Below are 72,089 nucleotides of genomic sequence, written 5' to 3' on the forward strand. Positions count from 1 at the left end.
CTGCCTCGCACCGCAGAGGTTAGGCCGTGTGAATAGCCCTCCGATGATTTCTTGAGGGCCACCGAGATTTATGAGGATTTTTATGAATTGGCTAAGAATGCAGGCCTCACTGACTTCCTCCACGACCAACGCGAACAGTATCTCTTACTCACCAATACTTTTGTGCAAAACTTCTACTATTATCCTAGGGAATCACCTCCTTCAGTAGAGTTTCATTTATATGATGTGGTTAAGAAGATGTCACTTTATGATTTTTGTCAGGTTTGTTTGATCCCTTTCGAGGGCAAAATAGAGGAACCACATCGTGATGATGTGGATGGGTTTATTGATACCATCACCGTAGGGGAAACGAGAAAGGTTTCCGATGCATGAATCACTAGCATACATTTTCCCGTTTTACGCTACTTTGCAATATTTTCTAGTCATTGCTTAATTGGTCGCGAAAACTGTGGAAACCTTAGTGTTCCTGATATTATTATTTTGTTCCATGGTTTATTCTGTGATAACTCTGTGAGTATGGGCGGTATTATTGCTAAAAGGTTGAGTCTGAACCGTACAAAGGGCCCAATCTTTGGTGGTATCTATGCTTCACGCCTAGCTGCACATTTTAACATACCTATTAGGCATTATGAGAAGGAAGAAAAATTGTTGCCTTGTGTTTATTTAGATTATAAGAGTATGGTAGCACATGATTTCATTATAAAGAATAGGGAAGGGGATCTTAAATACAAATTGTTCTTTGATAAACATCATCCGGAGACTATTACCTTGCCTGCTCCTTCCTTGTTTGATTTATCTACAGGCCAATACCTCGTCTTGCCGGAGGACATTCACGCCTACCGGAACCCTGCACCAGCCATAGAGCCAGAGTCGGAACCACAAGTTGATCCTCCACGACAGTCTAATTACCAGTGGGATCCGGAGATGATTGCCAACCAGTGGCAATCAGAGTCTTGTTCATCGCAGTACAACCCCAACTATTATTATGGATATCCGCCAGGCCAGCCGTGGCCATAGACCAACTTAGGCCAAAAGCCTATGCTGGGGGGGGGGGGTACGTATTTCCCACCGACATTAAATTTATGTTCACACACTCATTGCTAGATGTCGGTGCTCATACTTTTTCATTGTATCATCCATGCTAGTTTATTTTCCTTTTTATGCTTTCTTCTTGTGTGTTTGATAAACCTTAAGAAAAAACAAAAGAAAATTAGTTCTAGCTTTTAATTAGTTTACTTTCCATGCTTGTAGTAGTAATTAAAAAGAAAACCCAAAAGATTTCATGTTCTTCTTTTGCTTGTTGGGAGCTTTCCCGTGTAAATAGTTTTATTTCTTTTCTTTTCTTTGGGGGTCGATAGGAGAAGACCATAATTAAATTGTTGAAGCGGCTCTTATATGCATTATTGTTGATCTGACAAAAGAGCCCATATTGCCTTGTCTTCTCCTGCTTATTGAATGCTTGCAGATTCCAGCTTAGTCCAATGCACACGCACTATTATTATTATCCACATCATTCGGTCGTGCAAGTGAAAGGCAATTATGACGATATATGATGGACTGACTGAGATGAGAAAAGCTGGTATGAACTCGACCTCTTTTGTTTTTGTAAATATGATTAGTTCATCATTCCTGATTCAGCCTATTATGAATAAACATGTTTGCAATGACACTAGAGATCATAGTTTCTTGTGCCATGCTTGATTAGCTAGGAGCTTATAATGGTTTACCTTGCGTGCCAACATGCTATTAAAATGGTTATGATGTGGTATGATAGGGTGGTATCCTCCTCTGAATGATTTAAGTGACTTGACATGGCGCATGTTCACGCATGTAGTTGAAACAAAATCAACATAGCCTTCACGATATTTATGTTCATGGTGGATTATATCCTACTCATGCTTGCATTCGGTGTTGATTAATTTTAATGCACGTTCATGACTGTTGTCGCTCTCTAGCTGGTCGCTTCCCAGTCTTTTGCTAGCCTTCACCTGTACTAAGTGGGAATACTGCTTATGCATCCAACTCCATAAACCCCAAAGTTATTCCATATGAGTCCACCATACCTACCTATTTACGGTATCTACCTGCCGTTCCAAGTAAATTTGTATGTGCCAAACTCTAAACCTTCAAATAAATATCCTGTTTTGTATGCTCGAATAGCTCATGTATCAACTAGGGTTGTCCGTATCTTCCATGTTAGGCGGGTTATTCTCAAGAGGAGTGGACTCCGCTCCTCACTCACGAGAAAAATGGCTGGTCACCGAGATGCCCAGTCCCATGCTTTATGCAAACCAAATCAAAATAATTGCAAACAAAACTCCCCCTGGGACTCTTGTTAGTTGGAGGCACTCGTTGTTTCGAGCAAGCCATGGATTGATGCTTGTTGGTGGAGGGGGAGTATAAACTTTACCATTCTGTTTGGGAACCGCCTATAATGTGTGTAGCATGGAAGATATCGCTATCTCTTGGTTGTTATGTTGACAATGAAAGTATACTGCTCGAAATATTATTCATCTCTATTTCAAAACCGAGCTCTGGCACCTCTACAAATCCCTGCTTCCCTCTATGAAGGGCCCATCTATTTACTTTTATGCTGAGTCATCATCCTCTAATTAAAAAGCACCAGTTGGAGAGCACCACTATCATTTGCATTCATTATTGTTAGTTTACATTGAGTATGACTTGACTGGATCTCTTTTACCATGAATTACAATGTCTAGTCAGTCCTTGATCTTTAAAGGTGCTCTGCATTTACGTTTTGTGGTCACAGAAAGGGCTAGCGAGATACCATCTTGTTATATCATATTATGATTGTTTTGAGAAAGTGTTGTCATCCGAGATTTATTATTATTGCTCGCTAGTTGATTATGCCATTGATATGAGTAAACTTGAGACCTAAGTGTTATTGTGAATGTGGTTAGTCATAATGTTTGCTGAAAACTTGAATGTTGGCTTTACATATTTACAACAACAAGAGCAAACAGAGTTTGTAAAAGTTTTTCTTTATCACTTTCAGTTTATCAACTGAATTGCTTGAGGACAAGCAAAGGTTTAAGCTTGGGGGAGTTGATACATCTCCGTCGTTTCTACTTTTCCAAACACTTTTGCCCTTGTTTTGGACTCTAACTTGCATGATTTGAATGGAACTAACCCGGACTGACGCTGTTTTTAGAAGAATTGCCATGGTGTTATTTATGTGCAAAAACAAAAGTTCTCGGAATGACCTGAAACTTCACGGAACATCTATTCGGAAATAATAAAAAATCCTTGCAAAAGATGAAGGCCAGGGCCCCACCACTTATCCACGAGGGTGGGGGGCGCGCCTGTCCCCCTAGGGCCCGCCCCCCTACCTCGTGAGGCCCCTGGAGCTCCTCCGACCTCAACTCCAACTCTATATATTTGGTTTCGGGGAGAAAAAAATCAAGGAGAAGAAATCATCATGTTTTACTATACGGAGCTGCCGCCAAGCCCTAAAACCTCTCGGGAGGGCTGATCTGGAGTCCGTTCGGGGCTCCGAAGAGGGGAATCCGTCGCCATCGTCATCATCAACCATCCTCCATCACCAATTTCATGATGCTCACCGCCGTGCGTGAGTAATTCCATCGTAGGCTTGCTGGACGGTGATGGGTTGGATGGGATCTATCATGTAATCGAGTTAGTTTTGTTACGGTTTGATCCCTAGTATCCACTATGTTCTGAGATTGATGTTGCTATGACTTTGCTATGCTTAATGCTTGTCACTAGGGCCCGAGTGCCATGATTTCAGATCTGAACCTATTACGTTTTCATCAATATATGAGAGTCCTTGATCCTATCTTGCAAGTCTATAGTCACCTATTATGTGTTATGATCCGTTAACCCCGAAGTGACAATAATCGGGATACCTACCCGTGATGACCGTAGTTTGAGGAGTTCATGTATTCACTATGTGTTAATGCTTTGGTCCGGTACTCTATTAAAAGGAGGCCTTAATATTCCTTAGTTTCCGCTAGGACCCCGCTGCCACGGGAGGGTAGGACAAAAGATGTCATGCAAGTTCTTTTCCATAAGCACGTATGACTATATTCGGAATACATGCCTACATTACATTGATGAATTGGAGCTAGTTCTGTGTCACCCTAGGTTATGACTGTTACATGATGAACCGCATCCGGCATAATTCTCCATCACCGATCCATTGCCTACGAGCTTTCCATATATTGTTCTCCACTTATTTACTTTTCCGTTGCTATTGCTATCATCATTACAAAATGCCAAAAGCATTATTTTTGCTATCATTACCTTTTGCTACCGTTACCACTACTATCATATTACTTTGCTACTAAATACTTTGCTGCAGATATTAAGTTTCCAGGTGTGGTTGAATTGACAACTCAGCTGCTAATACATGAGAATATTCTTTGGCTCCCCTTGTGTTGAATCAATAAATTTGGGTTGAATACTCTACCCTCGAAAACTGTTGTGATCTCCTATACTTGTGGGTTATCAATATGATGTCTAAACTACGCAATGCAAGACACCATATGCATGATATGAGCAGTAGAACCGTGCCAAGTTAGAGCATACACATCGGTGGGTGAATAGGACTGGTCATGTGTCTTTGAATCCATCTTTGAGGAGCTATCGGGACCCAGCAAGAGATCTGCTTTGACAAGTAGCACTGTATGCTCTGAAGGCCTTATTTTCACTCTAGATTTTTCCATCACCCACTCAAATGGCTGATTCATAGGTAGAGTAGTTTAATGTACAAACATTGTCGACAAATGGAAATGTAATGAAGAAAAGGATGTGCTAGATATCATTCAAATATATGATGCCTGGTTAATAGGATGGCATTGCACATTTCACATATATTATGGCTGGCTAAAAGACATGAGACTGCATAATTCCCATATATGATATAGAAACTAAACATGTGGCATTACAGAACATATCTAAACTAAGAAGATGACATATATGACGTCGAAAGTAGGCACTGCAAGGCAACATATGCATGATATGACTACCATCATCATGCCAAGTTAGAGCAAAACCTTAGGGTAAATAGGAGTGGTCAGCTACGTCTGAATCCGCCTCAGAACAGATATCTTCCTCTGGATTACAATCTAAAGAGGGGGGAGGGTTTGCCAATGAACCCACCATGGAGCGATGTCTGCATGACATTGTATTGCCGCGCAAAACTCTTCTCTTTTTCTCTACATGTTCAGCATGACTGTGTACAATATCTGACATGCATACAAAAAATATAGAGAGAGATTATGTAAGGAGAACATGAAGAAATCTAGAGTAATGGTAACAACCAGTGGATGGATCCAAAAATAATGATAGCAGGCTGATGATTGCTTTAATTTAATAAAAAATAGATGATGATTGCTTTATTATTTGTTTCCCACCCAAGATGAACAACATAGGCAAACCCTAGGTGAACCAGATATTAGACAGAGATATTATTCATTGCTGCCTTGATATGTGCCCCACAACTAATTTAGAACTCAAGTTTGAACATCAATTTGGACCTGACATGGAGTCTAAGAGTTGAACATGACAATAAAGTAGCAGGTAATATTAAGCAATGCATAACATAAGCAAAAACAAAAGAGTGCGACCTCTCTTGTGGACCCGTGTACTCCTCAGGTTCATCTGTTGAGTCGATGATGGTGATGTCGTTGCGGTGGGTGCCGGTGACAGGGAAGGAGATCTGAGGCGGCGAAAGACGGTCAGGAGTCGTGATGTGTAGTTTGGTGGATGCTTCTGTCGATGGAGCAGCTCAGGTGAGGTGCACGACGTTGCGGCAGGAGTAGGACAAACCACACAAAGTTTTCTTCGATACCTACCTGTAACTGAAGTAATTCTGTAAGTGCTCATTTGGCTTGCATGATTCTAAAAACGCATGGACAGGAGGAAAACCACCGGAATAGGATAGGAATGCACATGGGAAACAGAGAATTTGTGAACACATGATTTCTGTCAACTTGGGTGTTTGGTTCATAGGAATTGGAGGAGCAGAGGAATGCAAAGAAACATGGCCAAAATAAAGTGAAACCATATGAAAGCGTGTATAGTTAGAATGTTATTCTGCCAGTAATGCACTTGGTCTTGTTTTCATGCATAGGATTGGTCGCTGAAGAAGTTGAGGCAGAGGTGGCTCTAAACTTGACATGAATGTAGAGTAATAAGTGATGCGACAAGTGTACTACCTCTTTGCCATAGCCGTGTTGACCTCAGCATCATTGGGTTGGTCGCTGAAGAAGTTGAGGCAGAGGTGGCTTTGAACTTGACATGAATGTAGAGTAATAAGTGATGCAACAAGTGTACAACCTCTTTGTCGTAGCCGTGTTGACCTCAACATCATTGGGTTGGTCGCTGAAGAAGTTGAGGCAGAGGTGGCTGTCGGAGGTGTGGAGGAAGATCTGAGGAATTTGTAGACGGTGTCCAGGGCACTGCTCTGTTGTGATGGATCGTTCCGCCACTTGAGCAACTCCGGTGAGTCGTAAGACGTCAAGGCTGAAGTAGCACAAGACAGACATCGTTAATCTCAAGTGGGATTCTAATAGCATCTCCAATAGATGATGTAAAATGCATTATCAACAAGTGATAGATGTAAAATTTACATCACCAAAAACCACCCGACTACAACAAATGAGGTAAAAACTGTTGACTCTAAATTGAACTTTCGAAAATGAAATTTACTGTGGAATCTGAATGTTACTGTCAAAACTGAACGCAATGGTAGTAGAGAGGCACTTCACATGGGATAGTTTAGGGAGGTCCTGCAGTTCATCTTCAACCTGCACCCCTGAGCCGCCAGCCACCACCGGCCGAACCCCTCACTGCCCGAAACAACCCCCCACCGTCGGTCCACCGCCGCCCCGAAACAACTCCCCACCGTCGGTCCGCCGCCTCGGCCAGCCCTCTAGCCCCCGCCCACCCGCGCCAAGCTTTTTCTCCGGCGATCCCCACGCCACCGCCCCACCACCGCGCCCCCACCGCCGGCGAGCAGCACCCCACCCAGAACCCTAAGATAGATAGTGGGGTACCTCTCCGGCGAGCTCCCCTCCCCGCTGCGGGTGGTTCTTCCTTATCTCCGTCGAGACCCCCCACCCCCTGAAAATCGACTGACCCAAAAGTCAATTCAGTCGACTGAAGTTCAGCTGAATCAGAGCAAAGCAGCAGCACGAGCGAGGGGGAGAGCAGAAGCAGCACGAGCGAGCGGGAGCTAGAGCAGCAGCAGCGCGAGCGAGCGAGAGCCGGAGCAACAGCAGCTGGGCGAGCGAGCAAGCGAGATTCGGAGTAGCAGCAGCAGCAGGGCAAGCGAGCGAGCGAGATCCAGAGCAGCAGTAGCTGGGCGAGCGAGCAAGCGAGAGCGAGAGCAGCAGCAGCAGCAGTGCGAGCGACCAAGTGGCAGTCGGAGCAGCAGTAGCAGATCCGGCTGGTATGGCTGCCGCCGCTGAAGGGGCCTCACACTCGAGAGAGCCGCCATGGAGATGTCGCCTGTGGCGCCGGCTTCGAGGTAGCCGCTCCATGGGGGTAAGGGATGGAGCACTGTCGGCGCCGGGAGGTCGAGTTAAGGAGAAGGTGTGATGCGATGAGTGTACAACCTCTTTGGTGGCGCCGAGTAGGCCTTGGCTTCGTCCGAGGAGTCGGTGAGGATGTTGTGGTTCCGGTGGAGCAGGTTAAAGCGACGCTGTTGGAATGGATCAGCCGCGATAGATGAGGCGATCGTCAGAGCACTCCTTGGAGGTGGAGGATGGGGCGACCGAACCAGCGGGACAACGGGATGGACGACGGATCCTCATTCGGGGAGGTGGATGAGGGCCATCGACCTGTTGCGGTGGATGACGTCGTCGGGGAAGAGGCTCCGGCTGGGCAGCGGTGAGGTGGCGGATGGAGGAGGGTGGTGTTTCGTGGCTAGAGCGAAGAGCTTATGGCGGCCTGGGATTTCGAATGGCGAAAAGGAGGCGACGGGAGGGGAACCATGACTTAGGGACGAGCTTGTCCAAAATGTAGGGTGTGTTACAAAAGTACCCCCACCGATTTAAACTAGCGACCCTTTCGGCTCAGTGTTAGAAGGGGGATTTCGCGTGTCGGGATTTGGCAGCTGGAGGGAGTTTTTGCACGCGTTGTAATTTCGGGATAGCAAGGCGTGGGTTGTGAAGGCGCTAGTTTTGGGAGCACGATATCTGAGTTTTCGGGATATAACAAGGCGCAGGTTGAATTTTAGGGACAAGCCTAACGTGTAATATTGTACTTGTAGTACGTACCAAATCAATTCGCACTTCCCTCAATGAAAAAAACGAAAAAATAAAACTATTCACACCACACAAAGAGAGTCTTGTCCCGTTTTACTATACAAATGCTATTCAAAGCTACTCCCTCCTTCCATCTATATAGGGCCTAATGCGTTTTTCGAGGCTAAATTTGACCAACCAAATATTAGAGGAATAATATATGACATGCAACTTACACAAAGCACACCGTTAAATTCGTGTGTGAAAGGAGCTTTCAATGATATAATTTTCACATTGTGCATGTCATGTACTATTAATCTTGTCAATAGTCAAAGGCGGTCTTAAAAACGCATTAGGCCCTATATAGATGGAAGGAGGGAGTATGGATCCATGTTATGTCCAATTAAATTTTTTCACTAGCTGTATAATGCATGTAACCTACTCATGCCAACATTTTAGTGCATTCCAAATGTCTATACTACCGCTGCAATTCAAGCTAAATTTGAATTCGTTTCTCTATTTCAATAAGAATCTCCAATCATGATTGTTGCCAACTTCAACCATCATTCATGTATTACCTTAACAACACACCACATGATTACTATAGAGATAGATATGAAATGTGTACTATATGAGCTCGAATTCAATTTTTTGAATACACTTGATGTTGATTCCAAATAACAGTACATTTGATGTACTAACTAGATATTCATAATCTAAACCATGTTCCATACGTACACCGTGTTTATCACACAAAGTATAGTGCCCCACCCCCTACATTATGACAAGTATTTAGCCCTGAGCTACAAAAGCCACACATTAGCCCAAATTATAATCAATGTTCTACATTATGATATCTTCTTCAAGTATACGTATCCACTTTTTTTATAATGAATTATGATCTATGTTCGTCTTTAACACCTTCACGATCCTCTTCCCTTTGTAGCTAGCTAGCGCTAATTTTCTATCGTGCATGCACACGCCCGCCCCCCTCTCACCCTCCCTCGGCGTCCCCTCCATCGCGCACGTTCGTTATTTCTCTTTAGGCCATTCACCCACGGTGTGTGTAGGCCCCCCAACTCCTTTCCGGCACACACCGGTCGATATACCTCTCTAGCCAAGTGTGCCTACCACAAACACATATTTCCCCTCTTCTCTTCTCACCGTCCATGCACCCTATGTCCAATATGGTTCCACACAGGTGCACACTCCCGCCCCTCTTTTCATCGATCTCATACTCGCACACTCCTCCCCCCTCGACATAGTAGGCCTCTCGCACCACCTCCTAGCCGCACCCCTCTCCCCCTATCTGTCTCTCCGGACCTTATTTGCTTCTAACACATGCATGCATTTATACGTATTGATCTCCCTACATATAGCTAGGTCGACTATAATTCTTTTTCCCACGCACCGATAGATTTACCTCACTAGTTATGTCTCTCCCTATGTAGCTATGTATGCTTACCACAACCATATCGTCTCCCCTCATGATCCTTGCATACCTCCTGACCCATCTCTCACGCGCACGTGCATAGACAGACAGACATCCCCGCCCTCTATTATTGATATTGCACTCTTACCCTCCGTTTGTCTAGCGGGCCTCTCCCACCATTTGTGATACGCCACTCCACCACCAACCTTCCGACACTCTTCCTTTCTCTTTCGCCTAACCTTATTCCTATGCTACACATATCCATGGATGTCGATCGATCTCCCTCTATACATAGCTAGGTCTCTCTCCTTCTCCACACATATACTAGTCGATCTACCTCTCTATAGTTACGTCTCTGCCCCCCCCCCCCCATGATAGTCGAACGTTGTAGGTAGGTCTCCATGCCACAGAGAAAAACTGTACCTCTACCCTCTCAAGTTCTAGTAGGCCAGCCGCCCTGTATCTTTGACGTGGGCAAACACAAATTTGATGGCACTCTTTATCGATCGCGCAGCCACACACTTCATCCCTGTTTTCGATTCTATCAATATCTCACGCCGATGATCCCTCCACTCTCTTCTCGTGGATCGCTCCCTCTATTTATGATATATCCATGACTCTGTTTCACACACATTGCATATGTTACATTTTTTGTTTGATCAATTATATATTTTTCTTTATTTGTACACCTTCTCACAACTTTGTCTTTAGTTGTGATGTGAATATTGGCGCTGATCTACGAACCATTGAGATGCATTAGTAGAGATGGTAGTTTCATTTGTATTTGATGGAATGTTGTAACGAGATAATCTTGAGGCAAGAGGACACATGAATCCTAAGTTGAAACCTTTTTTTCCTGCGGGAACGAAAGTTGAAACCTTCATATCATCACAGTACAATTTCATTAAAATTATGTGTACATATAAACAAATCCTGAAGGATTGATAGCAATGCCAGAAACAATTCAACTTTGTTTCACCGACATGTGGGACATCCTTCATCCAGCTCCACATGTCGTACAACAATATTGAGTGCACAACTACAGGGAAAGATTCACCCTGGTCGTTGCGCCGCATTAGTAATGACTAGTGAGCAGTCAAATCACAGAGCCCCACCTTCGCCACAGTAAGTTGCTCAGACGAAGCAACCATCATTTCTCCGTTCCTTGAATCCGCTAGTACTCCCATATTCCCAGAGTAATAAGTTGCTCGGGCGAAGCAACCATCACTTCACCTTTCCCATAGTAAGTACCTCCTTGGGCCCACTGAAAAATCACTTTTCTCTCTCCGTCAAGTGCATTTATTGTCAATATAACCCTATCACCGAAACACATCTTTGGCTACAGTTAGTTCAGGGTTACTCATGAGTTAGTCTAACCTCCAGCTAAGTTAGAGTATCCAAACAGGAGCAGTATAGGACATGCAAGTTGGTCAAAGCATACAGTCAAATTTGTACGTGAAAGGATCTTTTTTCTTTTTGAAAACAGAACGTGAAAGGATCTTCGAATGATATAATTTTCAAATTATATAAAATCTTATCAATAGTCAAAGGTATCCTCGAAGAATACATTAGGCCCTACTCCCTTCGTCTAGGTGTATAAGTCACCTTACGAAAACTAAATAATCCCAAAATACTTAGGCGCGGTGCATTAACTCCCACCTCGTTTCTTGTTTCTTGACATATCCACCAATAAGAGATGTGGGGCATGCATGTTTTCAATGACTTAGACTACCAAACACGACATCCAATGGTTAGTTCATTGCATGTAATGCTATTAATTAGCATATAAATATTAATTTCTCTCATTTTCCCCTCTTCCTTGGTCACGGTGCACAATACAGAGGGAGTATATAAAATCTTACCAATAGTCAAAACCAAGTGTTACTAATACACTAAACAAGTTCAAAACAAGAAAATGGACCCACTCACGGCACGGCACGCCTGTCTCGTTTGGTCCGTCGGTCAAAGCGCTTCCTCTTCTTGGCATAACATTAGAGTACGGTAAATTTTTTAGAATGCTCTTGGCATGTCGCTAACATTTGATGAGTTAACCGACCTCAATAGATAGCAAAAATGCCAGTCTGCCGCACTTTGAGAGAGACGAGGAGCGAGAAGCGATATGGGCTGGTGGATTTTTAGAGCTAGGTGTCGCACGGAGGCCAAGAAATATGGTCATAGTGTGGGTTGGCCACGTACATTATGATGTAACTACACTAGGCTGCCGTGTTTTGTACTCCTCTGGTCTACTATGGAGATGATTGGTTGATTTTATATCGCTAAATAATATAAAATATTATGAGTGCAGATGATCCACCACGAGGTTCCTTGCTCCTTCTCGGTCGTCGGGAATCTATGTTCTTCCACTCTCTTTTTTTGACATGAGCTTTGTTCATCCTTGTGCCAACACGCGGGACATCTAGCATCAAGGTGCACGTGTCATGCAAGAAAATGGAGATAAGCAGTGCGTAGGTGAGTCGTGCACTATGATGGCACCTAGTACTACGTAATATTTTTCCTCCTCGATGGCACGTGAATAGTGCATGTACTCAATGACGGAGCACGGGATGGTAGACATGGACATGGTCGGCCCCTTCTGGAGAGAGTACTAAATACGTATTAAATTTGATGTGTCATGTCAACTCGCAGAATGACGAGAAGCACACATTGAATGACGAAGCACGGGATGGTAGCCATGGACATGGTCAACCCTTTTTGGAGACTACTTTTGATGTGTCCGGTCTACTCGCAAACGAGGAGAAGCTTTGCTTACTAGTAGTACACTATCGACTATCGTGCCATCATCATTGTACGACTTTTGGGAGAGGCGAAGAGCCAAGCGCACGGTTACCTACTCACAGTATAACCGGCCATGTTTGCACTAATTTTTTAACGTAGTACCTGAGTGTATTGCTCCAATGGTCATCACACGTGAGCCAATCGATTCGCACCCTTCCACACTCCATTTTGTCTTGTGTTCCTTCCTCCATCCAACACGCTGACAAGTGGGCCCAATGCTCATGTATGCTAACGTGGTAGTTAATTATTTTGCAAGAGTCAGCTATCACACCCGTTTGATGCCACGTCAATGTACCCACTAGAAACAAGTTATACTTGTTTGGTTCAACCACCTCCCTAGGTGTTTGGAGAGGAATTGGCCTACGCCGCTTGCCCACCTAAAGAACCGCCTCCCACTTAATGTTTATTTGCTAATTAATAGCATTGCATGCAATGAACAAACCACTACATGTCGTGTTTGCTAGTCTCAAGTCATTAAAAGCATGCACACCCACATCTCTTATTGGTTGATATGTCAAGAAACAAGAAACGAGGTAGAAGTTAATGCACCGCGCCTAAGTATTTTGGGATTATTTGGTTTTTGTAAGATGACACCTAGATGGAGGGAGTATTATACTTGAAGGCTACAAGGTTGGCTATAGATGATGTGGCAGTGTCATGTAGCCATCAGGTGGTTATACTATTAACCATGCTCTTATAATACTCCTATATTTAGGAATGGAGGGAGTAGTTGGCATGCATGATACTACCTATAATACTCCCATTACAACCAGTCTGGTAGAAATAAAATACCTAATCTAAATGGTTGCCGCCCGATCTCTTTGTCCTCCAGCATCCGACAAAAGAAGAATCGAGCAAGACACCGGTTGTATTCGCCGGCGTCGCCTCGGCGGTGGCCTTCATGGGATACAATCGACGACGGTCTCCCGTGTTCTACTTTTCCTCGATGATGGCGGCGGGCGGGGACGTGTTGCCCATCACCTCGTCCACATCCACGTAGTCGCATCACCTCGTCCACATCCACGGCGGCTTCTTTCTCTGCCTGCATGTCGCGATTACGCGTGCGTCAACGGCAGATGGCGCAGTGGCAGACACTAGAGGTGCTGTATGACGCGGAGGCGTCGAGGGCAGCGACAATGCCCGTGCTGCCGTGCTCCCCGACAAGCCGGCATGGAGCAAGTCGGCACTCTTCCTCGAGTTGTATTGGAGAGGCCAGCTGCGGAACCACGTGCTGGCTTAGTGCGGCAACTGCCTCCGATGGGCTAGGCGAGGTAGGTGGAGAAGCGAGCTGCCGGGCTCGGTGGGCCACCCAGACGACTTTTATGACGGAGAACTGCTCTTCCTGCTCGCCGGATGTCGACAAAAGTGTGGACAAAATGGTGGAAGGAGGAGCTTTGCCGGCGTCCTGCTCCTGAACGGACGTGTGTGGCCGGAGTTGGTTTCTCGCATTCCACGCGGGTTTCTATATCTATACTATCTTCTTCTTCTATTCTTCTATTCTATATATAGTGTACCAATTTAAATTAGGACTAAGAACATCAATCATAACTCTGTACGTTCACCATGATGCAAGAGGTGTGAGCCGAGGAACACTGTTGGAGACACCCTCCCATAATTTCCCTCGTCATCATCTGAGTCATAGAAGATCTCACCCACATCATCATTAGGCATGCAGCCGCCTTCATAGACAACGTGCGAAGAGGGAGTAGAGGCGACTGGGGACGCACCAAGTCGTGGGCACTCCGTATGTGCTCGTGTGTGTGCAGCGTGCGTGCTTTTCCATCGGTGCTAGCTCTAAGGCCGAGGTTGTGGTCGTCTTCGTCTCCAGCTAGTCATTGAGCAACGACGACAAAGAAGTGCTGCAAGAGATGCGTAGGTGCCATTGTGTGCGTGCTTCGCCGTAGCACGACAAACCGGACGTCACCGCAGATGGCGCACGCCTCCATGCAGCCGCGTGTGTGCGCATGCATGTGTTATTCACGTGCATTCTGCGGCCGAGTGTGTGTGCATGCATGTGTTGTGTACGTGCGTTGTGTGCTCCATGTTGCGCGTGTTTGTGCATGAGTTGGATCAGGATGAGTTAGTGCGTCGGCATATGTACATGCGTGGCTGCATGCGTGGCTTCTTGCATGGTTATCAATACTTCCTCCGTCTCGGTTTATAAGACATGCGCATCATTCTAGGTTGACAATTTAACTAGCTAAATATGTATCATATTGGATGAAAATATATGTTTAGAAACTACATCCACTTAAGAATCTAATGATATACTTTTGGTGACATATAACTCATATTTAGTTAGTCAAATCAATGACATAGAACTACGCGCACACCCTACAAACCGAGACAGAGGGAGTATAAACTAATAAAATATCTTCAACTTAGCATCCTGATGTATCGTATCTAGTGGTTAGAAAAGAGTTCATGTTCTTTTATTTGTTTATAGGTGGGCAGGCGGCAAAAAACAGGGAAAATGCGCAAGGTTCCTTGCAGACGCTCCACCGCGAGGTTCCTTGCTCCTTCTCGGTCATCAGGAATCTATGTTCTCCCACTCTTTTTTTTACGTGAGCTTTGTTCATCCTTTTGCCAACACGCGAGACATCTAGCACCAAGGTGCATGTGTCATGCAAGAAAATGGAGGTAATCAGATAAGCAGTGCGTAAGTGAGTCGTGCACTTTGATGGCACCTACTCCTACTACGCAATATTTTTTCTCCTCGATGGCATGTGAATAGTGCACGTACTCAACGACAAAGCACGGGATTGTAACCATGACATGGTCAGCCCTTTTTTGGAGAGAGTACGTACTAAATAAATTTGATGTGTCCCGTCAACTCGCAAAACGACGAGAAGCTTGCTTACTACGCCTTCTCCCTCGCCAACACGTGCGCGGTGGCTCGCAGCACGAGGAGAAACTTTTGCTTACAAGTGGTGGACGTGCAACAGTTCATTTGGTGTTGGATTGCCAGAAGTACTATTGTAGTACCACCATTATTGTTCGACTTCCGGAAGAGGCGAAGAGCCAAGCGCAAGGCTAGCCATAGTGGGAGTAACATAAGTAGGAGTACCTCCTTTTTTTTATTCTAGAAACAACTACACGTGAATATTGGACGGTAGCAGCACAACAACTGAATCAAAAATCGAAACCTTCCCGGCCGGCGCTAGCTGAGCCCGCCGCTCCACATTGATGGCAAGTCAGGGCAACGAGGCCTCTCGCTGCTTCAGCCGTTGAAGCGGCGCACCGACCGAGGGCACCGCCCGCTGCATGCCTGGCATTTCAGACTACACATACTTCGTGAGACAAAAGGTGGGGCCATTATTAATGATATAGTATTATACTAAAGGTACTAACTATTGTAAGCAGGCTATGTATTAGGTTGGTTCTAGATGATGTGTCAACTTCATATAGTCGGATGTTGGATATACTATTAACCATGCTCTAAGTGCGGTGTGAGTCGGAAAATTTATTAAGTCATTAATTAATAACAAACGGATGCCTTAATTACTCAGCCATTTCTGATTCTTTTGGATAGTGGGGATATTATTGACTTGGACGTGGGGTTTGGGCCAAAGGCCTACTATTATGTACTACTTGGTCTTACTCGCACGACCGGCCTGACAAGCTCTACCCTAGACGCCGCTGTATCATATGGTTTCGCACCATTTCAGATCTTAGCGCCGCCACGCAATTCTTCTCCATCCCTCCTTCCGGCGTGCACCGTGAGAAGGAATAGCAGTCCTCCGAACCCTGCCTTTCGTGATCCTGTACGGGAGAGGGGCGATCAGGTTTTTGGGGAGCACACTCCTGTGACTGCTGCCAGCGACGACTTCCTCAATGACAGCCTTCTTCCCCGACCTTGGTAGCCTCTTCATCAACGACATGAGTGACAACATCAACCACAACGGTTATTCTCCCACTGTACAGTATGTGATTCTGTCCTCCTGGTTTAGTCCGCACCATTACTTTGATCTTTACAATTGTCATCATGATCTATTTACTGTTGATTCAGATTACATCTAATAGTAAATTGCTCATATATTCAACAATCCAATCCAAAAATCTGATTATAGGCAATTTACTCCGAGTGGTTTTGCTGCGCTTTTGAAGCCGCCTACTTTAAAGGGGGTGCAATATAAAAGGTGGAGCACAAGAGCAGTATATTGGTTTCAGATCATGTACTGCTATGACGCCACTAAGGGTAAGCCTGAGGGTGATCTTAATCCTACGCAGCAGGAAGCTTTTGAGAACATGGATACCCTCTTCAAAGCCGCCCTGCTGAGTGTTCTTGACGATTCCATTGTGGATTCATATATGTCGTTTGACAGCGGCAAAGACATGTGGGCTGCGCTCGACGCCACGTTTGGGGCCTCGGGCGCTGGCAATGAGTTGTACGTCATGGAGCAATTCTGTGACTACAAGATGACTGATGAGCGCTCTGTTGTTCAGCAGACTCATGAGATACAGTCACTCGCTAAGGAACTTGAGTACTTCAAGTGTGTGTTGCCGGACAAATTTGTTGCTGGGACCATCATTGCCAAGCTTCCACCTTCGTGGAACGATTTTGCTACTTCTCTGAAAAACAAGAGACATGAGTTTTCCGTTTCGGATCTCATTAGCACTCTTCATTTTGAAGAGAAGGCGAGAGCAAAAGACACACGTGCTTGGGTCGCTGAGGGAGCTTCTAGTGCCCACATGGTACACGAGAAGAACTTCCAGCCCAACCAGCCCCAAAACAACAAGAACAAATCTCAGGGGAAAGGCAAGTTTGATGCAAAGAACAAGCCGTCACATTCTACCAACTTCAAGAAGAATTCTCATAACGGGAAGGGATACAAACCTCAATTTTGGTAGCACCGCACAAAACTTATATGGCTGCATCTACCTGCTGTCAGCTAACCTCATGGTGCTCCAGGTATTCCTACATTCGTAACTAGGTACAATCACCACCGCAAGATGAAATAAGCTTATTCGTACGTTGACTTGCTGATTGCAGTGCGGAACGATCCTGTCATGTGTGGAGTAGCAAACAAGCAGTGCAGCCGAAGGTGGAAATCAACCAAGGACTTATGAAATTATATATAATCTTCCTCAGGCAGGTCAGTATCCCCTTCGTCCAGATGATCATGTTTTGTCATGCCGAGCTATTGATATGTGCTACTGTTTTGCAACACCGTTTAAGTATAGCTATTGTTTTCCTATCTTTTCAGATTCAGGACAATGAAGATGATTTCAGGGGAACTGCACAATATGGACTCATGTTGAGTCATCTCTATTGCCTCATGTGTTTGCTGCAAATGTGTCAGCATCAATTGCAAGATGAGGCAGCTAGCTAGCTGTGGAGTTGCCAACATGCTCAAAGTGCTCGCAACATTGAGAAGAAACAAGCATGCCTAGGAATTAATGTGTGCGCAGGGAGGCCCTTTGCTCAGAGAAGCATCGACCGATTTTCTTTATTTGCACAACTTCTCACAGCTTTGTATCGGTTATAGTATGGTGAATAATTGAGATGCATAAACATGCTGAACTTTTGTTCTTCTGAATGTTAGTATGCATACCGTATCTTCTGAAGCTGTGTTTAATGTAAATGTTGACTAGCCTGTGAACCTTCACAATCTAGTAAGTATATTGTAGGCCTGTTATTTGACACCTCACTTTGTCGCGCTACGCAACCAGTGTGAGTGTCTGCATCCAGTACGCACCCTCTAATTTGGTGGATGCCAAGTTGAAAAAGGTTACCGATGAGTAGCCATAAGCTGGAAGCATCTTTTTTTTCTTTCAGTTGAGCAATAAGCTGGAGAGTGTCTCGGGCTGCCTCTAGCACAAGGCCCTCCAGTACAAAACACGGGCAGCCGAGTGGGCCGATACAAAACCCTATCCATCTTAAAGCCCATTTGTTTTTGTTTTTTGCGAGGAGAAGCCCATATTTCTTGAGGAGGGGGCGATCCAAGGAAAACCTCCTTCCTCCTCGCTTCCACTTACGCTTCCGTATCGCCCCAATTCCCCCGTTCCCCATCTTCCTCACTCTTCCAAAAAAACACTCACCTTCTTCCTCACTCATACAAAAAAGCCTCCTCCTCTTCTTCCACTCCAACAAAAAACCCCAACCCTCCTTCTTCCCTACTCGCACTGCCACTAGGCTCGTCTCTGGCTACTCTGCTCAAACCTGTGAGCTCGGCGCGACGCCCACAAGGAAAATGGAGTCGGCTGGCCCCAACGCCAAGAAGATGAGGCTCCCGCCAGCGGTGACGCCGGTTGTGGATTCCGCACCCGGCATCGTGGGGAGAAGAGTGAGCCCCCGCCCACCCGGATCTGAGGAACTGGTAGAATCTCTGATGGACCGCATTAGCGATCTCTCAGACGTCATCCTTGTGGGGATCATCTCGCTTCTCCCCACCAAGGATTGCTGCCGCACACTAGTCCTCTCAACTCGGTGGCGCCCTCTATGGCGCACCGCGCCCCTCAATCTCGACTGTCGTCAGATATCTGTCCTTCCTGAAATTGATCTCGTCAGAGCCATCATCTCCTCTCACCAGCAGGGCCCCGTTCAACGCCTCTGCATCCCAACACGCCACCTGCTGTCCATACCTGGCATGGTGGACGCTTGGCTGACATCCCCTGAATTCGAAAACCTCCAGCAGTTTGAGTTCTACCATTACCATGAAAGTTTCATACCACGAACATACCAAGACGTGCCCACACCACCGTTGTCCATCTCGCGGTTTTCCTCCTCTCTCTCCACACCGCCACCTTCGCCCGGTGCCATCTACCAGACGATCTGGTACAAATGCTTCGACTCCCACTGCTAAAAAAACTTTCGCTTGTGGTGGTTTATCTGTCAGAGGCCTCACTGCATAGCATCATCCACTCCAGTTGCCCTGCCCTGGAGCACTTGTTGATTGTTTTGGGAATAGAAATCCCTATCACTTGTCTCCAAATAAAGTCGCCTCACCTTAACAGCATTGGATTTTTTTTGGAGGACAGCAGCTCATCATCGAAGATGCCCCTTCACTTGAAAGGTTGCTCCTTGATAATTGTTATAAACCTTCGCAAATAATTGTCGTCTCTGCTCCCAAACTGGAGACCTTGGGTGTAATTCGTGATCTGTTTAATGATCACAAGAAGTTGGTGTTTGGCTCCTCACTTTTTCAGGTACCGTATATTATCATCTACACATTTGTAATCATAAGCTGCATTTTTCATTTGTGCGCATAAGTTTTATATCATCTTGGAGTACACTTTGGGTACTAATATTATGTTATATGCTCAATGAAGAGTTCGTCCATGGATAGCCTATCAATGCTGCTGGATTCTGTCAAGATCTTACATATTGGAATGTATAGTTATGATCTGAACATAATTATTGGCTTGCTGCGATGCTTTCGGTCTCTGGACAATTTATATATGGAGGTGATATTTCATGCACATTGAAAGACTGTATATATTGTACTAGAATTAACCGTTCAGCTGTTGCTCTTTCGACATACTCTTTTTTCAGACCTTAACTGTTTTCAAATCTTCATGTCTACTTAGGTACTCCAAGCGCATGGACAAAAACGTATAACCAATCGGTGGCGTAATAAGCACCAGGATTTTCTCAGTTCTCATGACATTCGTTTGAGGACAATAACGATGGAAGGATATGCATCTAACCAGGCAAACAGAAGCTTTGTCACATTCTTCCTGTTGAATGCGAGGTTACTATTGTCCCTGAGGCTTAAGTTTTACCGCAAAAGATTTCTAACGGACGGACACGTTAAAGAGAAAAAAAAGAAGTGTCGGGTGGACAAATGGGCTTATAAACATGCTCGGCTTCTATTTAAAACAAGTTTTAGTCATCGTGCAATAAATTTTTATGCACGGGATGTTGATTTTATGGATCAGACCGATCCATTTGTTTGTGACTGCAAAAAAGAGTGATTGGGTTAGATGTTACTGCCATGTTCAATCTGTGTTTTGTCTAAAAATTTGATGAACAATTAATCCTTGGGCTTTTTGTACCGTTTATAAGATTGAGTTGCATGTTGTTGCCCTCCTACTCCCCTCCACCTGCCACTACACTGCCGCATCTTCCATGGCTGATGTTCCTTCCCGTCCGAGGCCTCGCCATCGTTCTCCGCCTTGGTTCGCTTGCTGTACCCGCCTCTGTCTGGCATTGTCAACATGGTCAACAACCAAGAGGAATCAAGAGATGATTGTACGTGGAGAGGCTGACAGTAGGGACCCACCAGGGTCATTGCATTATGCAAGCAGGTGCCTCATTATTACAAGCCAAAAAATACTTCCTCCTAATTCCTCACTGCTAGAAAATCACATAAATGTCTTAAAAGGTCAAATGACCCCTGAAATTTTCCAAAATTTGACATGACAGGTGTTTTAGTACTACAAAATTTCTCGTTCATTTAAAACACCATCCGTTGCCACTTTACTCCAAATTCGTCTTTCACAGCTAATAAAAAATATATACAACATCACACACAGTTGTTTTCTAGGAACCGTTTGCGATGAAAATATCTGGGTCTATTTAACTCTCCCTCCTTAAGCTTCGCCGTCTCGTCTGCTCCAGTGCCGGCAACCCTCGAATCCACGAATCCCAATCCCCATTCCCACACCCCCTTCTTGCAAAGATGACACCGTGGAAATGCTTCGTGAAGGCCCGTACGATGGCCGCGTCCCGTCCCCCCCGAGCGCCACCGCTTGCGCCAAGAGCGCGGTCGCCTACGCCGAGAGTGCCGCCGTGTCCACATTGAGCGCGACCACTTCTACCGAGAGGGCATCTGCGACAGCCGACAGGGCAGCCATGGCAGCCGAGATGGCTGCAGCTGCTACTGCGACGGCGGCTCCAAATGCCGAGAGCGCTCGAGCTACCGTCCATGCCGCCGATGTCGCCCTGGCCTGGGTTGAGGCCATCCATGCCAAGATCGAGGATGCACACACCAAGATATTCCAGGCCACCTCGGACTCCAGCATGCAACCCACGTCTGAAAAGGTGGCGAAGGCCATGGAGCACCTGCTTCCTCATGAGGTCGCTGAGCGAGAGCTGGAGATGCAGGAGGCGACGGAGATCAAGGAGCGTCGGGAGGAGGAGTTGTGCGTGGTCGAGATCGAGGTAGAGAAGAGTCTGTCTGTCGAGGAATCAGCGATGGAGTACCAACGCGGGCTCTGGCGCAGCCACTACTACAAGTACTACAACCTTGAGGGCGGCGTCGAGGACGAGGACACGGACGACTTCGGCAAGGGGGACGCGAGTCCACCAACAGCGGCATGTCACTAGGACAAGTCATTGACGTCTCATCTCACACCGGCGATGCATGCCGGCGCGGCGGCGGATTTGTTAAAATTACACAATGAGGGGATAACACCAGGGACCCAGCAGCTTGCCCAGTTGTTTTTTTAGTTTCAGAGACGGAGCTCAACTACGTGTTGTGCGGGGGCCGTGGCCCGCCAAGCCCACGCTTACACTTTTATTTAAGCACATGATGAGCCCAGTTGATATCTTTTTTTTTCTTTCTGAAAATGGCTAGCCCAGTTCTTTTTTTTTGGAGAACACCAAAACCGAGGCCTACTTGCTTTTCTCAGCCCTGCTGGGCAGCAAATCTTTCAAGACGAGGAGGGAGGGATGTAAAGTAGTAAGAAATGGGCTTCCCCAGAAAATGTGCTATAAGTTGTAAGAAATGGGTTGTAAATTTTTAAACCAAAGCCAACCGGAAATTACATTAAAATATCTTTTTTTGGATTTCTCTACTCCCTACTCTTATAAAAACCAAAGCCAACTGGCAATTACATTAAAAGGTCGTCTTTTCTTCCACGAGATAAACTACTCATACTCATACAAATGCATCTTCATGTTCCGTGCAACGCACAGGCATCTTGCTAGTTAAGATTTTAAATTTCATTCATTTTTTGTGGAGAATTGTTTTTTGAATTTATTTTGATATAATTTTTAAAAAAATAACGCGACTCGAAATTTCGTGATTAAAAGAGTTCGGACCCCACCAAAATACGAAAAATTTCATTGAATGTTTTAGCAGTGCCCAGAATATATGGTCTGTAATGCTAATAAAAAGAATATGGGCTTCAAATATCCTTAAGAATTAGCAAATGGGCTATAAATTATTGAAAATAATGGCTAATGGGTTGTATGTTGTTTTCCACAGATTTGGAGGCTGACTTCTAGGCCTACTAGGTTGACGATGATGCTGTCCTAATTTTTTGATGCGTACGCAAGGCTTTGTCAACTTAGTCAACACAGAGTAGTGACTATTGGATATCCATCCAACGGCCGCCGTGCTTATTCAATCTCTGATCTTCCTACTCCAGCCGCCCAAACCAGCGCCGGCGGGACTGCCTGCTCCCTCCTCCTGTGGCTAGCTGTGCTGCCGCCAGGCCATCCCTCTACCCACCCGCACATCCTATTATTTTCCGGTGACGTCAGCCTCACCTTGCAGCCGACCAGTTAGCGCTCGTACACCCCTCAGCGTGGGCATCCGTTGTGGTGGCTTCGCCGGTTCCGGGTCGCTCCCTTCCTGGGCCTCGTCCTCGTCCACCGCATTTGTGCTCTCGGCGCGGCGAGGTCAACATGGTCAACAAACAACAGCCGTCGGAAGAGGCTAATAGTAGCGGTCCACACAAGGAAATACCTCTTTATTACGTGCAAAATAATGATTCCGCCACCTGACAGCTGGGACCCACCGGAAGGGCCTCTGTATTTCTTGAAAAATGTTCCCCTCGCTGTCAGCTCGGACCCACCAGCTATATCTTCGCACACAAGGAAGTTCCCACTTATTACGCACAAAAAATGAATACTCCCCCTGCTAGCTGGGACCCACCATTCTGGGAGGCTGACTTGTGGGCCTACTAAGATAACAAGGACGGAGGGCTTTGTCAACTTAGTCAATATGAACGATTCTAGCTCTAGTGATCGTACGATGTCCATCCAACGGTCGTAGTGCTTCTTCAACCTCTGGTCTTCTTGCTCCAGCCGCCCAAACAAGCGTTGGCTGTGCCGCCGGCTCCTGCCTCCCGTGTCCGGCTGTGCTGCCACCGCTGGCCATGCCATCCCTCTATACTCACCCACACCTCATGGTATTCTCTCGCGATGGCAGCCTCACACCGCAGCTGAAGCAGTCAACCCACATACTCTCCTCCGCGTGGGCATCCACTGTCGCGTCTTCCCCGGCTCCGCGTCGTCCCCTTCCTAGGCCTCGCCGTCGTCCACCACCTTGTTGCTCTTGGCGCGGCGTGGTCAGCGTGGTCAATGAACAACTTCGATCGGAAGAGAACTGTAAGTGGAGAGGCTGACAGCTGGGTCCATGGCCGCAGCAAGGAAGTGCCTCCTTATTACGCAGAAAATAATGATTCCTCCACCTGACAGTAGGGACCCACCGGACGGGCCACCGTATTTCACAAAAAAATGTTTCCCCCCTTACTGCTCGGACCCACCAGCTAAATCTTTGCACGCAAGTAAGTGCCTGACAGTCGGGACCCACCCAGTTGAAGCGTATGTAGCGTTGTCATTCTAGTCGCGAACGTGTACATACATACAATCGGTCTGTGCAGACTGCAGCGATGAACCGTGGCCATAGTAGCATGTACACGTACGTACAGTGGCCAGGGTGCAAGAAAGTAAATACGACCATGTACGTACATACGGGCGGGGTCTCGAATGCCTACTCGCGCATACGTACGGCCAGGGCTCGTGTACATGGTTGTGGCTGGGTCGGAATGGAGAAACTGCATCGTCATCGTGTTCATGGGGAGGCAACGGAATGCATCGCGTTCATCGGGAGGCACTGGAACGCGTGCTGTTCATCGGGAGCCAACCGGCTTGGACGGAACAGCCGATGGAAACGAGGCCTGGCGTACCGCAGAACAGAGGAAACGGCTTTGTGTTCGAGCGGCCACGGTGGAAACATGATCCTGTTCATCGAGAGGGGTCTGGCGTACTGCAAAACGGAGGAAACGGACCTCCTACAATCGAAATGGCGTCCTGTTGATCGGAAGGGGTGTGGCATACCGCAAAACGGAGGAAACAGACTTGTTTTGGAGCGCTACATTCGAAACGGGGGTCCTATTCATCGGGAGGCGTGTGGCGTACCGCAAAACGGGACTCCACGGGTACTGTTCATATCCATGGTCGACTGCCTCTATGGGCTACTGTTCATCCACCGTTGACTGCCACCACGGGCTATTGTTCATCCACCGTCGACCTCCTCCAGCCTCCACCTACGACTATTCATCCACGGGCTCCTGTTCATCCAGCCTCCACCGCGTGCTCCTCCACCGGCTACTGTTCAACCCGCTCTCTCCACGGGGTCCTGTTCAACCACCCCTCCACGGGCTACTGTTCATCCAGCCCTCCACCGGCTACTGTTGAACCATCCCTCCACCGGCTACTATTCAACCAGCCCTCCACGGGGTCCTATTCATCCAGCCCTCCACGGGGTCTTGTTCATCCACCGGCTTGATCAATCGGGGTCCTGTTCATCCAGCGGCAACGGCCTCTACTACCACGGGGTCCTGTTCATCCAACCCCCCACCGGGAACTGTTCATCCAAACCCCCCAACAACGCTCACTGTTCATCAAGAGGCAGCATCGATCGGCTTCAGTTAGCAGTAGTAGCGAAGGAATCACTCGGATTCAGTTAACAGCAAGGGATCGATCGATCGCTCGGGTTCAGTAACGTGTAGCCTGCAGTGCAATCGCTCGGGTTCAGTTAGAGCGCAACTGTAACATCCCAAATTTTCAATTTGGAATGTTATACATAGGTCGTTCATGCATATCATATTTTTACTGCATTTTGTTTCTCGATCCTCGAAATTCTAAGCAACTCAAGGATCCACGGGGAGAGTTGGGGATTTCACGTTTCTCATATTTGAATTTTATCAAATATTGAAACAAGGATCATTTTGGTTTTAATGATTTTCTCTCCGAAAATATTTCATATCAAAAAAAATATGAGAGGAGATAATATGACTTCTCCAAAATAAATGAAATATTGGAGGAAAATATTAAAATCAAATAAATGATTTTTATTTGGTTTTTACTGCAATTTTATTTGAATTAGGAAAAATACTCGTTTTTCAGAATTGCATTAGAGGCCCAAATAAATGTTCACTTTGTCCTGCATATTTTTAGAGGACAGCGAAAATTTATTTTGGGATTTTTGGAGTCTGTTTAGTATTTCTTTTCTTCGTTTTTCTGCGCGTTGGAATATTATTTTTAAAAAAAGAAGGTTACCGCCTTACCGGATCGTGTCCGACCTGGACTTCGACCCGGCCAGCCTTATAAGCCGCCCCCGCGACCCCCTTGCAGCCCGTCCCGCCGATGCAGCACACATGCGCCCCAAACCCTAGCCGTCAGCCCCGCCCACCTCGATCTGCGTCCCCGCCGCCGCTGCCGCTTGCCGCCGCCACCCGCCGGAGCCCCGCCGCCGCCGGAGCAGCCGCCGCCGGAGCCGCCGCAGTCGTCACGAACGCCGAGGTAGCCGCCGGTTTTAAAAAAACAATCGGTTTTATTTCGAAAATCAGATTCGTTTTTTTAGATTAGATCGGTTCGGTTTTTCCGTCGGTTTATTTATTTTGTGGACATTCGTCCGCGCGTTTGTTTTAATGAATGCCGTTCATCCGTTAGCCGCAGACAGCGAACGTTCGTTCGTTAGCCTGTTTGTCAGTTTTTCTTTTTCCAGGGTTTTCCGCAATTATTTTCGATCGCGATTTTTGCCCTGATTTTCGTTTTAGTTTATCTTTTCGCTCGTTTATCGGAATCAGGCGATTCAAGCGCCTAGATCTTCATCTCGAAGCCCTCTTTCTGTTTAACCAACTTGAACATGATTTTGATACTGTAAAACTTGACTTTAGTCCAGATTAGTAATCGGATATTGTTTCTTACGTAGTTTGAGTTTCGTTGCTCCGTTTGATTTAATTATTTTTGCAAACCGGAGTTCTTCAGTTGAACTTTCTGGTTAGATCTTCTTATTTGAGATTTACCCGTGCATCTTTGATTGATTGCTTATGTATTCTATTGTTTGTTTGTGATAGAATTCCCGGAGTGCGAAGCGTGCTACTAGGAGTCGCTAGGTTTTGCAGATCGTCAGCAAGGCAAGTAACACATTGATCATACCTTTTCCATACCCAGTTTTTATGCATTAGATACAACCTTCACACATTGCATGAGTAGGATCTCTTAACATGTGGGTTTAGACGTGAATTTGGTTTGAGTGTATCCATGACAGATGTGAGTTGTTAATTAATGGTTCAACTTAAGGTGGCAACTTTACTACACATCTGGGTCGATTGCTTGTGGGCACCTGGAGAATCTAGTGTTGTCCTAGGATATCCCGGAGTACCCGCATGATCATCCTACGGTCCGTCATCCAGGCTCAAAGGGATCGTAAGATTATTCATGCTAGAAACTTCCGTGTGCAGCCACAAGCCATTATGGGCTCTCGCATAGTTGAGTATGTTGTGTGACCTCTTTCAGTGGTGGGCTAGCAGATGTAGAGGGAAAGTAGGTGTAACTGTCCACCCAGAGTAAAGAGTTAATGCTTCTAAAAGACCGTGTCTTGGTCATCCGTTTCTCGAACACCAGGTAGTGCGAGAAATCCAACGAAGGAGATCGAGTTTTGTGGGAAAAAGTGCGCAAACCTCTGCAGAGTGTATAAACTAATCATGGTTAGACGTGTCCCCGGTTATGGACAATTTGAGTATCTGGTACTTGAGTTATTGATTTGATCTCATCACTCTAAATTAATTTGTTGGGTTAAATGATTACTTTAATTGGGATTGAGTTGGAGGAACCTTCTCAATGATGTTTCAACCACCATGATAGTTAAATAAAATTTATTCCTTTGTTGTAGGGAAAAATTGGCTTTTCGCGAAAACAATATAACCATAGAGCCTCCACCAGCCATATATGCATGTAGTGATAGCATTTATCTGTTCATTGCTCTCTGGTGTTATATTGCCAGCATATTCCATGTGCTGACCCGTTTTCGAGCTGCAATGTATCATGTTGCAGACTTTTCAGACGAGGAGTAAGGTGCGCTAGGTCGTTTGTCATGCACTCAGCTATGTCGTTGGAGTTGATGGACTCGCTTTATCTTCCAAGCCTTCCGTTGTTATCTTATTCAGATGGCCTTAAGCCATATTTATTGTAATAAGTTCTCTTTGGAGACATTCGATGTAATAAGTGTGTGATTGCGACTTTGTTATAAATCCTTCGAGTACTGTGTGTGTCAGCATTACTGATTCAGGGATGACACTGAAGCACAGAGACTTGACCGTCTGAGGTCGGGTCGCTACAAGATGGTATCAGAGCACACGCTGAATGTAGGACACGACCACTAAGAAAAGTCATAGGTCACTCTTCTCTACTCATTTCTGACTCCTCCCCATTTTCTACTCTTTAGGATGGCGGACTCAAGGAACAAGTTTGCACAACCGGATGAAGACACACACTTTGGACGACACTTGAAGGAAGTCACTAGATACCTGAACATCAGAATACCAAGCTTCACCGGGACCTACACCGCCACTTTACCAGAAGAGGGGCGATGGATGATTCGAGTTCAAGTTCCAGGAAGGACATTCACGCCAGTTACGGAGCCCATAGAATTTTCCTTTGATGCACCAACCTGGAGTCTAGGAAAGAGCATGGCAGCCCACATCGCCATGGGGCGCATCGGCGAAGTTTACCACAAGGATCTCAAGGATACTATCTACCAGATATGTGGGCGCCGAGATGAGCAATGGGAGATAGTCAGCACCAGGAGGGACAGATCCATTGCAGCATTCATCCAGGACCTAAACCAGCACATTCGACGCCGGGAGAACCAGATGTGCGCAAGCATGATAGATTTGAAGAAGGCGATGAACAGGATCACAGAGCTAGAAGAGGAGCTCAAGTCTATACGCGATGGATATGAGGAGGAAATGACGATACTTGTGGAGATGAATGATGACCTGATGAGGAAGCTAGGAGTTTTCATGGGAGACCCCACACCAGGAAGAGAAGACAACGAGCCCAAGGAGATGACACCGACTCCAACCCTGATGATGGTGATGATGACTATGAAGACGAAGCTGGAGCGGATATCATGGAGTCTTCCACCGATCAAAATTTCTAGTAGACCACCATATGATTAGTAGTATTCCCCCATGTATATAGAATAGTTCGAGCACTGTAACGATAGTCAGATCGATTGTATGCCCTTGCTTGATTGATTGAGTGATATGATATGATTGTGTTTGTCTCATGTGCATATGGGTAGTGCTTTCTCCTTAGACCTCATTCTATTCTAATCTCTCCCCTCTAAACCCATCAGATGCCTCCGAGACGTGACCCCGGATTTGCCTTCCCACCAGAGCTCACTCAGTTGATCCAGCATCAGAATACACTAATACAGTTGCTAGTTTAGAACCAAGGCAAGAACAACAACAACAAAATCCCTCCGCCACCACCACCAGTTGACAACTTAGCTCGCTTTCTGAGGTTGCAGCCGCCGGTGTTTTCCAGTAGCACCGAGCCCATAGTTGCGGATGATTGGTTACGCAAGATTGGAAGGGAGTTGACCACCGCAGGTTGCACTGATGCTGAGAAGGTGCGTTTCGCCGCACATCAATTGGATGGACCAGCAGCATCATGGTGGGAGAATTACACAGCCACTTTCCCCATAGCCAATATCACTTGGGATCAGTTTCAGCAAGCATTCCGCACAACCCATGTCTCAACTGGAGCTATGAGCATGAAGAAGCATGACTTTCGCAACTTGCGCCAAGGGAATCGTACTGTGGCTCAGTATGTAGATGAGTTCAGTAAGCTATCCCGTTATGCCCCTGATGATGTGGCCACAGATGCCGCGAAGCAGGAGAAGTTTATGGAAGGGATGAATGATGAGATGAGCATGCAGTTGTGGCAACATTTAACAACTACCAGGAGTTGGTAGATAAGGCTCTTATGATTGAAGGGAAGCAGCAGCAGATTGAGAGCCGCAAGAGGAAGTATGGACAAGGAAGGTACAACTCAGGAACTCAGCAGAAGCCTCGTTTCACCCCGAACTCGGGAGGATTGACCCATAACCATGGAGTCCATACTCACAATGGAGGGAGTTCCCATAACCACAATGGCCCCAAGAATGGCAATGGGAATGGAGCATGCAACAATCAGAACCGCTCCACTCCAGCCACACCCGCCAAGAAGGACCTAAGTCACATTACTTGTTTCAAGTGCGGGAAGACTGGACACTATGCCACTGAGTGCCCTGAAGTGAAGAATGGGAATGACAATGTAAGCTCTGGGAAGAAGCCCAACCCTGTCAATAGGGGACAAGTGAACCACGTGAACATGGAGGAGGTTGAAGAGCAGCCTGATGCAGTTATCGGTAAGTTTTTTGTTAAGTCATTTACTGCAATAGTTCTTTTTGATACTGGTGCATCGCATTCATACATATCAAGGGGATTCATGGATAAGTATAATTGCCCACTAAAGTACTTAGGACACCTATGTTAGTAAGCTCACCAGGAGCGGAGTATATGGCAAGTCAAGGATGTTTTCAGGTGCCATTGACCATTGGAAGCCATGTTTTCCTTCAGACCTGATTATTTTGGAGTCACAAGGATTGGATGTAATACTTGGCATGGATTGGCTATCGATGTATGGAGGAAACATCGATTGCGCCAGTAAGTCGATTTTACTCACTACCCCGGAGGGGAAAAGGATCAAGTATGTATCCCGGCATGCGCCGAGGAGGACCCTGGTAAATTCTCTCACGGGAGTTGTTCAGGTGGAAGTGCCTGTTGTGAAGGATTACCCAGATGTATTTCCAGAGGAGTTACCAGGCATGCCGCTAGATCGAGACATCGAGTTTTTGATAGAGCTATTGCCAGGCACCGGACCGATATCAAAGAGACCATACCGTATGCCCGCAAATGATCTGGAGGAGATTAAGAAGCAGATTAAGGAGTTGTTGGAGAAAGGTTACATTCGACGGAGTTCATCACCATGGGGAGCCCCAGTGCTCTTGGTTGAGAAGAAGGATGGATCGTTAAGGATGGTTGTTGACTATCGTGCGTTGAATGAAGTAACAATCAAGAACAAGTACCCACTGCCGATGATCAATGATTTACACGTCTCCAACGTATCTATAATTTTTGATTGCTCCATGCTATTATATTATCTATTTTGGATGTTAATGGGCTTTATTTTACACTTTTATATCATTTTTGGAACTAACCTACTAACCGGAGGCCCAGCCCAAATTGCTATTTTTTCCTATTTTAGGGTTTCGAAGAAAAGGAATATCAAACGGAGTCCAAACAAAATGAAACCTTCAGGAACGTGATTTTCTCAACAAAAGTGATCCAGGAGACTTGGAGTGGCCGTCAAGAAACAAGGGAGGAAGGCACGAGGCAGGGGGCACACCTACCCCCCTGGGCGCGCCCTCCACCCTCGTGGGCCCTCCGTTTCTCCATCGACGTACTTCTTCCTCCTATATATATCCACGTACCCCCCCCCCAAACATCCAGGAGCACCACGAAAACCTAATTCCACCGCCGCAGCCTTCTGTACTCGAGAGATCTCATCTCGGGGCCTTTTATGGAGCTCCGCCGGAGGGGGCATTGATCACGGAGGGCCTCTACATCAACTCCATGGCCTCTCCGGTGATGTGTGAGTAGTTTGCTTCAGACCTACGAGTTCATAGTTATTAGCTAGATGGCTTCTTCTCTCTCTTTGAATCTCAATACAAAGTTCTCCTCGATCTTCTTGGAGATCTATTCGATGTAATCTTCTTTTGTGGTGAGTTTGTCGAGATCCGATGAATTGTGGGTTTATGATCCAGATTATCTATGAACAATATTTGATTCTCCTCTGAATTCTTTTATGTATGATTGGTTTATCTTTGCAAGTCTCTTTGAATTATTAGTTTGGTTTGGCCTACTAGATTGATCTTTCTTGCAATGGGAGAATTGCTTAGCTTTGGGTTCAATCTTGTGGTGCTCGATCCTAGTGACAGAAAGGGAACCGACAGGCATTGTATTGTTGCCATCGAGGATAAAAAGATGGGGTTTATATCATATTGCAGGAGTTTATCCCTCTACATCATGTCATCTTCCTTAAAGCATTATTCTGTTCTTATGAACTTAATACTCTAGATGCATATGCTGGATAGCGGTCGATGTTTGGAGTAATAGTAGTAGATGCAGAATCGTTTCTATCTACTTGTCTCGGACGTGATGCCTATATACATGATCATACCTAGATATTCTCATAACTATGCTCAATTCTATCAATTGCTCGACAATAATTCGTTTACCCACCATAATACTTATGCTCTTGAGAGAAGCCACTAGTGAAACCTATTGGCCCCCGGGTCTATCTTTCATCATATTAATCTTCCAATAATTAGTTATTTTCTTTGCTGTTTATTTTACTTTGCATCTTTATTTCTCTTTATCATAAAAATACCAAAAATATTATCTTATCATATCTATCAGATCTCACTCTCGTAAGTGACCGAAAAGGGCTTGACAACCCCTTTATCGCGTTGGTTGCGAGGTTCTTATTTGTTTGTGTAGGTGTGTGGGACTTGAGCGTGATCTCCTACTGGATTGATACCTTGGTTCTCAAAAACTGAGGGAAATACTTATGCTACTTTGATGCATCACCCTTTCCTATTTAAGGGGAAACCAACGCAGTGCTCAAGAGGTAGCAAGAAGGATTTCTGGCGCCGTTGCCGGGGAGATTCGCGCCAAGTCAAGTCAAGATTTGACTCCCACAACGAGTCATTTCTGGTGCCATTACCAAGTCAAAATATACCAAGTACCCATCACAAACTCTTATCCCTCGCATTACATTATTTGTCATTTGCCTCTCGTTTTCATCTCCCCAACTTCACCCTTGCCGTTTTATTTGCCCTCTCTCTCCGTCCTCCTTCTTCTTCCCTATTTGCCTCTTTTTGCCCGTTTCTTGTTTGCTTGTGTGTTGGATTGCTTGCTTGTCACGATGGCTCAAGATAATACTAAATTGTGTGCCTTTGCCAATACCAACAACAATGATTTTCTTAGCACTCTGATTGCTCCTCTTACCGGTGCTGAATCTTGTGAAATTAATGTTGCTTTGTTGAATCTTGTCATGAAAGATCAATTCGCCGGCCTTCCTAGTGAAGATGCCGCTACCCATCTAAACAACTTTGTTGATTTGTGTGATATGCAAAAGAAGAAAGATGTGGATAATGATATTGTTAAATTGAAGCTATTTCCATTTTCGCTTAGAGATCGTGCTAAAGCTTGGTTTTCGTCTTTGTCTAAAAATAGTATTGATTCATGGAATAAGTGCAAAGATGCTTTTATCTCTAAGTATTTTCCTCCCGCTAAGATCATCTCTCTTAGAAACAATATTATGAACTTTAAGAAACTTGATCATGAACATGTTGCACAATCTTGGGAGAGGATGAAATTAATGATACGTAATTGCCCTACACATGGTTTGAATCTTTGGATGATTATACAAAAATTTTATGCCGGATTGAATTTTGCTTCTAGAAATCTTTTAGATTCGGCCGCGTGAGGCACTTTTATGGAAGTCACTTTAGGAGAAGCTACTAAACTCGTAGATAATATTATGGTTAATTATTCTCAATGGCACACCGAAAGATCTACTAATAAAAAATGCATGCAATTGAAGAGATTAATGTTTTGAGTGGAAAGATGGATGAACTTATGAAATTGTTTGCTAATAAGAGTGCTCCTAATGATCCTAATGATATGCCTTTGTCTATTTTGATTGAGAATAATAATGAATCTATGGATGTGAATTTTGTTGGTAGGAACAATTATGGTAACAATGCGTATAGAGGTAATTTTAATTCTAGGTCGTTTCCTAGTAATTCCTCTAATAATTATGATAATTTCTACAACAATTCCTATAGAAATTATAATAATATGCCCTCTGATTTTAAATCTAATATTAAAGAATTTATTACTTCGCAAAAGAGTTTCAATGCTTTGATTGAAGAAAAATTGATTAAGATTGATGAGTTGGCTAGGAACGTTGATAGAATTTCTCTTGATGTTGATTCTTTGAAACTTAGATCTCAAAGTCATGAGAATTTCCATTGATGGGTGCAAAGAAAGAACCGCTAGGATGCGTGCTAAGAAAGATTGCTTTATAAAAGCATGTTCTTTTAGTTTTCATGAAAATAAGGATGAAGATCTAAAAGTTATTGATGTGTCTCCTATTAAATCTTTGTTTTGCAATATGAATCTTGATAATGACGTGGCTAAAGATGAGCCACCTTTACCTAGAAAGCGTTCCAAAAATTCAGAGTCTCTCGATCTTGATGCTAAAATTGTTAAAAGTGGGATTGAAGAGGTCAAAACCTTAAATATTAATGGACCCACTATTTTGGATTTCAAGGAATTTAATTATGATAATTGCTTTTTGATAGATTGTATTTCCTTATTGCAATCCGTGCTAAATTCTCCTCATACTTATAGTCAAAATAAAGCTTTTACTAAACATATCGTTGATGCTTTGATGCAATCTTATGAAGAAAAACTTGAGTTGGAAGTTTCTATCCCTAAAAAACTTTATGATGAGTGGGAACCTACAATAAAAATTAAAATTAAAGATAATGAGTGCTATGCTTTGTGTGATTTGGATGCTAGTGTTTCCACGATTCCAAAAACTTTGTGTGATTTGGTAGGTTTCCGTGATTTTGATGATTGTTCTTTAAACTTGCACCTTGCGGATTCCACTATTAAGAAACCTATGGGAAGAATTAATGATGTTCTTATTGTTGCAAATAGGAGTATTTGTCACACGCAATTGACAAAAAACCAAAAGTGTAGCAGCAACAACGCTCAACTCATTAGTAGTTCTCACATGCCTTTGCTTTTGCAAACCAATTGCCTGCAAAAAATAGTTATCCAGAATTAGAACAGAACCCTCAATGTTTCAGTAGTTGACAGAGAACTTCATCGTCAGTGTTCCAGTCTAACTATCTGCACTATCCGCTGACTAAAAAGGGGTTAGGAGAAAATTCATGCGAAGTCAATTCTCTAAGTCAGGACATGACAGCTTGGCAAGGAACTTCCTTGAACAGGAGGTTGTGGCGGACCAGTAAATCAAGCAACACCATGAGCTGTAAATAGACTGGGGCAGGCCATTGACGATGTTAACTCTCCCATTGAGGGTCTTGGAGATTCCTTTTCGAAACAAAAAATTATTACTAACTTGACCAGTGACGACGTTGACACTGACATTAGGCTCCTTCATGCTCTTGTCTTCTGTTTAGATAGCAGATATAATTTATAAGCTCGCCTGATGAGCATAGTTATACTCCGATCGATGTCCATTATGTCCATAGGTTGTACATGAGAGGATTATGCTTCCCAACCAATCTCCATGAGTCATCCATAGGTTGTACGTGAGAAGAGCCGAGATTGCATCCCTGGAGAGCACAACACTATCCAAGCACACATACAAAACAAACTGAACCCAAAACCAATGTTAATGTTTATTCAGAGTATAAACCTACAAGAAAAGGATTAGAACAAAATATTGTGTGAAATGAACCTGATAAAGATGAGGACAACGGTTTTGAGTCAATAAGCTCCTTTAGCATAGCGGATCCATGCCCCAACTTGGTCTTGAGAGAGACATGGGTTAGCTCTCCATGGGGTTGGAAGTAGCAGGAGGGAGAGACATGCCGCAAGATTGTTTGAGGTTGTATTTTAACAGGAAGAGGAATAGACAGTGGAGAAGCAGTGATCTCTTTCGGGTCTCGAAGAAGTACAGGGCGTCAAGGCAATCAACAATAGTGTGCAATCTTTCCGATAATACTGCCGCTTAATGATGTTGTATCTTTTTCCTAGCCTACTTTTGTTTTTACTCTTATTGTCTAATTCTGCACATACCATTTATTAGTTCTGTTCTGTGAGCATGATAATAATTGGCAAAAGGGCAGCAGGTCCTGGACCACATATATAACAATTAAGTGAGTCAATTACCATAACTTAGAAAAAACTGTACGTTTGATATGCAGCACTCCCAGCTACACTTTGATAGAAAAATATATGTGAAAATGATTTAGCGGATCTGGCAGACAAACTGAAGCAATGTACAACACATAGTTTCAGAACATGTGACCCTCCCAATAATAGTACACTGGATTTTGTCGAGCATAATAGATTGCTAGTTCACTACCTCTTGAGGAAAGGAGCGTATACACAATATTATTAGTTGAGGGTCTCTCCCACGTAATAATTTAATAAATCTGTTACCATGATTTTTTTAAACAAATTTATTTCAAGATAAAAGAAAACTATTTGACAGCTTGCATGGAAGTTATATTTACCTCAGACTATGAGTATCTTCAATCAAACATTTATGTATATACTGACTAAAAAAGTAGTATATTGATTCCATATATTGCCTTACAAAAAATGTTGTATATGCTACATCACAAAAACGGTATACTTACTTCAATACAAATATATGTTATATACCCTTTTGATTTGATTTCGTAGGCTACATACTGCCATGCACAAAGATCAGTGTGCATACTACATGGTTATAGATGTAAAGGGCAGCCCGGTGCATGTAGCTCCTGCTTGCGCAAGGTCCGTGGAAGGGTCCGACCACTTTGGGTCTTCTGTATATACTTGAAATTAGTACCTTATATACTACTTTTGATGGTAGCACATACCACAATGAAGATAAAAAATGACTTCGGCTATTCAAATCAGTTAAAAAATGTGGTATCAAGTCCATGGGCAAAATGTGGTATATATTCCATTATCACAAAGTCAGTATATGTAATATCACAAATATATTGTTCTGGTATATACTGATTATTGACACCATACTCCGTTCAAGGCTCCCCATGTTCACGGCAATAAGAAGTAAAAGGGCCGTATATTTTAAGAGTCGGCCAGATAAGCTAACATTTTAGGTACCTTTCTATATACTACATAGATACATTCTCTTGAAACGTGCATGCATATGAGCATATCTGAAAAGGCGCAAATGTCATGTTTGGTTTAGCACACACAGTTTAGTAGTGCACCATAAGGAAAATCACAAACGTGTCTAGAACTGAAAGTAAATATAAGAAGCAGCATGACGATATTGTTGGAGTCTTGAAGATTATTAATCCAAGTACTATAGAAAACAAATCTCACTGAAGTTATGTGGTAGTCTTAGCTGTAGTTGAAGGCATAAAACTGATTGAGCAAACTATCAAATACATGCAGATCCATATGGCTGATGGCATGAGTTCCACAGGAGCCTGAAACCCTGACTGGCGTTGATGATGAACATCCAGCCCATCCAGCACAGGGTCTGCATCAACAGTTAAAATCATTAGCCTGATTGGTAAGAAGAAAAAGTTCTTCAAACAACACTAATCCTATGGCGCACACACCAGATTATCTAATTTCCTTATTAGAAATTCCATCAAGTCTATTCAACATTGCTTAGGCTCAAATTTCAGATTAGTAAACATCAAATGTTATGTAATGTCAAGCAGCTTTGAAGCTGCACTAATGATGACATCCTAAAGTGGTCCTCAAAAATCAGGAGTGGACATCTACACTCATAGTCATAGGTGCGGTAGTATTTCTCCAGTGAGTTAACCCGCCTTTGCCAAAAGATGCTAATTATCCATGTGACCATGTCTCTGCAGAATAAACACATGAAGCATCAATGTTGAGTGATAAATACTTGGGACAGGGAATGAATTGCTCCTTCTTGTGGGAATTAACACATACATTTTCTTGGCAAACAAAGCTCAAGTTCTGCATATTAAACTGTAGTACACTGGGCAAAAAACAACAACAATGCATTTGGTATTAGGTAATTTAAAATATGGTAAGGTTCAATAGGTAAAAGCAGAACTCTAGTACTTCACACCAAGCTTCACCATTCATCACCGAAAATCCACAGAACTATATCGTAGTAAGCTAAACAGCAATTGAGCCCATGAACCATTTTTTAAAACTAACTAAACCACCAATTACAACAAAATTGTATTGTACTCTGCCAAATTCAATCCAATCGAGCACTCTCAACTATTAGTCCTAACTGAAGCACCTGTTAATAAAGTAACTAAACCATCATGATTGGAAAAAACAAAAGTATCTAAATCACCATTGCAGAGCCAAAGGATAGTAGTATTGAGCCAGTTCCTCCGCAACCCAAGTTCGTGTGTGAGAGGAGATTGTACCTACTAACATGGCAATCAAGTGGCACTCCACCTAGCACACCCACGAATCCATTCCACCCAAGTTCCATGAGAGAACTTCAGAGAAGAAATTTATCTTGCCGGGCAGCCACTTAGAACACGGCAGAATTTGCTATGCGGAGCGCGATCTTCTCCTGCTACTTCGGCGCCTCGGCGGTCCATCGTTTGAAGGGGCACAATAGGACACCATTGCTGTCGTTTATAAGCATGGCCGCAGGATAGTAGAGCGTCGTGTGTTATAGTAACTACGGACACGACGTTCGATGGGAGAGGAACAGGAGATGGGCACAGATCGACGACAGTACAGAGTACGCCTCACCCACGTTCCCTCGACCAGCCGCGTCGCTACCACGCAATCGGAAGTAGGCGCCGCCGCATGCTGGTCCAAGAGAGAGGACCGAGGAGAGAGATGGTTCACACTGGCGGTGGAGACGGCGGTGGGATGCAACGGATTGTGGATGCGGTGGGCAGCGGTGGCGGATGGGGCAGGAAGCAACGACAATGGTTGGGGCACAGGGCGGCGCCGCGATCCATGGCAACTGATGTACGGGATGGTGGGGGTCAGGAGAATAGGGATAAGGGAAGAAGGCTTCTGTTTTTCTGAAAAAAGGACCGTGGGCCTTTAGAGTTTTTTTTACTGAATTAAGCATATAATTAATCAAAAGTCAGATATGTCGATTAATCTACACCGTAATAATTTGGTCCCACCAAATTAACGGCCCGTAAAATCTAATTAACGTCGGCATTTTTAGGAAGTCTAGAATTGGTATAGGTATAGAGTCATAGATAGATAGATAGATAGATAGATACATAGATACATAGATACATAGATAGATCTTCGCTTTTATGCCTAGTAAGGGGCGTTAAACGATAGCGCTTGTTGGGAGGTAGTCCAATTTTATTTTTATTCCTTGCTTTTTGCTCCTGTTTAGTAATAAATAATTTATCTAGCCTCTGTTTTGGTTGTGTTTTTTGTGTTTAATTAGTGTTTGTGCCAAGTAGAACCGTTGGGAAGACTTGGGGAAAGTCTTTTTGATCTTGCTGTAAAAAACAGAAACTTTAGCACTCACGGGAATTGCTATCATTTTTTTGGAAGGTGATATTTAGTTAATTCTTTTTGCAGATGATTAATACAAAAATTCCTCACGTCCAGCAATTTATTTTAGAATTTTTGGGGTTCCATAACTTGCATTAGCTACAGATTACTACGGACTGATCGGTTTTTGACATATTCTATTTTTTTTGTGTTGTTTGCTTATTTTGATGAATCTATGGCTAGTAAAAGAGTTTATAAACAATAGAGAAGTTGGAATACAGTAGGTTTAACACCAATATAAATAAATAATAAGTTCATTACAGTACCTTGAAGTGATGTTTTGTTTTCTTTCGCTAACGGAGCTCACAAGATTTTCTATTTTGAGTTTTGTGTTGTGACACTACAAAAAAATACACTTCCGTGATGATACGTGTTTGTCATAGTAGGTCACATTTTCTGTCATGCATGTACATCCATGACGATTTTATGACAGAATCAAGATAGTCATACCTATGTTGTCGTAGAAGTGTTCCATGACATTACCAAAATTATCATCACGCAAGTGTCCACTTCCATGACGATAAATCGCGCGTCACAGAAGTGCTTTCATCAAGGGTAACCGACACGTGGCATCCACCGTAACGGAACGCCGTTAAGCTATCGGGTCGGGTTTTGGATCCGATAACCCGTTAACAGCCCCGACTAATGGGGATTTTCCACGTGTAAAATCATCATTGGCTGGAGGAAACACGTGTCGGCTCATCGCTGGGACAGATGTCATCCACTCATTGGACAGAAGGCGCCTATGATACGTCGACACGTGGCACGGCCCAACAGAGGCCCATTCCTGTGAAAAGGCCGGCCCGTTTGACTTGGTCAAAAGGTGGCGGGCCGGCCCATGGAAAGCCTGTTAACGGCCTGTTCGCATATAGCCCATTTACAGCCCGCTAACCCAAGGCCCGTTACGCCCTATTCGAATTAGGCCCAGTAGCGTCATCTGGGCCATCCAATATGATTCCAGCCCGTTTTCACTTCTGGCCCATGTATGGCCCATGACGTCTTTCGGCCCATATGAGGCCCTATGTAACTCTTGGCCTATTAACGGCCCGTGGTGAAACTGGCCCGTAATGAACAGTGTATCACTTTACACCCATTAACGGCCCGTGGTGAAACTGGCCCGTAAAGAACAGTGTATCACTTTATACCCATTAACGGCCCGTTATTCCGTTGGGCCGTTTCCAGCCCATGTTATCTTTCGGCCTTCTCAGAGCCCATTTATTCTTGGGCTATTTTCCAGCATTCGTTTACTTACGGCCCGTTACTGTCATTTTCTGCTTGTGGGCCAAATTCAGCCCGTGGTTACAGTCGGCCCGTTTGTGGTCCGTTAATACGTTGGGCCGTTTTCATAGCGTCATCAAATACGGCCTATTAACGATGGCCCGTTATGGTCGGCCCATGAACGGACGATTCCAACTCTAGCCCGTTTACGGCCAGAATGCGGTCTGTTTGGCCCATGTTTGGCCAATCGATCATACGGCCCGTATAAGGCCCATTGATGATACGGCCCATAGAAGGCCCATTGTTTCTACGCCCGTAGAAGGCCCACTGTTTCTACGGCCCGTAGAAGGCCCACTGTTTCTACGGCCCGTAGAAGGCCCACTGTTTCTACGGCCCGTAGGAGGCCCAGTGTCACTACAGTAAATATTAGCCCATGGTTATTGTGGCCTAGTTTTAAAAAATAGGTTATTGCAGCCACTAGCAAACCGCAGAAAAAGAACTGCACTGACTACAAGCAAACAAATAAACAAGACAACAAGGAAATAAATAAGCAAGCAACTTACACTAGGCTATCACGGCTATTACACATATTACATCCACTGGGCATCAAAGTTCGCCACCAGTGCAAATATAGGGAACACAGCAGCATATAAACGCCGCAGCAAAACAAGTCCAGAACTGAAACCACTTCAGAAGAGCTCAAGAAACAATATCCTGGGTACCCATAATGCTGGCAAGATGCTTAGCAAGCTTATTAACTTTCTCTTGTTTGGCGCTTAAGTCCTCCAGCGCTTGCTGTTGCACCAGAAAGTATGCATCTGAATTCTGCAGGGACTTCCTCAGTCCTTCGGCTTCCTGTCGCATAACATCTGATCGATGTCTTTCAACTTGAAGTTGAGACTCAAGAAGCCGAACTGATTCAGGCAACGAGTTCGAAGAGCTGGTGCCAGCAGTGGTAGCCAGTAACTCGAACACTACATCAAGACAGGACTTTGGGGTTGTCTCAGTGTCTTCAATATAGTTTTTATCAGCTTTCTTGGAGACCAACAGGGATGTCTCACTATCTTGAACCTTATCTGCATTACTTCCTTTACCATTGCATAACAGGGTACTCTTCTCCAATATTTTATCCGCGTTCTAAAAGAGAAACAAACAAACACATCTCAGGTTTACAATGTAGTATATGAAACTCATTTTGGTAAACCAGTTCAGTAGTAAGGTGGACAGGATAACAACATGAAACAAACATATATCTATGTAGTATGGTCACTGTATGGTCTATATCATTCTAGTTTATGTTGCCAAATCAAGATAGATACAGTTCGAATCATATCTATTTAAGACAAAGCAGCATAGACAGAATATAAGTGTGGGAAACTACACAGCAATAACAACACTTGTAATGTGCATGGCATGAGAACATAACTGTTTATTCAATTGAAACTGAAATCAACATAGAGCAAGTTACAACAGCAAACAGCCAAACACGTTGAAGAAACAGGTTTAAAACATACCTGTTGCGCCATTGGAGTTTCAATTGCATCCTTCAAATTTGAAATTAGTTGGTATCAGTAAATACAGTGATGCAAGAGCAAAGTAGTATGAACCATAGCTACGGAACCTGACCTGAGAACAATTCTTCTTCTGCTTTAAGCGTTGACTTCGGGTTCGGAGTGGTGGTCCTCGTGATTTGGGCACTGCAGTTGCCTTACTAACTGCTCGTGTTTGGGTGCTCTGTGGTGGAGACGGTGTTGTGTCAACGGGAACTGGGTGTCTATCTGCTGGGGTTGGGGTTAGAAGGGGTGTAGCTGGTTCTCTGTCCAACTGGGTAGGGGTACAATCTGCATGAGTGTGGGTTATGTGTGGTGGGGCTGGTTCTTGGGCAAGTACAACCGTGGTTCTATCTGCATCGACAGGTAGCACGATCTTTTCTGAAGACCGTGTTTTTACTCCCACAGATACTGCCATCACTCCCTCCAATTGAAATGGCTGATAAACAAGAAAAGTAATTGAATGTACAGACATTGTAAGATAGACAGGTGCAATGGATAGTAGGGAAGAAAACAGGGCATGAAATAATTCACATTTATGTTGTCTAAGCAAACAGAATAGCAGGACATAATTTCACATATATGATGGCTAATTAAACAGGATAGCATGACACAATTTCACATGTATGATGGCTAACTAAACAGGATAGAATGACATACTTCAAAATATGATGACTATGTAAACAGGATGACATGATATAACTATACGATGTGTCTATTAAAGTGGTTGGCATGCCATAAATCACAAACATGCCGTCGATGGAAACATGATGGCATGATATAATTCACGGATAGAATGACATAATTTAAAATATGATGACTATGTAAACAGGATGAGATGATATAACTATATTATGTCTTTAGAAAATGGGTTGGCATGCCATAATTCAGATACATGCTGTCTATGTAAACATCATGGCATGACATAATTCAAATATATGATTTATATACTAAGGAAGTGAGCAGAGGGCAATCGCATATATGATGTGTCAACTAAGGAGATGGCATTCAATATTGTGTATATGATGTAAAAACTAAGCATTGCAATACAACATATGCATTATATGAGTAATATAACCCTGCCAAGTTTGAGCATACACCTCAGGGGGATAATAGGACTGGTCATCTGCCTCTGAATCCTCCTCTGAAGAGCTATCTGTAACCAGCAAGATATCTGCTTCAGCAGGTAGCATTGTCTGCTCTGAAGACCTTGTTTTCACTCCAGATTTCTCCATCACCAATTCAAATGGCTGATGCACAGGAAGAGCAGTTGAATATACAAACATTGTCGACAAAAGCAATGAGAAATACAAAAAAGGACGGCATGATATAATTCACATATATGACGCTTGCCTAAACAGCATGGCATTGCATAATTCACATACATAATGCCTTGCAACAAGATAACATTGCATAATTCACATATATAATGTCTTGCAACAAGATGGCATTGCATAATTCACATATATGGTAATTAGACACTAAACAGGTGGCATTCACACAAAGCATGTCTAAACTAAGCAAATGACATAGCAATGCAAGATACCATACGCACGATATGAGCAACATAACCCTGCCAAGTTAGGGCATGCACCTCGGGGGGGGGATATGACTGGTCATCTGTCTCTGAATCCTCCTCTGAGGAGCTATCGGTAACCAGCAAGACATGCGCTTCGTCAGATAGCATTGTCTGCTCTGAAGACCTTGTTTCCACTCCAGATTTTTCCATGACCGTGCCGAATGGCTGATGCACAGGAAGAGTAATTGAATGTACTAAAATTGTTGACAAATTTAACACGTAATAAAAAAATGATGGCATGATATAATTCACATATAAGATGACTGGCTAACCAGGGTGGCATTGCAAAATTCACATATATGATGCCTGGCTAGACAAGATGGCATTGCATGATTCACATATACGATAAAGAAACTAAACAGATGGCATTGACACAAAGCATGTCTAAACTAAGCAGATGACATCTTTAATGTATACAGTAAGCAATGCAAGGCACCATATGCATGATATTACCAACATCAGCATGCCAAGTTAGAGCGAAGACCTCATGGGGTAAATAGGAGTGGTCTTCTCCTTCTGAATCCCCCTCAGAACAGTTATCTTCCTCTTGATTACGATCCGAAATGGGTGGAGGGGGGCTGCCTTTGCGCCCACCATGGAACGACGTCTGCATGAAATTTTATTGCCACGCAAGGCTCGTCTCTTTTGCTCTACATGATCAGTTCCATTGTGTACAATAACTGGCATGCATAGGAATAAAACATAGTGAGATTATGTAAGGAGTGCATGCACAAATCCAGAGTGATGGTAGCAAACTGTGGATAGACCCAAAACCAATGATAGCAGGCAGATAATAGCTTTAGTTAAAAATACAGATAATGGCTCCTTTAATGTTTGTTTGCACCCAACATGAAACTCATAGTAGACACCGGAGATTAACCAGATAGTAGACAGATAGTACTGATTGCTGCCCCAATATGTACCCCACAACCATTTAAAAACTCAAGTTTCAGCATTAGTTTGGACCTGACTCGGAGTCTAATAGGTGAACACGACGATAATGTAGCATGTCATCATATTAAGCGACGCATAACGTAAGCAGACACGGAAGAGTGCGACCTCTCTTGCGGACCCGTGTAGTCCTCAAGGTCATCTGCTCAGTTGATGATGGTAATGCAGTTGCCGTGGCTGCCGGCGGCGGGGAAGAAGATCTGAGGCGGCGAAAGACAGTCTGGAGAGCGGATCCCTGCTGTGGTGAACCCTTCCGTCGTTGGAGCAGCTGAGCTGGGGTGGAACACAGCGCCGCAGGAGCAGGACAAACCACACAAGGTTTTCTTTGACACATATCTGTAACAGAAGTAATTGAGTAAGGGCTTGTTTGAATTTGAGGATTCTAACAATGCAGGGATAGGAAATAGACAGGAATAGGATAGGAATGCACGTGCAAAACAGAGAATTTAAAAACACAGGATTTCTGCCAATCTGGGTGTTTGATTCACAACAATTGGAAGATCACAGGATGCAAAAAAGCATGGTGAGATTAAGTCAAACCACAAGAAAATGTACGGTTATAATGCTATTATGCTACTATCTCTTAGTCTTGTGCTTGATGAATAGGAATATGAAAAGGAGGAGAAGTGGAAATTAGAATTCCTACGGTTTTTCTTTCAAGGAGACACTAAAGGAACAAATCCTACAGTTTTCCTTTGCTCCATTCCTTTGCACCAAATTCATGAAAAGTAGTACCATAGGAAACTTTCCAATTCCGATGTTTTTCATTCACTTTTCCTTTCAAGCACTGGCGATTCTAGTAGGCAGGCTTGAGCAAGGAAAATCCTACACTAAAAAAATGTTTTTGTGCTACTTCTATTACTTTGGACCCAGGCCACTGCCATACTAGCTCAACTCCCAGGCCCATCGACAAATGCACAGCTCAAACGCGCAGAGATAAATAATGATGGCGTTCAAGAGAGTCCATCACGGATAGCTAAGTTGCCTGGTACCTCACTGCTTGTCATATAGTAGGATAAAATAATCGTATTTCCCGTTACTACGAGTGCTCAGTGGACAATATATATAACATGTAGAGTAAAAAAGAGATGCAACAAGTGTACAACCTCTTTGGCGAAGCCATGTCGATCTCAGCGTGATTGGGTTGGCCGGTGAGGATGCTCTGGCTGACTTGGCTGTCGGAGGAGGGGAAGAAGATCTTAGGCGTCTGGAGATGGAGCCCTGAGGTACTGCTCCGCTGTGATGGAGGGTTTCGTCGTTGGAGCATCTCCGGTGAGTTGTACGACGCCGAGGCTGAAGCAGGACAAGAGAGACAACGAACAACGTTAACCTCAGTGGAATTCTAATAGCATCTCCAATACATGACGTAAAATACATAACCACAAAGTGCTAGATGTAAAATACATCAGCGGCTCATCTCTGAACTTAACTGTCGAAACTGAATTTAACTGTCGAAACTGAACTTAACTGTCGAACTTGTCGAGACTGAACTTAACTGTCGAAACTGAATTTTGCTGTCGAAACTGAACGCACTAGCAAGGTGAGGCTACACGTCGGTCGACTGACTTTTTCATCTCTGGTCAGTCGATTTTGCAGCCGTTGGATACGAAATCAAGGGCACGCGGTTCATCTTCAACCTCCACCCCCCTAAGCCGCCAGCCACCAACGGCCAAACAGCAGCCCCCCGCCGCCCGCGGCCAGCGGTGCGCCACCTCGCCCGCCCCAAAAACACTCCCCACCGCCGGTCCGCCACCCCGGCCATCCCTCTAGCCCCCTCCCCCCCCGTGCCGAGCTTTTTCTCCGGCGATCCCCACGCCACCGCCCCGCCAACGCCCCGCCAACGCCGGCGACCACCGCCCCCATCCTGAACCCTAAGATAGATAGTGGGGTACCTCTCCGGCGAGCCCCCCTCCCCGCTGAGACTAGTTCTTCCTTCACCCCGGCGAGCCCCCCTTCCCGCTGCGACTGGTTCTTCCTTCACCCCGGCGAGCCCCCCCCCCTGAAAATCAACTGACCCAAAAGTCAATTCAGTCAACTGAAGTGTAGCTAAATCGGAGCAGCATTGCAAGCAAGAGCAAGAGCGAGAGCAGCAGCGCGAGCAAGAGCAATAGCAAGAGCAGACCAGGCAGGGGACCTAGAGCAAGAGCAGAGCAGCAGCGCAAGCGAGAGATAAAGGGGCAGTAGCTCCTACTGATGTGGACGTCGCCGCCGAGGGAGCGACGCCGTGGAGGAAGTGGCCGGCGGTGCCGTCGTGGATGGAGCCGCGCCGTGTCGGCTCGGGACCGAGCGCCGGCAGCACCATGAGATCGAATCAAGAAGAAAATGCGGCGATTAGTGTACAACCTCTTTGGTGGCACCGATTAGGCCGCAGCTTCATCCGAGGAAACGGTGATCATGATGCTCTTCTGGTGGTGCAGGTGAAGACGGCGGTGTGGGAATGGAGGTGGCACGAAAGACGAGGGGAACGTTGGTGCAGCTACTTGGAGGTGGAGGATGGGGTGACTGAACGGGCGGGACGATGAGATCCACGACGGATCCTCATCCGGTATGGTGGATGAGGGATGTCGAGGTGTTGCTGTGGACGACGTCATCGGGGAAGAGGCTCCGGCTGGGTGGCGGACGGAGCAGGGTGTGGGGTTTCGTCGCGGGTTTTCGCGGCCTCGGTGTACGAATGGGTGGGCGGATGGGATGGCAGTGGGGAACCATGGCTTAGAGACGCGCTTGTCTGAAATGTGGGGTAAGTTACGAAAGTACCCCCACCGATTTGAGGCGGTTCTTTCGGTTCAGGGGTACCACGGGCATTTCACGTGTCGGGATTTCACAGGAGGTGGGAGTTTTCGCGCGCGTTGTAATTTCGGAATAGCAAGGCGCGGGTTGAGATGGAGGGAGTTGTCGGAGCACAACGAGACAAAGATATATCTTAAATATTTCGGGCTAACAAGGCGCGGGTTGAAGAGGCGGGAGTTTCGCAGCACGATAGACAGAGACGCTAGCTTGAATTTTCGGCATAACAAGGCGCGGCTTGAAATTTCGGAAGAACAAGCTTAACGTGTACCCAAAAAAGACAATTTGCACCTCAACATGCACAACACACACACACAAACACCATTTAGACTAGAGTAAGGTACACGTGCATTGCACGCATGAGATTTGGCAACCAAATTATGAATAAATACCACATTATAGCATGCAACTTTGAGTCATATATGCATGATGTAGATGTTCGTTTAATTCTTATAGTTCATTTCATTCAAAATCATCTAGTTTTTATAAGAAAGCTAATCTATTTTAAGATTCATGGAATTGTGTGTCGTAAGACATAAAGTAAAAAACAAATAATGGTAAATCATGTAGAAAAACATTTGGGCAATTCTGATACGGAAGATTCTAGAACAAATAAGAAGTGCTTGTGTTTTGATGTTTGTGCATTATGCTTAAGTTCAACCATGGAGTCTTCTAGATTATACATGTGACAAAATCTGGTGGAATCTAGATGATATCCAACGGCCAGTAATGCTCAAATTTGCCATCTTTGGACCATCGGATTCGCCTCATCCAACGACCATCTTTCAAAGTTAAAGTTACCCGCACACAATATAAAAAAATATAAAATATAATATATATAGGGGTATAGATATAGATATGTGATGCGAAAGCCACCCATCATTTCCAATTAGAATAGTGTGTACATGCACAGATGCAACGTGGCCAAATGATGTCTGCCATCGGTATCTCAAATTCAAATCAGTCTAACCTTGTTCAATGTGTATACATTACAACATGCTCATTTCCAAACCACACCGTGTAGATCTCCGTTATATTCATGCATGCATGGGTTTCAAACATCAGGATCTCTTATTCAAATATTTGAATTGAACTTTACATTGATTATGACCTCACCTATTCTTTTACACCCACACAGTAGTCTTCTCTTTATAATTGTACCACTAACTTTCTCTCGTGCATGCATGCACACACACTACCAGTCGGCATTATCCATCGCACACATGCAATCTTTTTCTTCAGGTTGGTCTCCCATGAAGGCACACACCCACACACATCCCCCTCTCCATCATATCGGGCATTCTTTATCTCTCACGCATGCATGCGCAACGATCGATGTTCCTCTATGTATGTGTGTATATAGCTAGGTCTTTCATAGTTTTCCACACAAACCGATCAATCGATATATCCAGTGAGGTCTCACCCTCTTTCCCACGTCCACATCGATCAATCTATACCTCTCTATATAGGATTAACATATATAGCTAATACACCCACATTAATTATATATCCAACGTCCCCCTCTCATCATCCATGCCTTCCGCTTCATCTCTCAGACGCGTGCACAATGGCGAAGACAGGGGCAGTAAGGGCCCTGCCCCCTCCCCCCTAACATCACTATATATCGAGGCTAATATGAATGTGATCATTAGACAATTGCTGCTAAAAATGGTTTAAGTTCATGAATTGACCCTCCTCGTAAAGGATTAGCAATGCTTGGCCCCCTAGCTCATTTATTTTTCATGGCTCTGCCACTGCGTGCAACAGCGCACGTGTTCGCCCCCTCTCTCTAAATATCGATCTCGCACTTGTGCATTCCTTCATAGTCTCCCCCCCACTCAGCCCCTCGCACCATCTTCTAGCCCCCCACCGGACTTTGCCACATGTACAATCGAGCTGACTCCATGGTTGAACTTAAGCATAATGCACAAACCTCAAAACAACAGTGGTTCTCTTTTGTTCTAGAATCTTCCGTATCATAACTGCCCAAACTTTTTTTCTAGTTGAATTGCCATTATTTGTTTTTACTTTATGCTTTACAACGCACAATTCCATGAATCATAAAATAGATTAAGGGCTTCTTTGATTCAAAGGATTCTCAAAGGAATTTTGGAGGATTCTAATCATTAGGAATTTTTCCTATCTTGGTTGTTTGATTCGTAGGATTGTAAACTATAGGAATTTTCCATATGATTTATTTGCACTAGATTTCATAGGAAACATCCCATCCACTCAAACCTCTTTGAAAGAATTCTGTGTTTTTTTCTATACACAATCAAACACTCGTACAATCCTTTAGGATTCAAGACGACATTTCACTATAATCCCATGTTTTTCCTATTCCCGCGTTCTTAGCTTTTTATAAAAACTAATTGATTTTGAATGAGATGAACTATAAGAATTAAACGAAGGGCTACATCAGGTATATATGACTCAGAGCTTACATGCTATAATGTGGTATTTATTCATAATTTGGTTGCAAAATCTGATGCGTGCAATGCACGTGTACCTTACTAGTACTTCGAGTATGTGAAAAACACGTAAATTAGAATACCAATGGCACACTACACAGTGTCTCTCTTACAGTTCATGAAGCCACGTGGCACATGTGGAGGCGTTGTCGTGACCTCCTTGCGTGGATTGATCACAGTGACGTGCTGCTGGTTCCAGAAGAATGTACTCGTCCTCCCTGAGCCATACTGGCGGTACATGCATGAAGCGAAGATGTGCACGCACGCCACGCACACACTCATTCCCTCGCACGCACACGGGGGTACATGGGCGGACGCAATTTTGTACCAAGATCCACCCCATGTGATAATTTTACGCGTGTAAAGTCGTTCACTTCATTGATGGTCAATTAATACAGCGCATGCAAATTGAGTGGACGTGAGGGCGGAAGAAAGACATTATTACTCCACTGCGCGCATGCGAGTAGTTAAATCGTGGGTTGCTAGTAGTACTTCCATTGGTCTCCTTCGTATTTTGTGCCAATTTTTGACAGTAACATAATATTTACGCATTTGAGCAGTGTAGTACTTGAAATTTATGTTCCGCTAAACTCATCAGGAGCCGTTTCGGGCCTCGAAACCAAAACAATCAATTAATCTTTACCTTGTTCCCATCACATTCGAAAGCTTGCTCACACCTACTAGTACGTACCAAACCTGAACGTGTTCCCACTATGCAGGTATTAGTACTAGTGCTAGTACTTAGGTTATAAAAAGGGGAACTACCTAACCGAAAATTACTCTACCTTTCCTCCTCATAAGTGCTTCTTCTTCGTCCGTCGTTGCCATGGCCGGTGAGCAGAGCTCTAGGTCGAGAACTACTCGTTACAAGGGAGTGGCAACCAAGGCTGCAGAAAAAAAGAGGGCTCGCTGCCACGCAGAGACCTCGAAAGATCTCTCACGGGCAGGCGATGGCTCCTAGGAGTGCCCTAGCCGCGGAGGCGAACATGCCGAGCCGGTGGAGCTGAAGTCGTTATCCCTCGACGGCATGCCTGATCAGCTCAATAAGCACCTCAATAAGCAGAAGGAGTTCATCCAAGGTGTCGGTGTCAAAACCGGCGGATCTCGGGTAGGGGGTCCCGAACTGTGCGTTTAGGCCGGATGGTAACAGGAGGCAAGGGACACGAAGTTTTACCCAGGTTCGGGCCCTCTCGATGGAGGTAGAACCCTACGTCCTGCTTGATTAATATTGATGATATGGGTAGTACAAGAGTAGATCTACCACGAGATCGGAGAGGCTAAACCCTAGAAGCTAGCCTATGGTATGATTGTTGTTGTGTATGTTGTCCTACGGACTAAAACCCTCCAGTTTATATAGACACTGGAGAGGGTTAGGGTTACACAAAGTCGGTTACAATGGTAGGAGATCTACATATCCGTATCACCAAGCTTGCCTTCCACGCCAAGGAAAGTCCCTTCCGGACACGGGACGAAGTCTTCAATCTTGTATCTTCATAGTCCAGGAGTCCGACTGAAGGTATAGTCCGGCCATCCGGACACCCCCTAATCCAGGACTCCCTCAGTAGCCCCTGAACCAGGCTTCAATGACGACGAGTCCGGCACGTAGATTGTCTTCGGCATTGCAAGGCGGGTTCCTCCTCCAAGTACTTTATAGAAGATTTTGAAAACAAAGATAATATCCGGCTCTGCAAAATAAGTTTTGTCACATCCCTAGTTCTGGTATGACCTAGGCTAGTTAGTCATGTGTGCATCACGTTTAAATTTCATTTAAATTTGAAATGGGGATTTGTAAAACCCTCAGAAATCATTTCTGGAAATGACCCAGATAAAAATTTGCTCCAAAAGGGTCCAAGAAAATGTTCATGTCTCTCTCTGAAAATATTAGGCAGAGGTAAAATTTCAAACCAATATTTTTAGGAGCTCATAAATATTTATTTTGGCCATTTGGAATTAATCCAGTAATTATTTGCGTTGGATAAATATTTATATATATATATATATAATATTGTCCAATAATTCTAAATTTTGGTGAGGGGCTTTGGAATAATCCTTTAGGCCCCTGCAAAAATTTTCAGAAGAAAATAACTTGATTTAGTATTTTTGTTAAATCAAAACAAAGGTTAGAAAATAGAAAAGAAAACAAAATGGAGAAAGCTCACCTGGCCTTACCTGCCTGGCAGCCCAGCTGGCGGCCTAGCTCCTCTAGCCGGCCCAGCCGATTGGCGACGCCAGTCGTCGCCTACCTCCTGCCAGGAGGACGGCGCGCGTGTGCCCGACGCGCGCGAGCACGCGCCGGCCACCTCTTGCTTCCCGCTCGCTGCTGGAGGCCCCCGACGACGCCACGCACTTCCCCCAGACCTCTCGCACTCTCTCTCGCTCTCCCTCCTCACCTGGATCTCTCCCTTTCCTCGCATCCGAGTGAGCTCGTCGCCGCCGATCGCTGCTGCCGCGGCCACCGTCTCCGCCTCGTCCCTCTGACGTGTCTACGAGCTCTACGACATCGTCCTCGTCTTCTCCACCGACCCAGGCAAGCAGGGACGCACCGTAGCGTCCTCATCGCGCTCGTCTTCAGCCTCGGCCGCCGTGGGTCGCCGCCGTCGAATTCGCGGCAACCAACGCTTCCCCGAGCCCGCTTCGATGCCCTCTGCGACCTCTGTGAGCTCCATCGTCGTTTGCCCCTCTTCCCCTTGCTTCTCGATCACCGCAGCCGCCGTTTCAACCGAAGCCGTAGCACCTCGCCACCAGCCATGGCGCCACCGTGGCCAGGGGCCGAGCCAACCGCAACCGAGCACATCACCGTGCTCCTGGTGCCACGAGGGTGCCACAGAGCCCCTCGGGTGGCCTCCCCGTGCCCCACAGCTGCTTCCGCTTGAAGCCCATGCTCCGGCCGCCGCCCCGAGCTCCGCTCCGGCGAGCTCCGGCCGTCCCCGCCTCTCCCACTTGCTCCAGATGACGCGGACGAGCGTTGGCTCCTCGCCAGTGGTCTCCGCCGTCCAAATGGTCGCCGGAGGGCGAAATCTGAGGCCCTCCGCCGCGTCTGGCTCGCCGGTGTCAAGCCGCCGGTGGCTTTGACCCCGCTGACCGTTGACTGGGTGGGCCCAGTTTGACCTCCCCCTTGTGTCACTAACGCGTGGGCCACCCCCCTGACATTTAGTTAGTATTAGATTAACACTAATTAACCTAGGTCAGTTACCTAGTTAGTCACTGACCAGTGGGCCCGGCGCCCACTAATCCTAATTAGGCTAAATAAACCCCCTGTTAACTAACTAAGTCACTGATGTGTGGATCCCACACGTCAGGTTTGACTCGGACAGCTCCTTTGACCTGCTGACGCAATGCTGCCGTCATGCTGACGCAATATATCATTTTCTAGTATTAAAATAAATCAGGAAATTCCAGAAAATGATATAAACTTCAAAAATTCATAGAAATTCAACCGTAGCTCAGATTGAAATAATTTATATATGAAAAATTATCAAAAAAATTCAATCTATCCATCTGTACCATTTACATGCATGACAAACCATCTATACATGTTGTATATATGAAAACACACTTATGGCATATCTAAGAGCTTATGTTAAAGGTGCATTTGAATCTTTAGTTCAAATGGACTTTAACCAAATGAATGCTAGTTGCATTAGCTCAAACAACATCACATACTCATGCCATGTTCATGCATCATAATGTTGCATATGCTTGTGTTTGATTTCCGACACCGTTCCTTCTCGATAGGTCCTGCTCCAGAAAGTGTTCGAGAGTACCTATCAGTGGAGCAGTGCCCCCCTGTTGATCTACCAGGCAAGCAAACCCCCTTGTTCATTCCGATACAATCCTACTCTCTCGCTCCTGCTCTCATTATTGCATTAGGACAACAACGATTCAACTGCTACTTTATGCTGCGGTAGTTGAACCCATTCCTCTGCATGACCTGTCATTGCCACAGTAAATAGTTAAAACCCACTAGCATGTGTAGGAGTTGATTGAGCCATGTTGTGTTCTTGCCATGCCATGCCTGCTATTGCTTAGAGTTGTGTCAGGTCTGATTCAACGGGAATGAATTGGAGTGGTACGATATGTTCTGGTGCTGAGAGTTAAGCGTGTGAACACGATTTGGTAAAGGTAGCGGTGAGAGGCCATGTAGGAGTACATGGTGGGTTGTCTCACTAGAACCGTCCTTAAGCACTGAGTTCTGTGTATGTTTTCCAATGACTAGCTACTACCACACATTGGGCTCCGGGCACTCCAAGCTCTCTCGACTTATTAACCAACTTGATCTTTGTCCAGGAGTTGCAATTAGTTTCTGGTGGTTCTAGGTAGTGTTAGTAGTCTACCAAGTGGCACCCGGCCAGGTGGGCTTGGGACAGACTAGGCACAAGTGGCACGGTGTACCAAGTGTAGATCCACCTGGCGAGGTGGGCTTGGGAACCCTGCACACATCATTTGGGGCCGTGAGCCACACCCCGGCCGGATCTCCTTGCGGATGTTACCCGAATAGGCGATAAACCTGGACTAGATTCCTGTGTGGTTAGTCAGGTCATGGCCGACACCCTCGCCAGGCTTCTGCTTGAAGGTTGCCGAGGTACATGACGTGTACATGGTGATAAGTGGTGAGAGCGTGTGTGAAGAAGTACACCCCTGCAGGGTTATCATGATCTATTCGAATAGCCATGTCCTCGGTTACGGACTTCTTGGATGCTTACGTGGTACATAGACAACTTGAAGTGGATACTCTAAAATGCTCAAGACAAGTGTGAGTGCTATGGATGGCCTTCTCGTAGGAAGACGGGAATGAATCCATAGTAGTGTATTGACGTGGTGATTAGTGGACTCGTGTGTGCCACCTCAAAAGAGTTACCAGCAGTCGTATTACAGGATAGCCACTGAGTCAAAGCTGGCTTGCTGCAACTAAACTCCACATTACCTTCTTGATACAAGTGCATGTATGATAGGATCTGATGTAAGTCTTGCTGAGTACCTTTGTACTCATGTTGCTTTATTTATGTTTTTGCAGCGGAGACTTCGGTCTTACTAGTTTACGTGGACTTCGACAAGTAGCTTGTACCTCAGCTACGATCTTGATCGGATGTTGTAGATAGTCGGGCTCCTCAGCCTTTCTCGTTTGTAGTTGTCTGTACTCAGACATGTAATGCTTCCGCTTGTTGCTTGTATGCTCCGAATGATGGGTCATGTGACCCTTTCTTGTACTTAATGCTATGTGGCTCTTTTGGGCCTTTATCTATATGAGTTTGCGTTATGTTGTGATGCCCTGTTGTACAGCACATACTTGCATGTTATGCATACGTGTAACGTGTATTGCTATGTGTGGGATCCGACAATCTGGTTGTTTATCCTTGGCAGCCTCTCTTATGGGGAAATGTAGTCTAGTGCTTCCTTGAGCCATAGTAGTCCGCTACAGCCCGGTTCACCGGAGTCCTGCTAGCCCAGCACTACTGCTCAGGACACTTAACTGGCCGGCATGTGTTTCACTTCGTTCTTGTGTCTGTCCCTTCGGGGAAATGTCACGCGGTGACTTCCGGAGTCCTGCCTAGCCTGCTACAGCCCGGGTTCCCCGGAGTCCCGTTAGCCCAGTGCTACAGCCCGGATTCATATGCTATTGACCGGCATGCTCGATGTGATTCATGTATGCCTGTCCCCATAGGTTAGCACCGCTTTGGGTTCACGACTAGCCATGTCGGCCCGGGTTCTTTGTCATATGGATGCTAGCGACACTATCATATACGTGAGCCAAAAGGCGCAAACAGTCCCGGGCCAGGTAAGGTGGCACCCATGGGAATACCGTGCGTGAGGCCGCAAAGTGATATGATGTGTTACATGCTAGATCGATGTGACTTAGGATCGGGGTCCCGACAAGTTTCCACATATTACCATAGAGAGAATAATATTTACACAAATCTAATCTGCTGACGTATTCCGTAGTGCGACACACCACGGCCAAGCCTTTATCCGAGTCGTTTTATTATCCCACCTCAGCACGTCATGTGAGGCGGTTTCCTTGGCACGTCTTGTTAAAGCAGAGATCGTGTCCCCTTAGTCCGGGATTCTCATCAATACGGGCGTGGGTAACCCAACCGCTTCTAGGACTCCTAGATTATAGGCAAGTCCAAACGGACACGGAGAGGACGCTTGATATTCACCCTCTTTACAAAGGGACAAGGCTTTTATTTTTCCCTCCCGTGCTCAATCGAATCCTTCCCCCACCTCAAGCTCAAACGCCCAAAGTTCAGGTCAGGTGCTCCGAACCTTCAGTCATGTCCGGATCTAGCCTTCAAGGCCGATGGGTGCCTTCCTCCGTCACAGAAGAAGACATCAAAAAGTTGAGGGAGGCCAGATATCTGACCGCCGAGATTTTGCATCGGCTACCTCCCCGAGGGCAGGCCGTCCCACCCCCGAACCCAACGAGAACGTCGTGTTCGTCTCCCACTTCCTCCGAGGTCTAGGCCTTGCTCTGGATCCTTTCGTCAGGGGTTTGATGTTTTATTACGGGATAGACTTCCATGATCTAGCTCCGGACTTCTTTCTTCATATCATGACATTTATTGTCGTGTGCGAGGCCTTCCTCTGGGTTACCCCTCACTTTGGCCTATGGCTCAAGACCTTTGAAGTGAAGCCGAAGATGATTGAGGGGCAACATGCAGCGTGTGGAGGTGCCTCAATACACAAGATGACGGAAGCTCCGTGGCCCAAAGGTTCCATCCCAGAGGTGTCTGAATTGTGGCAACAGGATTGGTTCTACATCACGGCTCCTAGAAGTGCCAAGTGGGTGGCCGCCCCTGTTTTCCGCTCGGGCCCTCCACCACAACTGATGTCATGGATCACCAAAGGTCTGAGCTGGGGTCCAGCCAAGGACGTGCCTATACTGCAAAGCTGCATTCGAGATCTCTTCAATGGAGATTTCAGTTTGGTTGCGGTAATACAAGTTATGCTGGTTCGTCAAGTCCAGCCTTGCAAACGCCGGCCTCTTCGCCTGTGGGAGTTCAATCCCGAGGGACCGCTTGTCATTCAAAATTTTCTCGGCCTGGCGCACGAGGAGATGTACAAGTCATTCTTCGGACCTCAGGTGGAGTGTCCGGAAATCACCGAGGACGTGGGCCTGAGTAGTAACCGTGCCGCCGAACGGGTAAGGCATCTTTCGGCCGAACATACTATCTCTCCTTTGTTACGAAGTTATTTCTGAGAGTTCTCTTTTTGACCAGGACTGGCTAACAAAGGCGAAGTTGATTCGGTGTTCGGCCCCCCTCCCTGAGGGTTTGGAAAATCCGGTATTGGAAAAGATGCTCCAGACCGCACCTTGCCCGGAGCCCTTGAAGGAAGATACTGTGGAGGATAATGCGGGCGGACGCGGGCCCCCAATGCAGCCCATTCTATCCGAGGGAGCGAGCGTTTCCATGAGGGAAGACGACCAGAAGAGGAAAAGGACTGCGCCCGGGGATTCAGAAGCCGAAGCTTCCAAACGGGAGAAGAAGTCTCCCACAGAAGGTCCTACCTTGGGGGCACTGTTGCCGCACAAAGTCCTTGGGGGGATCAATTCTCCCGCGAGTCGTAAGTGACCCGAAATACTTTAATAGTACAGATATGCCATCTTTTTCTTCTGAGAAAATAACCACCGCGTATATTTTTGCAGTTCGGGCCTTAGCCCCTCTCAAATGAGCTCGTCTTTGGGGGATCTTCTTCCAGAGATGATGGAGAGCGAAACGCCTCCTCCGGACTCCTCCGCCCTGGAAGCGGGCGACCCTGAAGTGTCGTCGCGGAGGGCCTCTCCGAGTCCGGTGAGGCCAGAAGATAATCCCATTGACCCCCAAAGCTCCCAGTGTCCGGCTCCCAAAGAGAGCAGACAAAAGAGTCCGGCACCGTCTAGTGTGCGATCGGATGTTCTGAGGGAGTTGGTGGGGCGAGCGGCCATCTCAGATGAACACCGTGTGCTGATGAATACGGTGATGGAGAGAATATCGTCCGCCGAAAGCGGATTGCATGAAGCTTTTATGAGTCTACTGACAGGCTTTGAGGTATGTAAAAGAATGTATGATAGTCCTGCACATGCTAGGTGTGCCCTGTGTAGATAGTAGCCCCTGAGACTCTGGTTGTCGTTGGAAACGGCGACAAACAGAGGATCATATTCCCAGGTAATAACCACACTGCCTCTATGTGCAGGTGATGGAAGCTCCGGTGGCTAGCCGGACTAGCGAGTTTGCCCATTTAGAACGGCAGTTGGATGCGGCAGACGCCGACATCGAGCTTGTTAACAAAAGGCTTGACGAGGCACATGGTAAGTGTCATTATCTGGTAAACGCCACATAGGAAGAGCAGCATGATGCCAGTATCTTTAATATGTTGTGACTGTAGATGGAACTGCCACTGTTGAAGCCTTGCGGGCAGAACTTGCCCGAGCCAAGGAACAAGCGAGGTTGGGTAATGCAACTGCTTTGAAGGCGGCCGAAGAGTTGCAAGCCGAGAAGGCCGCGCATGGCGAGAGCCGAGACAAGATGGCCAAGATGGCCATAGAATTAAAAGTCGTCGCCGACCGTTGCCGGGTTCTTGAAAAGGAAAACCAAGCGAACGCATCGGACCTTGAGAAGGCTGCTGCGACAAGAAAGGACCTCCGCTCTGCTATGAGGGCAAAGAAGGAGGAGCTGCGGGAAGCCGGGGATATTATAGCTGGGAAATCCTTTATGTTGCGGAGGAAGTTTGGAGATCCACGGTATGCCCCTCTGGATCGGCTGTGGAGTTCGGAGGATGTATATATGGATTTGGTGGCGAGCGCTGCCGATGCGGCCAAGTATTTCCAGGGTCAGACGGACCGTGAAGTAGACCAGCTGTTTTGGAGACAATTCCATTCTCCCAAGCGTTCGCTTTCATTAACTGACCAATTAGCCGAATGGGCCGAACTAAATAGGTTGTTCGGACTCTCCATGAGGTCTGTTGTGGATCAGCTATGGCCGGAAAGGTCAAAACCGAACAGCTATTTCAGCTTGGTGCAGCAGTTCCTTGACGTGGTGCCGCGCATTAATGCGATGAAGAGGTCGGCGTGCATAGAGGGTGCACGGATGGCCTTTACCTGTGTTAAATCATACTGGGCGGAGATGGATGCTACCACTATTGCAGCGCGGGATTCGGCCATAGGTCGAAGGGTTGCTGAGCACTACTTTGAAGAAGTTCTTGAGGGTGCTCATTTGATAGAGACCCAGTGCTCAAAAAATATTATGTTTGAGTGATATGTAATCTCATTGTAAGCGAAATGCTTTTATAAATTTTTATAAGGCTATTTTTATACTTTTGCCTAAAAGTAATATGATGCCTCCTGGGCGGCCGTTTATGTATACATGTGTATAACCTGAAAGATTGCAGCCGTTGGCTTCAACCCTCACGCATATAATGCGGAGGTGCTCGCAAAAACATGTGTTCACACTTAACCCAATGTCTTGGTCCTATTAAGGAGGTGATAGCGGAGCGACCGAGGCAACCGGACTATAATGCTTTAGCACTTTCACTTAGCCATAGGAGTTTGACAGTGGGGCTACTAAATAGCCCCTGGTGGCTCCGCACTTTCCCGATCCCGGGGTGCGTACATGCCTGGCCGGAAAACGGCCCTTCGTTAAGGCGGAGGAATTCTAACATTCCAACAGGTCATCAAGTGGTTGACCAGTCTCGCGCTATATCATGACAGTCAGTTTTCAGCTTTCTCTACTGAGGTGCTTGTCCGGATGAACCAGGGCACAATCGCAGTAGTTCTCCTGGTGCTACCTTAGCCGATAAAGCAGAACGTAAGGCACCAAAACACAGGAGCCGGGCAAACCCAACATTTGACCAAAGACAATGATTCGGAGTTGATGCATATAAGGCCAAACTCGCGACGCCAAACACTCCCTAAGGTATTCGGTCTTAGTGGTATAAACCGGGCCTAAATAATGGCCTTTGTAAGAAGCCCCCTGTGTCTAGGTACGTGCATTGTTCTGGCGTGGCCACATGCCAAGACGTCAGCATCCTTCTCAACGGTGGATATGTATCAACAAGAGACAATAAAAAAGGTTTACGCAGGGTCTTAATCTAAAAAGAATCCTTGGAGCGGGTCCCTGCTACACGTCTGCGCCTGTGTCTCTGTTGTGCCGTATCCTGGACGGGTGTAGCACGATGATCGTCTGTAAAAGAGAGGAATTTAGGTGAAAAAGTTGTTGTGCAAAAAGATAGTTTTTTAAGGAAACCATGTATAATTCAAGATGAGGAGAAATTGCCACTTGTCTGCGCGCGTTGAGCCCCTTGTATTGACAAATAGGGGTGTGACCATTTATTCGGTATAAGTAGCGGCGCCGGACTCAATTAGTTGTGTCTAAGGTATTGACGACCTATTGGATGCTTTCGCTGGTCTGGGCGCCTTTGGTGTGCGGCTACCAAGGCAGCCTCACTCTCTTTGGCACGCAGAGATCGCTTGATATTTCCGTGCACTGAAATGATGCCACGTGGACCGGGCATCTTGAGTGTGAGGGAGGCGTAGTGTGGTATTGCATTAAAGCGAGCGAAAGCTTCGCGTCCGAGCAGTGCTTGATAGCCACTTTGAAACAGAGCGATGTGGAAGGTTAAATGCTCACGACGGAAGTTATCGGGGGAGCCGAATATAACCTTTAGTAGGAGGGAGCCCGTACAGCGAGCCCCTGGGCCTGGCGTTACTCCTTTAAAGGTAGTATTGCTATGGCGAATTTGTGTTGGGTCTAACCACATCCCGCGGATTGTATCCTGATATATTAGGTTTAGGTTGTTGCCGCCGTCCATCAAGACTTGTGTGAAGTGATATCCGCCAATTACTGGGTCTAATACCAGGGCAGCCCATCCTGCGTGTCGGATACTTGCTGAGTAATTGCGATGGTCGAAAGTGATCGGTTGAGACGACCAGTGGCAGGACTTCGCGGTGATAGGCACTTGGGTATATTTTCCTGGGAGTGTCGTGTTGTTTTTTCCCTTGATCACGTGTAACACGTTTACCGTTTTGACTTCTGGTGGAAACTTCTTTTGTTCCCCCGTGTCTTGCTTGGGAGGCTCATCCTCGTCTTCACTTGGTGTATCCTCCCCCTTGTGTACGGCGTTGAGCTTGCCGGACTGCTTGAAGACCCAACACTCTCTGTGGGTATGATTAGCAGGTTTACCAGGGGTACTGTGGATCTGACATACTTGGTCCAGAATTTTGTTGAGGCTAGACAGTTCATCCCTGGTGCCTTTAGGGGGCGGCTTTTGACCTGGCCGAGAGCTTTTCCGGCGTTTGTTATTGCTCTTGTGCCGTGATTTCCCGTTTCCATCTCTAACTTCGGATGTACTGGGGTCGCTGGTGCTGCATCTGGCTAGCCAGCTGTCCTCACCCGTGCAAAAGCGGGTCATGAGGTTTGTTAATGCGGCCATCATTCTCGGCTTATTTTGGTCGAGGTGTCTGGTGAGCCATTCGTCACGGACGCTATGCTTGAAAGCTGCCAAGGCTTCAGCATCCGGATAGTCGACAATCTGGTTCTTTTTAGTAAGAAACCTGTTCCAAAGCTTTTGGGCTGACTCTCCGGGCTATTGAGTTATATGACTCAAATCGTCTACGTCCGGAGGTCGGACATAAGTCCCTTGAAAATTTGCCCGAAAGGCGTCTTCGAGCTCTTCCCAACTTCCAATGGAGCTTTCGGGGAGGCCTTTGAGCCAGTGACGAGCTGGCCCTTTGAGCTTGAGGGGTAAGTACTTGATGGCGTGGAGATCATCTCCTCGAGCCATATGGATATGAAGGATATAGTCCTCAATCCAGATCCCAGGGTCTGTTGTTCCGTCGTATGCCTCTATGTTTACGGGCTTGAATCCCTCTAGAAATTCATGGTCCAGCACCTCATCAGTGAAACATAGGGGGTGTGCGGCACCCCTGTAGCTGGGTGTACCACGTTGTTCGGATGTTTGTTGTGTTGCATTGTACGCTGGGGCGCGCTTGCGTGGTCCATAGATGGATCTTGTTGCGCCGTCCTTTGGGTGCGAGCCCTCGCATGGGTCGCGTGTTGTATTGTGAGTGGCATTATATGCCGCTCTGTGTTGATAGAGGGGTTGTCTATCCGACCAGGTGGCTGCTTTGATATTTGGTTGTGGGGGGTCTGAGGCCTCCTCATCGAATTCAGGTAGCAGCTTCCGCTTTGGGTAGCTCTTGGAGGGGCGATTGTCGCCGTACAGCGCTGCTGTGTTGAGTATTTTACTCCATCTGATGTGGAGTGTGTCTTGCGCAGCCTTGAGCCTTTGCTTCTGCTTTTTCAGACTCCTCGCAGTGGCAACAAGCCTTTTACGGGCAGTCTGCTGCTCCAGGTGCCTGTCCGGCGTTATGTCGTCCGGACCATTATCCTTGATAGGATTTGTTTGTTCGGTTTGATTATCCGGATTGCCGTTGTCCGGCAGTGGTTTGCCCTGCTCCAGCGCTGGGTCTGTGTGATCGCTATTTCTGTCGAGGCGGAATTTGGGGCGGCGCTTGCGTCGCCGCTTTGACTGCTTTTCGAGGGAACAAGCCTTCGGTGCGTCCTTCCGCTCCTCGTCGTCATCTTTTGGTGTGTCCACCATGTATACGTCATATGACGAGGTGGCGTTCCAGGGCCCAATAGGCGCTGGTTCTTCATCATCTCCTTCATCGGCGTCCATACCGTCGATGTCTTCGGAGTCAAAGTCGATCATGTCGGTTAAATCGTCGACAGTGACTACAAAGTGGGTGGTGGGTGGGCTTTGAATTTCTTCATCGTCCGTATCCCAATCTCGCTGACCGTAGTCCGGCCAGGGCTCTCTTGATAAAGAGAGAGACTTTAGTGATTTCATAATATCGCCAAAGGGCGAGTGCTGAAAGATGTCCGCGGTAGTAAACTCCATGATCGGCACCCAATCGGATTCGATCGGCAGAGGCCCGAATGGTTCGGAGTCCGGAGAGGAGTCCGGCTCCTTGGAATCACGAGTCTTGCGGAGTGCGGGGCTGGTGTTCGGCTCGATCGCCATTAGGATCGCAGCCCCCGAGGCGGCGTCCAACCACCCATCCTAGATCGGCGCAGTTGGCTCCGAATTAAGGGTCGAAGCCGATGCGGGTGCGGCCTTCAGGGCACTGTTAGGCGGCAGAGCTAGATCATGCTCGTCGTGGCAGTGCGGCGCGCTCGACAGTGGCTCGAATCCGTCGAAGATCAAGTCCCCGCGGATGTCAGACGTGTAGTTTAAACTTCCAAATCTGACCTGACGGCTAGGGGCATAGCTTTCGATCTGCTCCAGATGGCCAAGTGAATTGGCCCGCAGTGCAAAGCCGCCGAAGACAGAGATCTGTCCGGGGAGACAAGTTTCACCCTGGACCGCATCACTATCGATGATCGTAGGAGCCATCAAGCCTGACGGCGACGACACAGAGGAACTCTCAATGAAAGCACCAATGTCGGTGTCAAAACCGGCGGATCTCGGGTAGGGGGTCCCGAACTGTGCATCTAGGTCGGATGGTAATAGGAGGCAAGGGACACGAAGTTTTACCCAGGTTTGGGCCCTCTCGATGGAGGTAAAACCCTACGTCCTGCTTGATTAATATTGATGATATGGGTAGTACAAGAGTAGATCTACCACGAGATCGGAGAGGCTAAACCCTAGAAGCTAGCCTATGGTATGATTGTTGTTGTGTATGTTGTCCTACGGACTAAAACCCTCCAGTTTATATAGACACCGGAGAGGGTTAGGGTTACACAAAGTTGGTTACAATGGTAGGAGGTCTACATATCCGTATTGCCAAGCTTGCCTTCCACGCCAAGGAAAGTCCCTTCCGGACACGGGACGAAGTCTTCAATCTTGTATCTTCATAGTCCAGGAGTCCGGCTGAAGGTATAGTCCGGCCATTCGGACACCCCCTAATACAGGACTCCCTCACAAGGCTTGATGGAGTTGATGAAGAAGAGCCTCGACGACATGCCCGCTGAGCTCAATCAGCAGGGGGAGTTGACCGCCGGCTTGGTGCTGCTGCTGAGGAAGAGCATTGCCTCGGAGAAGAAGGCGACCATCGAAATCCTGCGACTTCAGGAGGACAAGGCGAAGCTCTGCCATGAGATCGACCTATTGAAGGAGAAGAACGCCGGCTGGAAGAAGCTGCATGAGAATAGTAGTTCCTTGATGAAGATGCTGCAGGCCCTTGTCATGGAACGAAAGGAGGAGTTGGCGAAGCTCCGCATCGAGCACCCGGCTACTGTCAAGGTACGTAATGCGGCCGTGGAACAGATGATGAAGGCTCGCGTCAAGAAATCCCGCGTCATGGACAGAATGAAGAAGATGGTTGAGGAGACGCGCAAGGAGATGGAGGTCGTGGAGGCGATGAAGAAGCAGTTACGACTCCACGGTGAATTAGATCATTTGGGGTGATAATCTTCCTTCTTCTTTTGCTCCTGTGTTTCATCTTTTGCTTCGGGTGTTTCGCCACACGTGTCACGTTCTCTGCGAGGCATGAATAGAATAATGGTTTTTTTAGGGAATGAATAGAACAATGCTAACAATGAGATGACTAGCAAATTAGATCATATTTTATCGCCATATGGCACTGGGCTGTCGTGTTTCGTGCTCCTCCGTCACAGTACTACTCCAGTGGAAAACTTGAGTATATCGAACGGTTCTTTGCTCCTCCTCGATCAGGTCGTCGGCGCATTTATACGAGCAGTCAAATCACAAGGCCCCGCCTTCCAGCAGTAATGAGCCGTTAAATCACAAAGGCCCTCGCCACTCGTGAAACTGACCAAGCTAGACCGCGCTGCCCTCTAGCCTTTTAAAAAATGTATACTTTTGTACAAGAGTAGTATCGATGGATTGTGCCATGGAGCAAAACTTGAAATTAAAAAAAGGTGGTACATATAGAGAGTGCTCGTCGCCAAATTATGCATATAGTACTATTAAAAAGGCTAGTCACAATAATGGTGTCCAGCACAACCCACCCCTCAAATAAAACTAAGAGGGTGCTTGGATACGTTTTAGTCCCATGACTAAAAGTAGTGGGACTGAAACATGCTAGCCTCACTCATGCTTGGATCCAAATACTAAAAAGGCTAAAATCAAGTTAATGAGCATTTATTATCCTCCAAACCCTCCAATCCAGAACTCGCCTGTGTTAAAGGAGAGGAGTTAAATGAGTAGAGAGAGGACTAATCCACATTTTAGTAGGGGTACCCCTGACTAAAAAAATTTAGTCTCAAGACTAGTTTTAGCCCCTCTTTAGTCAGGGGTGCTTGGAACTTTAGCCTCTTAAAGAGACTATTTTTAGTCAGACTAAAATAAGTCCCTTGGATCCAAGCACCCTCTAAGCATCCTGGAATTCTTTGACAAAACTAAGCACCCTGAAATTCTTTGACAACTAAACTGCTGGCTATATGATGTTGGCCATATATATTGTACATATATAATGTGAAGAAACGAGTGGTAGTACTATACCAACTAAAAGATGAAATGTAAGAAATACTAGTATGTACGTACTGAAGAGTTAAAGTAACGAGAAGAAACATAACATAGTTCTGCTGGGGCTCAGCACAACACACCCCTCAAATTAAATTAAGCACACCTGAAATTAAACTTTGCAACTATTTCGGTAGACACTGCATTAGAACCACCATGAGCAACGACACTGCCACCTTACTCGGAGTCCTCGTCCACGTCCTCGACTTCGTCCTTGTCCCTCTTCCTCTTGGCCGATACTTCTTTGCTTGAACCGCACACTTGGCTGTTGCTCTTCATCCAACCCTTGTAGATATTGAAGCAAAGGTAGCCATCCATTGCAGCGTAGTGGATGTGGTCTATATCTAGTACATTCCGCTGCCATGCATGACGATGAAACGTGTATGGAGGTTTCTCCAGTTTACCATACGAAGGATGAACCATGGCTCCTGCCAGGGTCAGCATTGAAGGCTGACGAGAGGACACCAGCCGATTCTTCTGGAGGTCGAAGGGGTTGCCTACAACGAGACCTATCCGACGCAGGACATCCCTGTCGTTCTTAAAGTCTACAGTAACGAATTTCACTATTTTGTCCTTGAGGAAGTTCTTAAAATCCTGGCACTCAATGTCGGCATGGCATATGTGGTAGACCAAGCAAACGTTATGTACGCAAACCTGGATCACGGCGGGCTTCTTCCTCTCTTCGTCCTTTAGATCCTTCTCTGGTCCCAGGACTGTGGTGTACTCAACATCTAGCCCAGCGACCCACTCATCATCTGAGTTTTCGAACATGCGTCTGAAGCGAGAAAGGCATCCTTTCACCGTCGCGGAAGAACGGGTGTAGATGACGTCGAACTCATCGCCGGTGATGGTTCTAACCTTGTACTCACCGCCGATCGTGGAGATTTGGGACGCCATGGATTTGGGAGGAGGGTTAGGATTAGTGGAACTGCCGTAATGTGAATGGACGGGACGACTAGGAGCGAACCACCGTAGTATTGAAGGACGTGCGGGGACGAGTAGGAGCGAACTGCCAGCGTGCGAACGGCAGGGTAGTGGCTTTTCCATTCTCCCATGATACGGGCTTCCGAGAGCCCTTGGATCTGAGATCGAATGGTTGCAGGGCGTGATTCTAGACCTATGGGTGAATATCCTATCATGGAGGGTTGTTCTGCAAATTTTCAACAACTTAGCATGCGACCGTTTGATCTCAGATCCAAGGGCTGCCAGCAGCCCGTATCATGGTCGCGCCTACCACGACCGTCGCGTCTCTCGCACGGTCGCGCCCTTGGAGATTTAACACGCTGCGTTAGGCTATCTGATGTTGGCATGTCATACATAGTCATCCCTTAGTCACTCATACTACAACAAGGTTGGATATAAGGTTGGCTATAAGTGTATTTTTTACTCCTCTCTATCTCTTTATTCGTAATGGAGGTGGTTAGGAATCGGGAGACTCAAGCCGGTCGTAGCCCCGTAGTTAAAATGATAATGGCAAGTCAAATCATGGGGCCCCACCTGTCCAGCAGTAACTCGCTGTCAAATCACACAGCCCTTTGTTTGCAGCAGCCTACTCCCTCGTCTTCTCGCGTCTCTGTCGAACCGACTAGGCGGAACTGCCCCGCCGCCTACCACGCAGGAAAAGCCCCGCCCTCGACTTTTAAATAGTATACAGTATACTAATTTTGTATCCATGGATTGCGCCCGCGCCATGGAGCAAAGCGTCTAGAAAATGGTGGTACACATGTACGGAGTATACAGCACGCCCACCGTGTTCGCGTCGCACCCCAGATGGTCGGTCGGTCTAGCACGCTGCTCTCCGAATGGAACACGCGTCATATTGCGTTTGCACACACATGTGGGACGGCAATTGAGAACCGACCATAGGCACACTCCCCAGCCCCGCAAGTCAGGTGACTTAATAGAAGAGGGAGACGAGCAATAGTACTAGAGAAGTGTTGTACTATGTTGGTGCCTGGACGATCCCTGCAAGACACGGAAGATCAGTTCGTCCATGCATGTGACCAGACTCTAGCAGACATGCCTGGATTGGCTATCGTCTACATATCGTGCAGGCTGTGTTGTACATGGCTGTAGTTGTGGTGAGAAATCTAAAAAAAGGTTTCTTGTCATCTTGCAAAATTAGGTGTCATGTGCTTCGGATCACTGCGAGGGTTAAACAGCGACAACTGAGTTGGGCTGGTCATTGGGGGCACATGCACGAACAGTGACTACTCGGCTGCCATCTAGGTCAAGCCGGCTACGTTAATTAGGACATCTATCGACGGACCCCTTTTCTACGAGTTTATCTTTAATTTGAGCTTTGTTCCTCGTCTAGTTTGTCCGTCGGGATTCATGTTGTCTCCTTTGGGCAGTGAGGTTATGATTTCTTGTCATGTGGCATTTTTTCGTGTTATATGTTATAATCCGGCGCTTCAGATCAAAATGACGACAACTGCGCCTCCGGGCCACGTGCATGAAGACTTCTCGACAGTCATTGACGAGGTCAAGCCAGCTCCGGTAGACAAAAGAAAACTAGTACTACTCCACTATATAGGCAGGACCTCCATGCTTGCTTGCTAGTGTTGCTCTCTTCACACTGTCTCGGCCTCTCCAGATCTAAACACGACAGCGGTGGCCACACACTCTCTCTCTCTGCTCACCGCTGGTCACAGATCAAGCCGGATCCTCTCCGCCGGGAAGGTGAGAAGGTGCAACGTTCACGCGTTCATCCTCGGCGATGGCTCTTACCCACTGCTGGGCGCGTCCCGATCAGCCTGCCTTGCCGTTCTCTCCCAAGCACCGCTGGCGAGGGAGGGCCTCCGACCCCTTCTTCCTCGCTGCCGTAGTGTGGGCAGATCCGGCCTCCCGCCGCCCACCTAGCACATCCCGGCGACCATCAGGTATAACTTCCTTCGAAACCAGCCTTGCTCTACTTCCCGAGCTCCTGACGTCGCTGCATTTGTATCTTTTACTATTTCTCAGGCCCCCTCGTAGATAGGATCGATCGGCTGTTCGAAAACCACCTAATTTTTTTACGTTTAAGAGGTAAAACTAGTTCATGCACTCGAATCTAGTACTACTTGGTTCAAACAAGGAAGAAAGGGGGTGGGGGTGGGGGAGGATTTGTTACCTGAATCTAGGACTTGGTCGAAAGAGGAAATAATGGGGGCGAAAAGTAGCAGAGACTGGCTATCCAACTGGTCTCTAGGTCTAATAGGGAAATAAAGGGAAACCAGTACAAACTCAATATAAACCCGATCTATTGGTTGAAAAAGGAAAGAAAGTGGGGACTGGGGGACAAGTCAACAGAGTAAGTCCAGCACTAGATTTGCTAGCCTCACACAGTATAAGGTGGCTATACCGAACAAAAATGGGACCAACCCAGATATCCTGTTCTGATGTTTGTTGCCCCGAGCCACTCTTATGTAATGCCACTGGTAAAATGTAGCAGTCGCACTGTTAAAAGTAAGGACACGTTAAACCAATGTTGTTTTCAATGTAATGCCTCCAGTAATATGAATCAATGGCACTTCTTTACATGTCCTGCTAAAATTTCCCATTAAGATAAGTTGGTTCTTTTCGTTAGAAATGCAACTGTCCTGGTCCGCCTACTCTCCCGTGCCCAAAGTAATGTCGTATTTAACGGTTGTCATAGTTAATCCTAATGCCCACACTAATATCTAGCAATGCCAGTGCTTTAGAAATTGCTACTGTCCTTGTAGGATTGCCATTCAGATAAGGAACATGCTTCTTTTCATTTGATGCATGTTTCATCACTTGTTAGTCACCCTCCTTTCCACCTTTTTTGTGCAAACAGAGATATACATTTCACGCTCGATCTTAGTTGAACTGCACAAATGATATCCAAATTATAGTTGAGCATTCCAGGAGCTTCACAACCAACCTTGATGTTGCTCAATTTTATTGCAACTAATGAAGAAGAAGCTCTGTGGGTTTCGTTTTCTGATGGAAATGGAACCGGGGCTGGAGCCCTTTTCTTAAAAAATTTGAAGAAGAAGCTGCTAGCTCACGGGACATTGCTTCATTTTAGGTGAACTGCACCAAAAGGTCCCATGAATTGAATCATCCATGTTGGTGACTGAAAGAGCCAGCTTCAGCATCCCAGTCTAAGCACCCCCGGCCTCCATCCTTGCGACGCACGGTACACCTCGTTTGCCACCTGCTCGACCCTAGTGTCACTGATAAAATGAAGTAATAATACAGTTAAAATAGAGCGAGTGTCATCTCTATCATTTCATTTCCAATGTAGATAAAGAAAGTGCTTCTCTGTTTTAATGTATGTTTCATCAACTAGTCCCATTGTTAATGTTTAAGCGTTTCTGCAAACTGGTGTGCTTAATTTTAGTTGATATGTACAAAAATAGAGATTTGAATGTCTCAAGGCGCCTCCTTGTACTACCGCTGTACACTGATGTTCATCACTGGCTGAAGGTGTATCTAGGAGACTTGGGATGATGTCCAGTATGAGGCGTACCGTATGAGGCGTCGCAGGGCCCATCCCGCCCTCGCAGCATGGCATACTATGATACTATCGCAATATTTTCTTCTATTTATTTTGTGTGTTTCATCAACTAGTACCACTATAATGTAATCACGCTTTTTCATTATCTGTGCAAACAGGGTTATTCAGTTGCATTTTGGTGGAACTACACAAATGTATGTATGGAACCGGCATATATGCAGAGTGCGAGGTGGTTTTGCAATGGAGAAGATCAGAAGAGGGAGAGGCGAGACGGTGGTTTTGGAATGGAGATGATGGAGAGGAGAGGAGGTGGTTTTGCAATGGAGAAGAGGGAGAGGAGCGTGCGGCAGTGATTTAGGATTGGACGAGAGGGCCGGCGCGCTGTGACTGGATCAAAATCAAAATCAATTTACCCTTCAATTAAGAAAGCGGCCCCACATTAACTAGTCTCCCTTTTATTTTGGGTCATAATTAACCATGATTTTCGCACATAAAATATATGTTATACGTTGCAAAAATAATATAATTTGAAAGTACATTCAGATACGAACCAAACGATACAATTTTTTGTGACATGCATTCATATTTTGCTTGTCAAATACAGTATGTGGTCAAACTTTGACCCAAAATACGCAAAACAACAAAAAATACTTCCAAGACCAGCGCCGCTCTTCCGCTCTTCTCCTCTTAAACCACCGCCGCTCCTCTCCTGTTCCAATCTAAATGCAGCACCGCTCCTCTCCTCTTCCATTTCAAAACCACTGCCCCTCCTCTCATGTTCCAGTCCAAAACCAACGTTGAGTGCTGCTCCTCTCCTCTTCCGTTCAAAAACCACCACCGGCGAGTCAAAGTGTTGTGGAGAAGTAGATCGATGGAGGATTACAACCGATATGTGAGGATCACAGATGGTGACCCTGTGAAGCTAGCTAGGATGTTGGAGATACAGTCTTGGTTTGACAACAAGGACCAACTAGCGGCGACGGCGACATCCATGGCCAAATATCTGCAATAGAGCGAAAAGGCGGCGATACTCCCGGGGGGAGTCGCGCCGGAGTACATAGAGCTGCTCCTCTGGGCCATGGAGCAAATAGATTCACCGAATCCGATCGTGAGGGAGCGGTGGTGGGAGTATTGATCCCAGATGGAGCATCCACCAGAGATTGAAGGATCGAGCATCTACAGGGTGCCGTTTGTGAGGGTGTCCTGCCAGAGCGAGCCGGTGGAGTCTTCATCGATCAAACCCAACTGCAAGAGGAGAAAAGCAGTTGGCCCGATGACGCTTCCCCACCATCGTCTCCCTCGCCGTTCACATCATCTCACAGGGCGGCTGTCTGTCGCCGAGGAATAGGAGGGGGCTACCCCCCCAGCCCAATAGTTGGGCAGGTTGTGAATTGTCAGGACCTAGGGTTGTCAGTATTTGCAAGTTGTGAATTGTGTTTTGTGTTGTGTATTTTGAGAGTACTTTCAGATATGAATGTCTTTTGAATTTCAGATTTGTAGTATTGAGCATATGAAGTATTTTATGAATTCTAGAGATCTATTTTTAGCACTTAAAAAATGTAGTTTCATAGGAGTATAAAAGTGCAGACAATGTGATTCTCAGAGAAGAAACTGCAAGTTTTAGTTTCAGATAAGAAACTGCAACTTTCAGAGGCAGAGCATTTATATTAACACGGCCTTTTCAAACAGGGTTAACATCATGTTGGAAGTTTTATTTATGGTCGAAAATGGAACTACCAACCAGTTAACATCATGCTGATCAACATTCATGCATAGCACATCTTCATATGATGCACAGCCAAAATGCCCACACAATATCGAGTGTGCGAAACACAGAGAAAATGAGGGACGAAGTTTTGGCAGGTGTTGGACGTGGTTTTGGGTGCCCCGTCTAGGCTTTCATTTTTAACATGCGCAGCCGACGACCTCGGATGGGAGGTCCATAGGCCTGTTTGTATTTTCTTAGGGCCGTCATGTATCGACTGGCCTATGGACCTCCCATCCGAGTTTTTATTTTTGGCAGGCCAATTTATGTATTTTTTGAAGAAAACGCAGAGGTCTGTTCTATTTTTCTATATAAGAATAGGAACGCCAGGTCCAACTTATGTTTCCCTTCTAACTACATTATATATATTTAAATTATTTTATATGTTATTATATATTATTTTTATTGTCATCATATATTTAACAGATACTTACATATGTAAGAAAACAATATCCCACATCTTATTAACTTATAAAAATAATTTCTTAACAAATAAAATCCTGGATTGTTTTGGCACGAAAATCCTAGTGATTGTGTACAAAAGCTTGGTAAGATTTAAGGACGAATGTAATAATATCACTTATTATTTAAATATATTTATAACAAAATGCTCAGCCCCTTTTTATTTTTTGATAACATTGCTGGCCCAACCCAACATTATAATTAGAATCAGCCCAGCAAAATCGTGTATTTCGAGAAAGGGCAAATGGCCTGTAATTTTTTAGGAAATAAAATAAATGGGCCGCATGGACGCTACATTATTTGTTCACCCAGCCCAGCTAATGGCTATAATTCAAAAAAATCAAATTGACTGTAAATTCTACCGCGCAAAAAAAGACTGTAAATTCTGAAAAAATGGGTTGAATACGTGCCACATTTTTGGAGGCTGAAATGTGGGCTAATAGGTCGAAGCCAATGCAAGTCGTTGTCAATTTAGTCAACAAATGATTCTGACATGTTAGCCGTTGGATTTACATCCAACGACCGGCATCCATCTTCAATCTATCGTCTTCTTCCTCCAGCGCCGTCGGGACCACCTCCCGCCTCCTGC

General features: G+C 45.9%; 1 long non-coding RNA gene across 1 annotated transcript; it reads right to left on the reverse strand.

Annotated features, from left to right (window-relative positions):
- Positions 1-34,741: 34,741 nt before the first annotated feature.
- On the reverse strand, positions 34,742-38,273 carry LOC123049078 (uncharacterized). The gene is made up of 2 exons (XR_006423441.1): positions 35,030-38,273; positions 34,742-34,945 (listed from the first exon to the last, which is right to left on the reverse strand). It is a non-coding gene; the product is annotated as an uncharacterized lncRNA (long non-coding RNA).
- Between the last annotated feature and the right edge of the window lie 33,816 nt (positions 38,274-72,089).

This window comes from Triticum aestivum, chromosome 1A (genome assembly GCF_018294505.1).
Source record: "Triticum aestivum cultivar Chinese Spring chromosome 1A, IWGSC CS RefSeq v2.1, whole genome shotgun sequence".
In the NCBI taxonomy this organism is placed as follows: Eukaryota; Viridiplantae; Streptophyta; class Magnoliopsida; order Poales; family Poaceae; genus Triticum; species Triticum aestivum.